At 40.3% G+C, this 60,352-nt stretch overlaps 1 protein-coding gene and 1 long non-coding RNA gene across 2 annotated transcripts; both read right to left on the bottom strand.

The window, feature by feature from the left end:
* Window positions 1–12,133: 12,133 nt before the first annotated feature.
* LOC127165193 (uncharacterized) lies at window positions 12,134–17,194 on the bottom strand. Its single transcript, XR_007827754.1, has 7 exons — window positions 16,490–17,194; window positions 15,840–15,872; window positions 15,674–15,749; window positions 15,479–15,566; window positions 15,247–15,389; window positions 13,085–13,153; window positions 12,134–12,511 (listed from the first exon to the last, which is right to left on the bottom strand). It is a non-coding gene; the product is annotated as an uncharacterized LOC127165193 (long non-coding RNA).
* Window positions 17,195–33,199: 16,005 nt separating this feature from the next.
* Window positions 33,200–50,023, bottom strand: c3a.4 (complement C3a, tandem duplicate 4). Its single transcript, XM_051105544.1, is given in 26 exon segments — window positions 33,200–33,615; window positions 33,829–33,952; window positions 33,955–33,963; window positions 34,221–34,304; window positions 34,435–34,515; window positions 34,623–34,712; window positions 35,722–35,827; window positions 37,495–37,584; window positions 37,919–38,009; window positions 39,103–39,151; window positions 39,513–39,633; window positions 39,718–39,765; window positions 45,304–45,467; window positions 45,881–46,031; window positions 46,174–46,269; window positions 47,480–47,639; window positions 47,738–47,813; window positions 47,899–48,102; window positions 48,191–48,277; window positions 48,518–48,575; window positions 48,848–48,913; window positions 48,915–49,058; window positions 49,181–49,320; window positions 49,524–49,615; window positions 49,705–49,867; window positions 50,020–50,023. Coding segments are annotated over 26 exon segments (2,637 nt in total). The 3' UTR covers window positions 33,200–33,476.
* Between the last annotated feature and the right edge of the window lie 10,329 nt (window positions 50,024–60,352).

Genomic DNA, 60,352 nt, shown 5'->3' with positions numbered 1-60,352 from the left:
TAATTTAATCTGTGATATGACTCGTTGAGATGGCGGCCGTATGATTTCTGTGAGTGTGTATGTGTTGTGTTCTGGCCACACGACTGAGTGCTCAAATGAACGCAATGGATTCAAATATTGGTACATTTATTCTAAGCAATTGCAAGCAGCTCTTAAAAATATTAAGGCAAATACAATCGTTTTTTCCTCTAGTGATTTGTATTTATTGTCATTGTATGCTATTTAGCGTGTCCTAATACATGTCGGCGACGTAAACTCCCAAGCTCTATAGTTAGTTTGTCTTTTGGGGAACCATCAAAATAAAGTGTTAGCACATATTTAGCAGACATACTACTAATACGCCTATGACTGCTATAGTTGACATAGTTGCTAATTAGCAGTTACTAATCAACACAGGTGACTAAAGGGCACCATCAAAATAATCAAACCGATATTACAGTAAAAATAGTTCAAAGCAAATGTGTCATATTACACATCCATCTGATCTAATATCTGATCTTCAACTCATTGGACAGGAAAAAACAATCTGAACCACACAGAAACACAAACTTTATAAAACTGTATACACTAAAGATAAAAAAGCAAGCAAACAACAGCATGAACTTGTGAGTGCACTGACGTTGTTTAGATGCTTCTTTCTTCAGTTCCTCACTTAGAGAAGTGACTCTGGTCTCCAGCTCTAAATTCTTCTGACTCAAGGAGCTGAAGTTGTTCTGCAGTTGGTGATTTTCAATCATTAGAATAGTATAATTGTCCTGTAAGCTGTTGATGGTTTGATTGAACACTTTAACTGTGTTCTTTAACTGGTGATGGTGAAGTGCTGCAGTATGATGAAGACCAGCAGAAGAACACAAATGAGCCTGAGACTCAGTGTGAGCAATGTCAAACATATACTTCCTCCTGACAAACACACACATATCAACTATTACCCTTCATATTATTTGAAAATATGTTTCTTTGTCTTTACATAATGGTGTAGAGCTTTAATTCTTTTGTAAGAAAATTGCTATGCATTAACAATGTTGCTATAGGGTATAAAATATCCAAACAAGAACCAATGGCATAGCGGACGTGCACACAGGGGGTTGGGGGCCATGAGTTGCATGGTATTATGTGTAGGCAACAGCCAGAGATATTATCAAAAGCATCAAATTATGGCAATACTAAGAGCTTTATTTCATGCACTGAATTTCAAAATCATCATGTTTAACACAAAATATGTTTCTTCTCATGTTTTTCAATATGCGCTATTAATGCAGCGTTTGAAAGCTACGTTTTTTTTTTCTTCTTTACTTTCACTTTCACTACCAGAACTCATGTGCAAAGTGTGTGTACGTTGCTTGTGTTCTACATTTATTGTGGTTCCCGCGATTTTCCGCTATGCCACTGACAAGAACACGTTAAAAAAACAAAAAAACAAAAAAACAACATGTTAATACATATAATTTAACTCCAGAATCACTGACATATTGCTCTTAGAATAAATGTTTCTATATTCACTATTCACAACTTTATCTTAAAAAAAAAACAAAAAAAACGTTTGAAGTCTTATATTCTTATATATTTTATTCTTACTGCGCTTTAGGTTTTTTCCTTCATCCTGGCTGTTACTCTGAGTTTGAGGTCCAGTTGTTTCCTCATTATCTCTGCATTCAGCATTTCCATAAATGTTTTGCAATTCTATTATTCACTCGATTGAATTCCAAGTGGATGAGGGAAATGAGAAGGAAGAGGAAAACACTAAAAGAAATAAATCCACAATTTTTTTTTTTTTTTTTGTTTGTTTGTTTTGTTTTTTTTTTCTGTTAGTGTTTTATCACCCTTGAGTTTATTATAGCGATTAAAATAATAATAATAGTAAGTTTACATTTTCCTTTCATATGAACACCAACTAGGGGAGAGCGGGGACGAAAAAGTCTGGACTACATTTGCTTTCAAACCCAGACAGCACACGTACGTCTGGCCGAAGTCGGCCCGTGAGCAGAACGTCGGCCTCATAAACTATAAGATCTAATAAGGATCGGCCAGGCATAGGCGGGTGTGCTCTATTTTGCCAGCTCATCAAAGGTCGGCCCGTGAGTTTGCTCACGACCGAAGGCCGATGCCGCTCATTTCTGTTTGAATTTGGACGGTTATTCGTCTCTTAGCAACCCACCAGAGAGAAGGCGACTCATCCGGGACATCTGTGGCGTTCAGGTAAGTTTTCACTCGAGTTAAACTGGGGGAAAAAAGTCTTATTTTGTGAATTACGTGACACTTACCCACGTAGGAGGCGACGTTCTCGCAACCTTGCGCAACGTTCCCTAAAAGTTGTCTAAAGGTGTCGAATGTCCCGAACATTTACAGAACATTGGAGACGTTCCTAAAACGTCCTCTTTTGGTTACGAAAGTTCTGGTGCTCAATGTTCGTTATACGACTTAAGGGGGACGTTCCATTTTGGTTATTTTTTGGTCACATAAGAACGTTACAAAGAGGACATTTGGGACATTTAGAGAACGTTCTCACATGGTCCTCTTTTAGTCATATAATAACGTTCGCAATATGACTTTAGGAGGACGTTCTATATTGGTTATTCTGTGGTCATATAACAACGTTACAAAGAGGACATTTAGGACGTTAACAGAACATTCTCACATGGTCCTCTTTTAGTCATATAATAACGTTCGCAATATGACTTTAGGAGGACGTTCTATGTTGGTTATTCTGTGGTCATTTAACAACGTTACAAAGAGGACATTTAGGACGATAACAGAACGTTCTTACCTGGTCCTCCTTTAGTCATACAATAACGTTTGCAATATGACTTTAGGAGGACGTTCTATATTTGGTCCTCTTTTAGTTATATAATAACGTTCGCAATATGACTTTAGGAGGACGTTCTATTTTGGTTATTCTATGGTCACATAAGAACGTTATAAAGAGCACATTCGGGACGTTAACAGAACGTTCTCACATGGTCCTCTTTTAGTCATACAGCAAAGTTCGCAATATGACTTTAGGAGGACGTTCTATTTTGGTTATTCTACGGTCACATAAGAACGCTATAAAGAGCACATTCGGAACGTTAACAAAACGTTCTCACATGGTCCTCTTTTAGTCATACAGTAACGTTCGCAATATGACTTTAGGAGGACGTTCTATATTTGGTCCTCTTTTAGTCATATAATAACGTTCGCAATATGACTTTAGGAGGACGTTGTATTTTGGTTATTCTATGGTCACATAAGAACGTTATAAAGAGCACATTCGGGACGTTAACAGAACGTTCTCACATGGTCCTCTTTTAGTCATACAGTAACGTTCGCAATATGACTTTAGGAGGATGTTCTATATTTTTGGTCTTCTTTTAGTTAAATAGTAACGTTTGCAATATGACTTTAGGAGGACGTTCTATTTTGGTTATTCTATGGTCACATAAGAACGTTATAAAGAGCACATTCGGGACGTTAACGGAACGTTATCACATGGTCCTCTTTTAGTCATACAGTAACGTTCGCAATATGACTTTAGGAGGACGTTCTATATTTGGTCCTCTTTTAAGTTAAATAATAACGTTCGCAATATGACTTTAGGAGGACGTTCTATTTTGGTTATTCTATAGTCACATAAGAACGTCATAAAGAGGACATTCGGGACGTTAACAGAATACGTTCTTATATGGTTCTCTTTTAGTCATATAATAACGTTCACAATATGACTTTAGGAGGACGTTCTATTTTGGTTATTCTATGGTCACATAAGAACGTTATAAAGAGCACATTCGGGACGTTAACAGAACGTTCTCACACGTTTAGTCATACAGTAACGTTCGCAATATGACTTTAGGAGGACGTCCTATTTGGTCCTCTTTTAGTTATATAATAACGTTCGCAATATGACTTTAGGAGGACGTTCTATATTTGGTCCTCTTTTAGTTATATAATAACGTTCGCAATATGACTTTAGGAGGACGTTCTATATTGGTTATTCTATAGTCACATAAGAACGTTATAAAGAGGACATTCGGGACGTTAACAGAACGTTCTCACATGGTCCTCTTTTAGTCATACAATAACGTTCGCAATATGACTTTAGGAGGACGTTCTATATTTGGTCCTATTTTAGTTATATAATAACGTTCGCAATATGACTTTAGGAGGACGTTCTATTTTGGTTATTCTATAGTCACATAAGAACGTCATAAAGAGGACATTCGGGACGTTAACAGAATACGTTCTTACATGGTTCTCTTTTAGTCATATAATAACGTTCACAATATGACTTTAGGAGGACGTTCTATTTTGGTTATTCTATGGTCACATAAGAACGTTATAAAGAGCACATTCGGGACGTTAACAGAACGTTCTCACATGGTCCTCTTTTAGTCATACAGTAACGTTCGCAATATGACTTTAGGAGGACGTTCTATTTTGGTTATTCTATAGTCACATAAGAACGTTATAAAGAGGACATTCGGGACGTTAACAGAACGTTCTCACATGGTCCTCTTTTAGTCATATAATAACGTTCACAAAATGACTTTAGGAGGACGTTCTATTTTGGTTATTCTATGGTCACATAAGAACGTTATATAAAGAGGACATTCGGGACGTTAACAGAACGTTCTTACATGGTCCTCTTTTAGTCATACAATAACGTTCGCAATAAGACTTTAGGAGGCAGTTCTGGTTAATCTCTGGTCACATAAGAACGTTTAAAAAAAGAGGACATTTTGGACGTTAACAGCACGTTTACAATTTTTCAATATGTACAATGTATTAAACCAATCACAAAGGTCCGGTATACTGTGAAGCGATCCAGCTCTTCATCCCAGCATCCGTTGATCCATACTGAGGCTTTTTTTTTTTTTTCTTCACCAGCTGAGAGCCTTCCACGGTGAGTAACGTTATTTCTGCTAAATTAATTATATATCATGGAAAGTTATTGTAATAATAGTTTTCTGAAAAAGAAGTACACGTTCCATTACTAAGCTAATATTGTGAACATACTTTGCTAAACCAAAGTATTAAAGTTTAGCAACATGATCTCATGAGAATTCGTATCTGTTTTATGTAAAACTTTTGCATAGACACTGAAAAATACTTCTGTTTACAGCATTAAGGCAATGAAATCGCGGTATTAACATTTTTATTATATTTGTTGTCATACCAAGGCAATATGTTTCCAAATGCATTTATTAAATTAAGTTTACTCATTTACTTAATATGAAAAATAACATTTCGATCGGTTCTGTGTGATTTCTGCTGTCAACTCATTGCGAAGAATACAACTTAAAACAAGACTACACACCCTTAAAATGAATAACATTTTTTGCAATTATTTAACCGTTTTTATGAAATATTTATTTTGTTTGCCGTGGGACATAAACGCCATTTTCTCCAACATGCAGTGACTGAAAAATAGAACCATAAACACACTAAAAACGCAACATAATAACATCAGTCAGTTTTATTTGTGCTTTGTAATCCAAGTCTTCTGAATTCATACAACTGCCAGTAACAAATCCAAATTCAACCCTCAAATTCAACTCAGCGATCATCTTTCATCCTCAGCAACCAGTGTTGCCAACTCCTCAGTAAGGAAAGTAGCTATTGGCTGTCCTAAAAGTAGCTAGAAGGCGCTAAATGACGTCATCGACTAATTTGCATAAACGACCATATGCATGTAATTGTGATGGACGCTGTAGAGAGCGGAGTAACATCGCTGGAGAGACAAAAGGTGAGTAAAAACCACCCTGAATATGTTTAGAACCACAAATGAACTTCTAATGTGGATTCTTTTTTTTTATTTTTATTTTTTTTATTTACGATTCACAACCCTCCTCCTTTATCCGGGCTTGGGACCGGCAATAGTGACCCAAAAGAGACACTCTGGCGGAGTTAATTGTTTGTTTTTTTTTTTTTGTTTGTGTTTTTTTTTTGTTTTCTTTTTTACCTGGCCCACTTAGGAGCCTATAAAACATTAACATTTTTAACCTTTTTTTTTTTTCTTTTTAAGTTTGGTTTTTAACCCTATGGTCCACTAAGAAACCTACAGTAAACTCACAGTAAAATATTAACATTTTTAACCATAACATTTTCTTTGTATACAATCTTTTTTTTCTTCTTCTTCTTTTTCTTAAGTTTGGGGTTTAACCTTATGGTCCACTTAGGAACCTACAAGAAGTCACAGTAAAACATTACCATTTTTAACTATAGTATATATATATATATAAAAAAATTATACAATCTAGATTAACAAAAGAGATAATAGAAAGAAAATGGGATATAGTAGAGAAAATCTGAGAAAATGGTAACTAGTCTGGCCCTAATTCAGGTTAATTGTATTTTTTTCATACCCCCCTCCACATACAGACAGGCTGTGCTGGCTCACAGAAAGAGTGGCTCGTCGTCATTTTGGACAAGGCTCTCTATGGCAGGTTCAGCAACTGAGGGAGCTGACTTGAATGAGTAAGCAGCTGATGTGCCAAAAAGCTGCAAAACATTATCTGGGAGCTGATGCTCATAGCAAGCCTCACCAGACAGCTTCAGTCCATATCGGATGTACAGGATGGAGTTAAGGGTCTGCAAGGACATCTGATTTCTGAGCTTGCTTTTTACCACACTCATCTGGCTGAAAACTCTCTCGACTTCAGCATTCGAGTGTGGTAAGGACAACACAGACACAGCAGCCATGGCAAGTTCTTGAAATGGGTTGATATCAGCTGCATCTCTGAACTTCATAATCTCACTCCAGAAACTCATTGTGTTTTTTGTCTCATTCCATTTGCTAAGGTGGATGGCACGCCATTGCTGGACAATTTTGTCTATGTCTGCAGGGGAGTAGCCGAGGAGCTTGGCTATTTTTCCTATTTCTCCAGGGCTCTTATTGTGCTTTAAAGTTTCCTCCACATTAAAAACTGACATGTACTGCAATGCTTCGATGTTGTCCGGCAGTCTCACCCTCAACTCATTAGTGAGAGAGATGGTGAAGGCTACACACCGCTTTCGGACATTGATTTCATGCTCCGGCACAAGATGGAGCTCAGCTGCCTTTGATTCAAAAAGGTAACCAAGGTACGGTTTGGGACTGATGTCTCCATCTATTGGCCCTTTAAGAACATCCGTTTTTGCCAGTGGATTCAGCACCCTGCTACTCACAGACTTTATCAGGCTAACCAAGCTTTCAAGTAGCTTAAGAGGATCTACTTGTTCACCCTCAAAAGCCTTGATGGCCAACTGTACCTCACCTAGCACTGACTTCAAAAATGTCAGATACAAAATGTTTTGAGGGTCGCTATACATGGAATACAACACCTCAGCCATGTAGCAGTGTTCACTGGACTTGGTGACTGAGAAATGCAGCCTAAGCTCCTCCCACTGGTCCAAAATGCGTGAAACCGCAGGTTCAATGGAGAGCCAACGTGTGGCACAGACCTTTGTTATTTGTAAAGGTTTTTCCCCACAGTTGATGGTCTCATATATGGCCTTGTAGGCCTCCCTGCGCTTTGGAGACACTGAAAACCAGTTATAAGTCTCTCGTACCAGGTATTCCACGCTACGGGGGATGGTGTCATTGGAAGCATGACTTACAGCAAGCTGCAGAGAGTGGCATACACAGCGAATAAGAACAAGATCTTTAAGGCCATACTCTTCCTTCAGGACTTTATGGACCCCATTGTTAACCCCTGTCATGACAGAGGCATTGTCAGTCCCTATCCCCAGGAGTTTCTCTTTTTTTAGACCACACTTCACGAGGAAACCCACAACAGCACAGGCTATAGATCTGGCATCTCCTCCCTCCAATTCAACAAGCCCCAGAAATGTTGAGACAACTGTCTGCTTGGTGTCACTAAAGTACCTTATCACAACCCCCAAGTATTTAGAAACACTTATATCTGTGGACTCATCGAGGAGGAGGCTGAAACGCTGATCACCCACATCTGCAACCAACTTTTTGAGGAAGTATGGTGCTAGAACACCATTAATCATCTCTGTGCACTTTGTCCTGTGCATTTTGAAATGGGTAGCTGCAGTGGAGTCTGAGAAAGCAGCTCTACATGCTTCTCCAATGTGGTCACATGCTAGCATGGAACAGTGTTCAGCGATAGCTAATGCCATGGTGGCCTCAGCCTTTTTAGCAGAGTCAATTTTTTGAATCATAAATGGCAGGCTTTTTTGGGTGGAACTATCATAAGGCTTTGCCTTTTGAGTGTGTTTTTGAGTTGCCTTGTGTTTTTTTACATCACTAAGTTTGGCATAGAAATCAGCCTTACAATACAAACAGTATGCCCGTGTATTGTCTCCAATAAACGGCTTTAACCAACCTTTGAATTCAGGGTTTGATTCCCACTCCTTTCTATATTTTTGTGTGTACAGTTTAGACATGATGAACTGGCTAGCTAGTTTAACTTATGTCACAGAAAGGCACAAACACGACGAGATAAGTAAGTGGACCAGACGAGTAAGTGACTGAGGCTGTGTGAGTCAAACTAAATGCAGCTTTTTATTTTTGTTAAGTGATTTAATTATTTTAGACAAAGTACATTTTACATTTTAAATCCCTTGCTGAATGCAAGACAGGGCGGGATCAGCCAGCGGCGGCTTCACGCACATGATGCGCGATTCATTTGCAGTCAGGACACGGAGGGGTGAACATCTCCGCGCTCTGACTGCAGCTGGGAGGGGCTGGTGCACGAGAACTGGGCCGCCTGTGAGTGCTTTGCCACGGGGGATGGGTCAAACGGCAGCACCCGCTGCTCGTTGAGAAGAGTAAGAACAATGTGCGGTTTCACGTCAAAAAGTCTCTAAAAGTCTCCAATAACACCAGTAAAAGTCGTTAGATTTGTCGCTAGTCGCTTTTTTGAAAATGTGTCGCTAGAGGGGTCTGAATACTCGCTAAATATAACGACAAAGGCGCTAAGTTGGCAACACTGATCCTGAGCCTGTACTGCCAATATCGTTCTCTGGCACCTGAAAGGGAGGATCACCCTGTTAATGTTGCTCATGTATGTACACAATCAGTCAAAAATCTGCAGTCTTTGTGTTTCAATGTTTTTCGATAGAAGTCTATTCAAGTCTATTTAATCCAACTTACAGTACAAAACTGTAATATTGTGAAATATTATTTTTAACAATGTTTTCTATTGTTTTTCAAATACACTTTAAAATGTATTTCATTCCTGTGAGGCAAAGCTGAATTTTTCAGTTGCCTTAACTCCAGTCTTCAGTGTCACATGATCACTCATATGATGAATTGATGCTCAAGAAAGATTTCTGATTATCAGTGTTGTAAACAGTTGTGCTACTTAATTTTTCTGTGTAAATTGTGGTTTTTCAGAATTATTTTATGAATACAAAAACAAACAAAACAAAAAAGCTTAGCATTTTTTTTTTTAAATCTTTTGTAACATTATAAATGTTTACTATCACTTTTGATCAATTAAATGCATCCTTGCTATTAAAGTCTTCCCACTGAAAAGAAAATCTTAGTGACTCCAACCTTTTGAACTGTAGTGTACACAAAAAAATGAGGCAGCACAACTGTTTTCAACAACACCGATAATAATCAGAAATGTTTCTTGAGCAGCAAATCAGCATATTACAATGTTTTTGAACACTTACAACTGGAGCCCTCCAGGGCGGAGGTGGGACAGGCGACGCCAGAGCCCTCCGAGGCAGGACAGGAGGCGGGGCGGTCCTCCAGGGCGGAACAGGAGGCAGAGCAGGAGGCGGAGCAGCCCTCCAGGGCGAAACAGGAATCTGCGTCACGGTCTGGGACCTGGGGAAAGCAGGGACAGAGGAGGCAGACAGAGTAGGGGGAGAAGGCGCAGCAGCCCTCCGGGGCGGAACAGGAGGCGGAGCAGGAGGTACCGCAGCCCTCCGGGGCGGAACAGGAGGCGCCGCCGCCCTCGGGGGCAGAACAGGAGGCGCAGCAGCCCTCCGGGGCGGAACAGGAGGCGCAGCAGCCCTCCGGGGCGGAACAGGAGGCTGCGTCATGGACTGGGACCTGGGGAGAACAGTGACAGAGGATGCAGACAGGAAAAAGGGAGAAGCAGAGAGTTTAGCGGTTAACGCCCCCTCCATAAGAGGTTCTACGGCGGGCGCCGACACCTCTGGAGGCATTGGCGCAGCTTCTCCGATGGGGAAGGCCTCTGGAGCAGACTTGAGACCAGACGGGACCTCTGAAGCAGGCTTGTGATCAGAGGGGAGCTCTGGAGCAGGCTGGAGACCAGACGAGAGCTCTGCAGCAGGCTTGAGATCAGACGGGAGCTCTGGAGCAGACTGGTGAACAGACGTAGCCTCAGGGGTTGATTTGTGAACAGACGTGACCTCAGGGGCACAGTGTGCAGCCCACATACTGAGAATGGTGATCGCCATCACACTGGCAGACATAATGTGACTTGACTCTGGGCGGTCAGACGAGACGTTACTTGACTCTGGGCGGTCAGACGAGACGTGGTGAGGTTCTGGACCAATAGACGAGACGTGACGGGGCTCTGGGCGGTCAGGCGGGATGTGGCTAGACTCTGGGCCGTCAGGCGGGACGTGGCTGGACTCTGGGCCGTCAGGCGGGACGTGGCTGGACTCTGGGCCGTCAGCAATAACTTGACCTGGCTCGTGAAGATCAGTTGTGGCTTGACCTGGTTCGTGGAGATCGGCTGTGACTTGACCTGATTCGTGAGGATCAGTAGTGACCTGATTTGACTCATGGAGCTCAACGGTGACTTGACTTGGCTCATGGAGATCAGCAGTGACTTGATCTGACACGTGAAGACCAGCGGTGACTTGAACTGGCTTGTGAAGATCAATGACTTTACTTGACTCAGGAACCACGGCTGTGACATTGCTTGACTCAGGAACGACCGACTCAGGAAGGGCGGCCATGATGGGTGCAGACTCAGGAGCAGAAGACATGACGTAAACAGACTGTGACCTGACGGAGATGTCCTGAGCAGGCTGTGGCTTGACAGACGTGGCGTTAGCGGGCGCTGGCTTGACAGACGTGACGTTAGCGGGCGCTGGCTTGACGTTGCTGGACTTGGGAGCTTGACTGGACTTGGGAGCTTGACTGGACTTGGGAGCTTGACTGGACTTGGGAGCTTGACTGGACTTGGGAGCTTGACTGGACTTGGAGGCCTGACTGGACTTGGAAGTTACAGCTGTAGCCTGACTTGACTCTGGAGCAGCGGCTGAAGCTTGACTTGGCTCTGGAATAACAGCAGCAGCTTGACTTGGCTCATGAGGAACTGCTATAACCTGGCTTGGCTCATGGAGATCCGCTGTACCGGGACTTGACTCGTGAACAACATGGCTTGGCTCAGGAACAACAGCTGTAGCGTGACTTGACTCGTGGGGAACAACTGTAACTCCATATAGCTCAGGTATGGCAGCTGTGACGTGACGGAGCTCTGTTTCCGCCGCCATCTTGTGACCGGGCTCCGCCGTCGCCGCCATCTTGTGAGCGCGCGCCGGCGCTGCCGCCATCTTGTGAACGGGCCCCGCTGTCGCCGCCATAGCTTGAGCGCGCTCCTGCACGGCCGCCATCTCACGAGCGATCCAGGCGGCAAACGTGTTTGTGGGATCGTGCTCCGGCATGACCGCCAATTTACGAGCGGGACGCGCAGTCGCCATTGCTGCGTTGTCGCGTTCCCTCTGCGCGACCCCCACGGTGCACGGCGAACCCACACACAACAGTGCAAAGTTCAAAAATGCCTCGAGCGACGAACGCGGACCCTCGCGTCTCAATTGTGTGCGGAGGGGCTGGTTCCCGCCGTCGCAAAAAATCTCAATTTTTATACAGTCCGGGAGAGTGGAATGGTTTGATATTGAGAGAAACTCACGGGTGTATTGATCCAGTGTGTGTGATTTCTGTTTAATCCTGCAAAGAATTATGTCCGTGTCCATATCAGATGAATGTCCGGGGTGAAAGCTGCTGGATCCTGTGGTGATGGATTGTTCTGTAACCAGGAGTGATTGACGAGAGGAGAGCGGATCCATATGCGAGCTTTATTAAACGAACAAACAGGTACAAGGTGAGCAGGCAGGGTCGAGACAGGAGCAGACAGGAATGTAACAGGCAATCGAAGAGAATGATCCGATAAACAAGAGCGATAAATCACAAGGCAGGCGGCTAGACAGAGGTAAACGAGAAAACCAGGCGGGGGATCAAAAAACCAGGAACTTGGAACAGGAACTAGGAACACGCTAGGAAAACAACAATACAATAACAACAATCCATGAAGTGCAACTGGGGAGGACCAGGGTCTTTATAGAACGCCTGATTGGTCACGGGGGCTGACGCAATCAGAGCGGTGGAGGATGGGAGATGCAGTCCAAGATGCAAAGTAACAGTCAGAGTGTGTAGGTGAAGCGAGAGTGACATCTGGTGGTGAGTGGACAACGGGACACCGACCAGATTCGTGACACACACATTCTCAAAGAACTTACGTTCTGATGAATACTTCCGTCCCTCACGGCTGCCTTCTTCAGTGGTTCCCAGACTTCCTCATTTTTCACCTTTCCTTTGAATCTACACAAAAAAAATAACAGAGAATTTGGATAAGTCACCCCAGACTTTTTTTGATGGTGGCCACAAACTGTCAAGGTGCCTTTTGAAATCTTAAGTGGTTCTCCAGCTTCTAAAGTAAAGGCAGAATCTGGGGCCTTATTCACAGAGAATTTTATCTTACCACTATGTGTCCTAGCTAGGATATTTAGTTTAAAACCTATTAACAAAACTCTTAAGAGTCTACAATATCTAAAAAGAGGGTTCAGTCAATGCATAGGCCAGGGATCCTCAAATCTGGCCCATGAGATCCACTTTCCTGCAGAGTTTAGCTCTAACCCTAATCAAACACATCTGAGCATGCCAATCAATGTCTTCAGGATCATTAGAAAATCACAGGCAGGTGAGTTTGATCAGGGTTGGAGCTAAACTCTGCAGTGGATTGGCCCTCCTGGGTAAGATTTGAGGAACCCTGGCATAGACTTTCTTTTTTGTTAAATTTCCACACTGTGCATGGGTTGGAGCTCTTAATACTGAACTCTCAAAGTGCTTCCAGATAGACAAATGTAACTTTAAACTGTACAGTACATTTCTTACACAAGGCCATGGCCCCAGATCCCCCAGGCAGACCAAGGTCCAGCTATCCTCCATAGTCTCAAAAAAATCCTGTGGGAAACACAGCAAAATGATTTTGTGTATGATTTAGGCATAGGGGAGAGTAGGGCTGCACGATAAATTGCATGTAATTATCACGCATGTATAGTCAGTGAAGCCAGTTTCTTTGATTAGTAGTAAATTTCCATCATCTGCATTCAGCTTGAACGGCAATTTATACATGGAGTCGTAAATCACTCACAAGCTACGCAAAATTGTGCTCATAATCGCAGATGAATCGCATTTGATTATGAGCGTGATTCTGCATAGCTTGTCAGTCATTTACGACTCTGTGTATTAATTGCCGCTCCAGCTGAATGCACGTGATGGTGATTTACTACTAATCAAAGAACCAGCTTTATTGACTAATGCGTCTGACAATCGCATGCGATTTATCGTGCAGCCCTAGGGGAGAGTCTTTACAATGGTCAAATTCAGGCCAACTACATTTTTTTTTTTAAACATGTTTAAAAATGACCAGGAGCTCGGGAGGTGCAATACAATATAAGTGCAATATAAAGAAACAAAAATAAAAAATAAATAAATAAATAAAGTTTAAGTGCATGTACTATACTTAAAGGAGAATAGTCATCCTATATGTGTTTGTATACATATTTGTAAGGAGTGTCATAAGAAATTATATTTTTTGAAATTATGACACAGTCTTTGCAAAGTGAACAAGCAAAGAAGATCAAATACCCATAACAAAAAAGGTAAAACAGCGATATAGGACGATTTTGAAGTTGAGGGAGAACATGAAATGGGAGTTTTTCGACATACACTAACTGTCATGTACCGAAAAAAGAGTTTAGGCAGAGCAAGACAAGACGAGCATTTGACATTAAAAAGTATATAAATTGTATTATTTTTATGAAAATAACTGATCGTTTCACTAGATAAGACCCTTCTTCCTCGCCGAGGTTGTTTACAACCACATTTGGGATCGTTAACAAACTCGGGGCACCATAGAAGTCTACTATATAAAGAAAAATGCTGAATTGAATCCTCAAAAAACATAATTTCTTTATGACTGAAGTAAGAAAGACATGAACATCTTGGATGACACGGGGTTGAGTACTAGGGATGCACCGACACCACTTTTTCAGTACTCGACCGACACCGATGGTTTTATTTTTGGTACTTGCCGATTCTGAGTACCGATATCAATGTTTTTTTAATTTACCGGTAAATTTATAAAATATTGGGTACAGAAACTAAAAGAATATGTAAAATGTTAGTTGGTTAACTTCATTTATCAAATAGATACAGTCAAACCAAAATTTATTCAGACATCTTTTCTCACATTATCAGACAACATTTCTCTGCAAAATGGAACTTATCATTTTTGATTGATCCCAAGTGATCAATTTTACTGTATGAAATTTTTTTGGGGTATAATATGTCACACTTTTACTTTATTTTGCTGATTTACATAAATGAACTATAGTGTCCTGCACATTAATAAAACATAAATAAAAATTATACTAGTGTCTGAATAATTTTTGATTTGACTATATCTTTCAGTTATATCTACACTTAGTTTTTGCTTAACACTTACACCTAAGTTTTCGTTACTTTCACTGTTCATTTTTTGCTCTATGGTACATCATCTTTAATTTATTAGCATTAGAGCTGCTCCATTGCAGCAGCTACTGTAATCATGCGTTTTGTTGTAATAATGCAGGGAACTACTTGTTATAAATCTCCTAACAGTGATATTTTCGCCAATAAAGTTGTGTGTGCTTTATAGTGAATGCCCCTATAAATTTTATATTTCCAAATTAGTTTTAATCCAAATTATGCATGTGCTAAGTGAGCAAACATCAATAAAGATCACGCAACAGAATTGCGCTCCCCCGCCCCCCTCTCTCTCCCTATCTTTAGATAACTTGCGCATTGTTTTACTTATTTATTTTTGACATATCTGACAGAACTACAAACTTCTGAGTAATGTCTGTGAGAAAACGATATTAACTCGTCAAGCTCGTACAGTACCTCATACCGGTATCGGTGCACCCCTAATTTTTGATCTGAAAGTAGACTTTTCCTTTAAGTGATACCTATCTAGTTATGAGTAAATTGTGAAATCCAACCCTGTGGATTACCTGCCTCTCCTCCTGAGCATTTTGTCGTGTGGGTCCAGGAAGGCTTCTTGTATGTCTGGATATCGATGCACAACTCTTTCAACCATGAGAAATGCAGTTCCAGGGTGTCTTCACATCTAGGGCAACAGAATGGTCAGGCAGGCCTGAAATATAAACATATAAGCCACTAAAATCAATTTAAATCTATAGTTGTGCCTGAGTGACACTAAAACAATGAGGTTTAGTTCTTCACCCAGGATTCGCTGATTCCTATGAAACATGATGGATTATTATCTTGCAGCCATTCATTTGGAGATGGTTTGGATGATATGCAGTTATTTCTAAAGAGGAAAGAATCAACAATACAAAAACACCAATAGCAGCATTGCTGGTCCTGTAGCTTATATCAGTTTTTCAGTACTGAACAAGTCAGGAGCCAAATCAGTACCTGTTCTCGATAATCATCCCTACTCATAATCATAATAGTTGTCGGCTTGGTGCTGCCCAGACTATCTCTCCTCCTGCTGACAAAAATGTTAGTTTTACAACAATGAATAAAATATTGAGTCTACTAGGTAGTAACAAATGGGCATCTTTTCTAATAAGCAACTCACTGAATCATTGCCTGGTTCACTGACAGTCAGGACCTAAAGAAAATTAACCACTTGTTTATTAAAAGAAAATTAACCACTTGTTTATTAAAAGATTTGTTAAAACGAACGTATCAGATCTATTTGTAAATGAAAGGTAACGTTAACTAGCATAAAAAGCAAGCATGTAAAAACACCTTTAACACCAATAGTGAGCAAATGACACAATTTACAGGTCTGTTGCTCCAGGGGAAATGCGGAAATTATTATTCCCACATACACTGAAGGTGATTTCGCTAGCATCGGTCTAATTAAACGTTTAAACAGTAGTTTATATTCAAGCTTACAATATGGCTAGCATGAGCAACATAAAGCGAGAGTGGCAGGCAGTCAAACAAGCTATTACGGTTGAAGTTTTTTTTAATTTGACAGTGAATACTGTATAGTTTATTGTGTTACATTTTAAACTGAACTAAAAAGAAGGAATACATTTTTTTCTCATGATTTTAGCAGTTAACGTTACCTCAGACCGCGACATAAGCGAACCAAACATGGCATTTATTTACGAAATTAATATAGAAAACCTACAAAAATACAAAACACTAATCATCTTACATGATATCTAACGTTATATCATCAAAAACGATGAATAAAAAATGATTTATAGCGCTTACCTTTTCCTTCGTGTCCGTCTGCTGGAAGTTGACCGTTAAAGTGACGGGCACGCGCACTTACGCAGTACACAAAAAGTGACGTGCGCTGGTTTAAATGTTCACTTGTCCCATGCCGTTTTTCAATAAATTTCTTCTGTCATTCACAAGCATAAATTATTGCTATTTGCTAACAAACTATTTGGTTTTTGTTTTGTCATTAATTTGCTGACAAATATATATCCACATTTTAAATGACGGCATAATTATTATATTTCTATAACAATTCATGCCATCATGCAAAATGCTTGATTAATTCAGTATATTTCCCTTATTATAGGCTATCCAAATGGTATACACCTTAAAAAGATAGGCCAAATACATGTAGTGCAATAATATGACAAGTTATCTGCAGACCAGCTGACCACGTCGCTACAACGTTCCCATGCGACTAACTAGCGACGTCTTTTGAGGACGTGCACAGGACGTTTCTGGGACCTTAGCCAAAATTCTGAAAAATGGAACGTTACCACGACGTCCTCACGACGTTGTCAAGTAATGTCACGCTGACCAAATGACGACCAACTGGCGACGTCCTCACAACATACTGTGTATGCTGGGTAGAGACCATAGGATCACGTCCCTACAACGTTCCCCATGGGACCAACTAGCAACGTCTGTAGAGGACGAGCCCACGACGTTTCTGGAACGTCACCAACATTCTAAAACCTTGAATATCTCTCTAGCATGTATAAATGGAATGTCAGTCTTGACGAATAAATATCTAACATTTTAAATTGTAAGCATTTTATATTTATCAATTGTAAATATATTGAAAATGAAATACTGGTAGACCTATACTATACAGACCAGGGGACCACGTCGCCACAACGTTCCCGATGGGACTAACTAGCGACGTCTGTTCAGTGTTGCCAACTCCTCAGTAAGGAAAGTAGCTATTGGCTGTCCTAAAAGTAGCTAGAAGGCGCTAAATGACGTCATCGACTAATTTGCATAAACGACCATATGCATGTAATTGTGATGGACGCTGTAGAGAGCGGAGTAACATCGCTGGAGAGACAAAAGGTGAGTAAAAACCACCCTGAATATGTTTAGAACCACAAATGAACTTCTAATGTGGATTCTTTTTTTTTATTTTTATTTTTTTTTTTATTTACGATTCACAACCCTCCTCCTTTATCCGGGCTTGGGACCGGCAATAGTGACCCAAAAGAGACACTCTGGCGGAGTTAATTGTTTGTTTTTTTTTTTTGTTTTTTTTTTTTTTTTGTTTTCTTTTTTACCTGGCCCACTTAGGAGCCTATAAAACATTAACATTTTTAACCTTTTTTTTTTTTCTTTTTAAGTTTGGTTTTTAACCCTATGGTCCACTAAGAAACCTACAGTAAACTCACAGTAAAATATTAACATTTTTAACCATAACATTTTCTTTGTATACAATCTTTTTTTTCTTCTTCTTCTTTTTCTTAAGTTTGGGGTTTAACCTTATGGTCCACTTAGGAACCTACAAGAAGTCACAGTAAAACATTACCATTTTTAACTATAGTATATATATATAAAAAAATTATACAATCTAGATTAACAAAAGAGATAATAGAAAGAAAATGGGATATAGTAGAGAAAATCTGAGAAAATGGTAACTAGTCTGGCCCTAATTCAGGTTAATTGTATTTTTTCATACCCCCCTCCACATACAGACAGGCTGTGCTGGCTCACAGAAAGAGTGGCTCGTCGTCATTTTGGACAAGGCTCTCTATGGCAGGTTCAGCAACTGAGGGAGCTGACTTGAATGAGTAAGCAGCTGATGTGCCAAAAAGCTGCAAAACATTATCTGGGAGCTGATGCTCATAGCAAGCCTCACCAGACAGCTTCAGTCCATATCGGATGTACAGGATGGAGTTAAGGGTCTGCAAGGACATCTGATTTCTGAGCTTGCTTTTTACCACACTCATCTGGCTGAAAACTCTCTCGACTTCAGCATTCGAGTGTGGTAAGGACAACACAGACACAGCAGCCATGGCAAGTTCTTGAAATGGGTTGATATCAGCTGCATCTCTGAACTTCATAATCTCACTCCAGAAACTCATTGTGTTTTTTGTCTCATTCCATTTGCTAAGGTGGATGGCACGCCATTGCTGGACAATTTTGTCTATGTCTGCAGGGGAGTAGCCGAGGAGCTTGGCTATTTTTCCTATTTCTCCAGGGCTCTTATTGTGCTTTAAAGTTTCCTCCACATTAAAAACTGACATGTACTGCAATGCTTCGATGTTGTCCGGCAGTCTCACCCTCAACTCATTAGTGAGAGAGATGGTGAAGGCTACACACCGCTTTCGGACATTGATTTCATGCTCCGGCACAAGATGGAGCTCAGCTGCCTTTGATTCAAAAAGGTAACCAAGGTACGGTTTGGGACTGATGTCTCCATCTATTGGCCCTTTAAGAACATCCGTTTTTGCCAGTGGATTCAGCACCCTGCTACTCACAGACTTTATCAGGCTAACCAAGCTTTCAAGTAGCTTAAGAGGATCTACTTGTTCACCCTCAAAAGCCTTGATGGCCAACTGTACCTCACCTAGCACTGACTTCAAAAATGTCAGATACAAAATGTTTTGAGGGTCGCTATACATGGAATACAACACCTCAGCCATGTAGCAGTGTTCACTGGACTTGGTGACTGAGAAATGCAGCCTAAGCTCCTCCCACTGGTCCAAAATGCGTGAAACCGCAGGTTCAATGGAGAGCCAACGTGTGGCACAGACCTTTGTTATTTGTAAAGGTTTTTCCCCACAGTTGATGGTCTCATATATGGCCTTGTAGGCCTCCCTGCGCTTTGGAGACACTGAAAACCAGTTATAAGTCTCTCGTACCAGGTATTCCACGCTACGGGGGATGGTGTCATTGGAAGCATGACTTACAGCAAGCTGCAGAGAGTGGCATACACAGCGAATAAGAACAAGATCTTTAAGGCCATACTCTTCCTTCAGGACTTTATGGACCCCATTGTTAACCCCTGTCATGACAGAGGCATTGTCAGTCCCTATCCCCAGGAGTTTCTCTTTTTTTAGACCACACTTCACGAGGAAACCCACAACAGCACAGGCTATAGATCTGGCATCTCCTCCCTCCAATTCAACAAGCCCCAGAAATGTTGAGACAACTGTCTGCTTGGTGTCACTAAAGTACCTTATCACAACCCCCAAGTATTTAGAAACACTTATATCTGTGGACTCATCGAGGAGGAGGCTGAAACGCTGATCACCCACATCTGCAACCAACTTTTTGAGGAAGTATGGTGCTAGAACACCATTAATCATCTCTGTGCACTTTGTCCTGTGCATTTTGAAATGGGTAGCTGCAGTGGAGTCTGAGAAAGCAGCTCTACATGCTTCTCCAATGTGGTCACATGCTAGCATGGAACAGTGTTCAGCGATAGCTAATGCCATGGTGGCCTCAGCCTTTTTAGCAGAGTCAATTTTTTGAATCATAAATGGCAGGCTTTTTTGGGTGGAACTATCATAAGGCTTTGCCTTTTGAGTGTGTTTTTGAGTTGCCTTGTGTTTTTTTACATCACTAAGTTTGGCATAGAAATCAGCCTTACAATACAAACAGTATGCCCGTGTATTGTCTCCAATAAACGGCTTTAACCAACCTTTGAATTCAGGGTTTGATTCCCACTCCTTTCTATATTTTTGTGTGTACAGTTTAGACATGATGAACTGGCTAGCTAGTTTAACTTATGTCACAGAAAGGCACAAACACGACGAGATAAGTAAGTGGACCAGACGAGTAAGTGACTGAGGCTGTGTGAGTCAAACTAAATGCAGCTTTTTATTTTTGTTAAGTGATTTAATTATTTTAGACAAAGTACATTTTACATTTTAAATCCCTTGCTGAATGCAAGACAGGGCGGGATCAGCCAGCGGCGGCTTCACGCACATGATGCGCGATTCATTTGCAGTCAGGACACGGAGGGGTGAACATCTCCGCGCTCTGACTGCAGCTGGGAGGGGCTGGTGCACGAGAACTGGGCCGCCTGTGAGTGCTTTGCCACGGGGGATGGGTCAAACGGCAGCACCCGCTGCTCGTTGAGAAGAGTAAGAACAATGTGCGGTTTCACGTCAAAAAGTCTCTAAAAGTCTCCAATAACACCAGTAAAAGTCGTTAGATTTGTCGCTAGTCGCTTTTGAAAATGTGTCGCTAGAGGGGTCTGAATACTCGCTAAATATAACGACAAAGGCGCTAAGTTGGCAACACTGCGTCTGTTGAGGACGTGCCCACGACGTTTCTGGAACGTTAGCCAATATTCTAAAAAATGGAACTTTGCCACGACGTCCTCACAACGTCGCCATAAAGTAATGTAGCGCTGACCAAAGGACGACGAACTGACGACGTCGTCACAACGTACTGTGTTTGCTGGGATGTAGTAATAATCTGCGTCCTCATGAGAAACTGTCTGTATGTAGGTGCGCTGAACGCTAACCGGAACCTCCCGAGCCCTAACAAGTAGAAGGCGGAAGTAGTTGTGCAAGTAGTCCATTGTCACCGACAGAGTGTCCCTAGTGCCATCTGCGCCCCTGCTCGGCTCCAAACTCGAACGCTTCTCACGGAATCTCTCAGTGCTGTTTAGTGGTCGCGTAATCGAGATCAGTCAAAGAGTAAACGCATTTGTTCTGAGCTCACGCTGCGCTGTCTTTATAGGCAAAACTCATAATGATTCGTGCGGCGCCGGCGCGGTTCATAAGTTGCGCTCTCCCGCTTTTGGTGCGTTTAGCAATTCGTGCGCGGTAAAGAAATGGCAGCGCATATGTTATCAAATTGTTATCGCTGCTTTTTACCGCTACCTCTGGTCAAAAAGCAAGTGCCGTCACTTTGTGTTGACATTCTGAAACTGCAAATTTTGAATTTTAATTTGAATTATGTTTGGCGGGCCACATATAATACATTTCAATAGACAAGCTGCGGGCCGTTTGAAATTCATCCACGGCCGCATTTCCCCCTGCGGGCCGGACTTTGGACACCCCTGTCATACAGAGAGTCAAAACTCCAATGCCCCACCAGGTCCTCATCACCGAGTAACAGACTGGAAGACAAAGAGAGACACTGAAACAGCCAAAACATGATCATCTGACTGACGATATCAGAGACTTTCATTTCTTCCATCGTGGGCAGGTACTGCACTGTTGTACTGGACAATGCTGATAAAATGACGCTACCCTCTCCTGACGGTATGCTCTGCTCACATGCTCTGATAATAATAGCTTTGTAGGACTATACATTATTTTGATAATTAGTTATATCTGATTCTGTTTCCTTGAACTGAATAAAAATAATATATTGAGATTTAATATTCATATATTTTCTGTCCAGTTTTATTGCTACTTGCAATAACGTGGTTATTTTATTGGCTTGTGATTTTTTTTTTTTTTAATTAATTAATTTATTTATTTTTTATTGAGTATCATTAATATTATTGAGTTAAATTAAAAAGTCTTACAAAATGGCTATATTAATAAAATAATACATAATTATTACAAAGCAGTTTCAGTTTCAGCCAATAATTTTCATTTCAGTAGATCCCTAGATTTTTATGTAAAAAGAAACATTTTCAGGGTGATACAAGACCCCACTGTGAAATTATCTTGCTTCTTATACTTGCCACATTGTAAAAAATGTAACACAAAATATGAATTTCATCATATTTTATTACCTCAAGACGACTCGCAGTACCCGCTGCAGCTGTCTGTCGTCAGTTGTAGCGTTTTTTGTCATAAAATAACAGACCACAAGATGGTGCAGTTGATATCAGAAATGAGAATTGCCATTAGCTGAGTAAAATTATGAATGAATGACGCATAGTAGTTCTGCTCTAAGCATGGACAAGTTTTTGAAGAGACAACAAGTGGCAGGTAAACGTAAAGTAGATGATGAATCTACTTCTAAGATCGCAACTACAACAAAGAGAAGAAAATATGAGAAGATCTGTTTAAAAAAACAATGAATACTGTTACATAGTACAAAAAATAATACATAGTAAAGCTGTATGCTTTACTTTTAATGTTTCTACTCTAAAAGTGACTAGTTACTTGTTTTGTTTTTTTTTTTTTTTTTTTTTTTTTTTTCCAGTAAGTTGTCACACACTGAATTTTAATTATTACGTTTCAAATAAATCCTTCTGAAGTTGTGTATGTTTATGTATAAATGCAGGTGTGGGGCTTGATTTTTTTTTTTATTCTGCAAAAGGGGGGCCCGGCAGAAAAAGTTTGGGAACCACTGGGTTAAGGTGTGGAAAGTTCAAAAGACATCATACAATCATACAAGATTATGTGAGTTCTTCAGCTGAAGCTAAGTTTCATCAGTTTCATCAGCTGAGATCCACTGCTTTACGTGATTCTGCATGTCCAAAAATGGGATATTTAGCTAAAACTGGATGAAATGATTTTCATCCACAGGGCTGATTTAAGCCAAAATAATGTCTATTTTTTATTTATTAATTTTCAGTTTTGAAAGTAATTCTTTAGATTAAAACGAAACAAAACAAAACAAAAAACATTCACAAACTGGTAGAAAAACACTTTGGCTCTGATGTTTGTCTTCCTCTCTGATAAACCTGCTCTCTGCTGCGTCCTGCTGGTCTGGATGAAATCTCTCCATAGAGCAATACAGCAGATAGGAAGTACGACACAAAGAAAAAAAAAAAAAACAAAAAGATAAAAAAAGAAATGCCAAGTTTACTATATGATGGTAATTGAAGATTTTATTCAAACAGAAAGCAATTCAATGCAAAAGCAGTTTTACAGACGCTCAGTATCAGAATAACAGGGTGAATACTTGCAATCTGGACACTTTAGACTTCTGTAGTTTTACTGTGATTGTCACCTCAACACTTCAGATCAACAAATGAGACTCATGATAACAGCCAGAATAAGATCATAGTAATATAGCGCTGCTCGTGATGGAGCAAAACATGAAGACATCAGAGGTTTGGTGTCACAGATCACCCTAATTCACACCATGCACTGTTAGACATCTCTGTAATTTCTACAGTTATTAACCGTATATCACCCAGTTTAATACTGCAAATTCCCTTTGCAGTAAATAACTGTAATAACCATTGCATTATGGGAATTTTCTGTGACGTCAGACCCCAAATACAGAGACTTACTGTATTTTTTTAAAATTGCAATATACCACTGTATTTTCTGTAATGGCCTCACTGGCGGCATACTATTGAGGTCGTGTTATTTTCATCATTTATTATATTTGGATCGACAAGATTTGCCTTACACCGTGTCTACAACGCCGCAACAGCTTGGGACGGACTACATCGGATGTGTTGCATCGCTTTTAATGACTGGAAAATCCTTTTGTCCTTCATGTCAGACACAGCGCGAGCGCTTGAAGTACATCTGTAAGTCAGAAATATACCGGGGCATTACTTTACTGTAAGCATCCACTGTAGATTGTATATTTAATGAGTTCTATATTGTCTTCTTTTGTCGAGTCGCGCTGCGCCGCGCCACTCGTTTCCGAGGAAGACGCTGATTCAGCTGACAGCGTCGCGGCGTTTGCACAGGGATGAACCCGCGAGAGCGGAAGAGTTGCGGAAAACATCCGCGCTGTGTGTCCATGCAATTTACGAGAGATTAAGACCAGCAAGTAAGGTAAAAAATATATACACGTTTGTCTGAGTGTTTGTCAGATTTTTGCACACCATTTTAACCTAGTAATATTTACCTGTCAACATGGCAAACTTCACTATAGTAAACTGCGCTGTTCGAACGGCGTTTGTCAGCTTGTTAAATTAGGTCACTGAATTAAAATAATTTTCAACGAGCAAGGCTTATCTTATATTAACATTAGGTTAACTAATGTGAAATTTTGTTCAGGTGTTAGTATAATGTTGGCCAGTAGCCTATTGAGAAAAAAAAATCGTATGTTAGCTATGTTAGACAAGTTATATGGCTAACTGTTAGCTGCCTTTCTAGTTTTAGAATTAGTTTGTTATAATTATTAATGGAATTTAAGATTTACTGCATTTTCTGTGTTTGTGTTTTAAAGGCAACTGCAATAAAGCATCAAGAAAGACATGAGCATGACAACCACTCAGAGACTGTCAGTTCATGGTAAGAGAACAACTATGGTTTGAGATGTTTGCGTATTCTATGTGGGGTGTTTGCCTTTTAAAAGTGTGCCATTTCTTCTACTTGTTTTTCAGAGAAGACGTTTCTGTCACTAACAAAGTGGATGGTGAGCAAAGGTGGTGGCCACGTTTTGGAGCAGACCTGGGTTTTGCAGATGGCTGTGTATTCTTTGGCTGCATGGCTTTTTCTCCATTATGTTTCTGTTGCCTATAGATTATTTGTGAGGATACAACATAATGCACTGCAAAACATCCTAAGACAGCGGAAATGGTGAAGATGCACTGTTCCAGCAGTTTAAGGCTGTATTTTTAAGTGTTATACATGCATTGTTTTAAATAAAGTATTTGATATTTTGTAATTATTGTATTTGTTTTAATTGAATGTCAGTAGTACCTATGTAGAGTAAAAATAAATTAAATTTAAATGAATTTAATATAAAATTATAAAATCTACTGAAATCTATATTAAAATGAATGAATTACAGTAGTATACTGTTAAATTTGACCTTTTTAATAGTATTTGGCTGTAAAGCAGCTACAGTTTGCAACTGTAAATGAAATATGGTTTGCTACTGTAAAACCTAATTACAGTAACTTACTGGCAACAGTGTTACTGTAAAAACCCTTTGAAATGTCTAACAGTGTGAGAAACAGTAGTCTATTACAACAATAAGAAAATGATGCTAATTTTGTAATTTCATTCTGAAAAATTAATTAATAAATATATTAGATAATAGAAGCAAAACCACAAGAGGACAGGATGAACCTATTTCTCACAAATCCCCTTCTTCTTGTCAGAGCATGAGCAATCATTCCAGCTGTTCAGGGTCTCTGTTTCATAATTCATTTCAATACAGTCCTCATTCCCTCCATAGTCGTTTGGTTCACCTTTGAACCAAAACCTGAACAACATATATCAGATGTTCAGTTTTTCAGGAAAACGAATTAATGAATCAGCAAAACTCACAGTATAATAGCATGTTTCAAGAGTAAACTAAAGTAATACAGAAGCTTGAGCAGAAGTGAAAATGAAGAAAAAGGGAGAAAGAGTTTTCTTAATTGAATTTGCAGTATGTAAGATATCTTTATTTGTGGTGTTTGTGGAAGAGTTTTGTCTTCAGCTGTTTTCTGTAGGTTGTGATTGCCTCATTTTTAAAAAGAGAATCAAAAAGACTAAAACAAATACAGCGATGTTTATCACTTACCCTTGTTTCAGTGTTGAATTATCCACCCATTTCATGTTGCCCTCCTGCTCTGTGTCAGACAAACCAATCCACACTCTCTCTGCGGTAAACGAAGAAATGAGCCTCTGTGTGTGAATAAAAACAGGAATAAGTGTGATTCCTCTCATTCAGTAACAGACACTCACACAAACTCACCTGCTTCTCTTCGCTGTTGATAATGACCAGATCAGCACCACGATCCCTGCAGTACTGCCTGCTGTCAGACCAGCTCTTCAACTCATTGGACATGAAAACCCAACCTGAACCACACAGATACATGAGCGTTATAAAACTGTGTGCATTAAGATTAAAAGAGCAAGGAAACAACAACATAAAATTGCGAGTGCACTGACATTGTTTAGATGCTTCTTTCTTCAGTTCCTCACTTAGAGAAGTGACTCTGCTCTCCAGTTCCAGTTTCTTCTGATTCAAAGAGCTGAAGTTGTTCTGCAGTTGGTGTTTTTCGTCCTGTAAGCTGTTGATGGTTTGATTGAACTCTTCAACTGTGTTCTTGTAACTCTTCATCAGGTCTCTCTCTGCTGTGATGGTGATGTGCTGCAGTATGATGAAGACCAGCAGAACAACACAAATGAGCCCGAGACTCACTGTCATCAACACCAAACATCTACTTCCTCCTGAGAAACAGGAAGAAAACACACAAATAGCAATTGATACCCTTTATATCATTAGAAATCCAGTTTCAAATTAGCCTTAAAGACAGTCTATCTTTGTCTTTAGACAATGCTGTAGCGTTTTTGAATTCGGTAACACTTTATTTTGATGGTCCCTTTTGAACATTTTGTTGACAATAAGTAACACTGCACCTACGCTGCAACTCTCATTAGAGTATTAGTAGACTGTCTGCTTAATATCTGCTAACTCTTTATTGTGATGGTCTCCCGGCAGACATTCTACTGACTATAAGTAACTTTGCAAGTACATGTCAACTTAATCTAACCCTAACCTAACCACTCTACTAACACTCTAGTCAGAGTTAGCAGATATATAGGTGTAATGTTACTTATAGTCAACAGAATGTGTTAAAGGGACCATCAAAATAAAGTGAAACCTTGATTTTTTTTTTTGTAAGACAAACATTGCTATATCGAAGTGCCGCTGCCACTGTAAAATAGCCAAACAAGTACATGCTGAAAAATGATCCCATGTTAATACATTTAATATAAATGCATCTGCGACACCATTTTTGCTCTAAAGTATTTTTTCTTACTGTGCTTTAGATCTTTTTCTTCATCCTTGCCGTGACCCTGAGTTTGAGGTCCAGTTGTGTTCTTAACAGCTCTGCATTTAACATTTTCATAAATGCTCTCTATGTCCATTATTCACTATGTCTTACAGCAGGTCTTCACAAATGAACTGTGATATTTAGAATACACACAAGTGTTTTTTAAAGTGTGCTAAATGTATACAGGAAGTGGTTTCATTTCACACTAGGCTTTGGTGTGAATGACGTCCTTTTTTTCGCACCTAAAAACTCTCCGCAGAGCTGTTCTACTATATTTGTGTTTTGCTTATTCAATCATATGTTATCTGCTTCAAAAGCCAACAAGATGAGTCCAAACCGGACCTTTATATTGATGATGCAGGAAACTTGACAGCAAGGGTTGTGGCTAGAACGGATACAGCTACAGGTGGAAGTTAAAAGTCGCACCATAAAAAAACAATAAATTAAATCTGCTGCTTGTCAGATTGTGCTTTAATAACATATGAACCTACCCCAATCCTAAACCTACACTGTAAATAGAAGGAACACATAAATAGAAGGAACGCTGTCATTCACACAAATACAAAACACCATCATGGTAGCACACAAGTAGTAATTGTTGTTTAGCGTCACAAAAGTTAATGTTTCTTTTTTTTTTTTTTTCAATACTTTGTATTTTAGAAATCAACGAAATCAACAAAGTGTCTGTTGAGTAGTCCCTATAACAGAAGACTCAACTTAATTTGTGGTGCTTCTAATTAAGTGATAAAAAGAAGATGCAAATGTTGTATAAATAAATATCACGACTACTCATCTTTGCACCAATAAAACGTGCAATGCTTTTCGTTTCTACCAAATTAGATGTAATATCTAAGTATTATATTAATATTTAACTTACATTGGAAAGGTTTTTGTGACCTCTCACGAGATCTCTCATGATTTATTTCCAGAACATGATGCAAGATGGGATACACTAAGCCTCGAATATTGCTCCTGAGCCGTATTCAAGATAGCGTGGATTTAGTGTGCATTAAGGGCACTGCACTTTGACATGTTTAAGACCTGGGACAGTCTTTCGCACTTACTTCCTGTTGTGCGCAGACGCTTTCAAGTGGCCAAGACCGCAAGCGTGGCTATTTGGACAAGGCATAACCCTAACCAGCAGCATGTGCTCTGGATCTGATGTTTGTCTTCCTCTTTGATCACTTAAGTCTGATAAACCTGCTCTCTACTGCTGGCTGGAGGAAATCTCTCCTTCTATAGAGCAACAAAGCAGATAAACAAACATGAAGTATAAAATGAAGAATAAAAAAGCCAATATTATTTTGGTAATGATAGTGGTTCCATTTCACACTGGCCTTTGACAAGAATAACGACTTTAAGTCCAACCTAAAAATTCTCTGCAGAGCCGTACTGCTATACATAATACTGTTTGTATTTTGTACACTCTGTCAGCTTCAAAAGCCAACAAGAGGAGTCTGTGAATATTCACATGGACTCAAACAGCCTTAAGGTGTGAATCAAGTGTAAAAAAAACAAAAAAAAAAAACACGATCTGCAGCATGTAACTGATATCTGTAAGTCTAATTCATGTATTGTGAGACGGCAGCTTTTTGCTAACACTAAACCGACCTGTGTTCGACCTGTATTCTTCTGTCTTGCATTTTTTTGCACTTACGAAATATGGTCAAAAGTAATGCAAGCCTGTGAACCCATGATTTGCAAGAGAAAACAACAGCTTGAACTGGAAAACGGATTGACTGTATGTCAAACCAATCTGCAAGTGTAAAAAAAAGCAAACTGTTGCAAATGTCTAAATGACTTCCCGACATAATCCGATATGTACTGTTCCATTGTTGTGCCCAATTTTGACCCCCTGCCAAATTATTACCGTCCACATTGAAGTCACTACCTGATTGCCTAATCCTAACCCCTCCCCTCCCACTTGGTAGGAGGTCAGAACAGGGCACAACAATGTCTTTCTTTTACAGTAGCTGCGCTTTGAGTTTTGGCTCAGTTCTCTCACTTACTGAGTTTTGCAGGCTCAAGGGGGAGCGCGGGTCCACCTTCTTCTTGTAGCCAATCAAACGAGGCTTTCGCTGACTTTCGATTTACTCTTATCTGATTAGTTTGATCATTTATCTTCACTTAGTTCAGCATTGTTCCTTCTGCCAGAAGTATACTTTTAATGTACACATACATAAAAAAAAAAAAATAAAAAAAAAAAATAAAAATAAAATAAATAACAACTCAGTTAAAACATGATATACAGGCCCAGCTCCTTTGGGTAGGGGGGTGTGGCCATAAAAATGAAATGAAAAATACTTTTTTCCCCCCTTTTGCTTTGTTAATTTGCTAATTATTTAACTGAAACATATGTAGTGTAGGCCTATTTATTTAATTCCTATTATGTGTCATTTTGTTAGTGTTTCCTCTGTTTTCTCCTGTGCATGCAAAACTAAACCACTGAAAAGAAAGCCACAGAAAAAGAAAGAAGAAAAAGCTTATTAAATTCAATTTACAACTAATTTAACTCTTTCATTTTGTTTTTGAAAAAACTTGCCAGCCACCACCATTTTTGAACATTTTCACTAAAATGTTATGACCTCCAGTATGAATATCTGAACCACATCAAAATACAAAAAAAAAAAGTTTTATTTTAGCTTCAAGCATTCTTTTTATAAACACTTCATAAGGGTTATATACTTTTTTTTTTTAAGGGGATCTCTTATGCAAAAATCATGTTTATAAGGTGTTTGAACACAGATGGTTGGCCACAGTGTGTGAAAACAACCAGCCTATAATGGTAAAAATTCACCCAATATTTTTTTTTTTTTTTATAATCCCAATAAATCATAAACAGTCTCTCTGAACACACAAATTTAGATTTCTCCCTATGATGACGACGTCGTAGGGAAAAAGTCCCGCCCATTTGTGGCGCTCTCTGGCCTATTACCATAGACATAGCCTTGAGTGAGAAGCAGCAATCCGCCATTACTGTTTTCTTGCAGGAGAAAGAGGCATTAAAAGCGTTCTGTGTTAGGATGCACCAACGAACATAGGAGTCTCCCTCCATCTGAGCCACTGAGGACAATGTGGTTAACTTTCATTTTCGAAGGAAACGTCCCGGAAAAAAAATAAAGTCCCAGATATGCTTAGTGATCAATATCAGCACCCATCACTACCGTCCTCTTCTGAAGAAGGGGCCGGGAGCACCAGCTCATTTGCAATTAAAGAGACAAACACAAAAACGGCAGTTTTGGCAGTTTGTTAAAACTGCCACTTTTTCAAAAAAGTGGCAGTTTTAACAAGCTATAAAAATTATCTGATGGGTAACTCGTCACATATTGACGCTCGGTCAGAACCCCTTTGGCGTCACTTCTTGACACTCAGGTTACCCCTTTAGTGTCATTTTTCGATGTGCAGGGTCCTCCAGTACTTTACATAAGAAACCAGTGGTGTCAATGTGCTGATGCGAAAGGCACTTGGAATTTTATCATCATGATTAAATTATATATTGGGTAATAATATTGCTATTATTGCATATATGTTGGGGAGTATCTTTTTGAATGAGATGTGAGCGTGTTAACGGAGCAGGATCAATTTCAGCGATTAAAGCCTTCTGTAATTCAAATAAAGATATCGTACAGCTTCAGAAGACTCAGAATGCAACAGGACTTGTTTATAATGCTTTTATACTGCTTGTTTATGGTCAGTTTTTTTTGCAATAAATACCTGTGACTGTACTTATATTTACCTGTTGCGTGTTTTATATTGTTAAGAAGTGGTTTAGGTGCTCCAATTAAAGTATACATTTATATAAAATAATTTCTATTTTACCAAAGGCATGCAAACCATTAAATTAAGACAAACAACTGAAAACAATGGAGGATGCTGTGTGTCGAAAAGTGACGCCAAGGGGTCCTGACCAAGTGTCAATATGTGACGAGTTGGGAATGAGAACGTGTTGAAACTTCACATACACACTGTAGGGACATCAGAAACTTATTTTACATCTTGAAAAAGGGGCATAATAGGTCTTTAAATAAAAAAAAAAAAAAAAAAAAAGTAAATTCTTTGATAATGACATCAACATTTCTGCAATTAAAGCAAATAATTTTGAAAAGTTAAAATAATTCCATGTTAATACATTTTATAAAAAAGCAGAGTTGGCGCACTGTTTCTTTTAAAGAAAGATTGAAATTCTATGCCACATTTCTCATTTCCTCAAACTTTAGTTAGACTATTTCTGCTTCAAAATAAATGTTTTACTTACTGCACTTTCAAACTTTTCTTTCATCCTGGCATTGACTCTGTATTTGAGATGCACGTGTGTCCTTAATATCTTTTTTTTATATTTTCGTGCCCTCTAATTCCATTATTCGCTCTTATGTCTGATAGCATGTGTTTACAGATGAGTTGTGGTTGAAAGATAGGAACGGTTTATTTTTTATTTTAAGTATGGCGCTAACCCTCAATAGGAAGTGGCTTCATTAGTTTAGACAGATAAAAATACTTTGAATTTCTCTGCATGCAGGCTCACCACCCTTAAGCAGGCCTAACTGGACCTTTTAGTATTACAATGCTCTAGCAACATTACCAAACCTATAATACAGTTAGAAGTATATGACATATTACATTCTTTGACTGTAAAACATCAAAAACTGGCAAAATCATTGTAACTTCAATGTACAACAATGAAAGTGATGTGACGTGACGTGTAGCCAAGTATGGTGACCCATACTCATAATTTGTGCTTTGCATTTAATATATCTAAGTGCACACTTGAGTAATGAATACGCACACACTGTGAACACACAGCCGGAGCAGTGGGCAGCCATTTTTGCTGTGACATCTAGGAGTAATTGAGGTTTCAGTGCCTTGCCATTTTTTGTTTATTTATTTAAATTATTTACTTTTTTTTTATTTTCTCACTGCCATGGTTATTGTTTAGAGTGTGGCATTCACACGTTCCCCTCACCTACACACATTTCCCGTCAGTACTGAGAATGTAGGTGGGGGAGTGAATGAATACTCTCACACACTCTCTCCCATTGACTCTGGTCTCCAACTGGCTTTTCCTAGTTGTGAGATCATTGACCCTGGTCTCCAGCTCCAGTTTCTTCTGACTTAAAGAGTTGAAGCTGTTCTGTAACTGGTCTTTCTTTGCTTGATCTCTTGAACCACACTGTAACATGTATGTAGCTTATATTTCTCTCTCTGCCGTGAGCTTGATATGCAGTACTACAATGGCAGCCACCAGGAAAATTCACATAAAGCTAATGCACACAGTGCTCAACACAACACACTTATTTCCTGACAAACCTCCTGCAACACAAGAAAACATCAAAATTCAAATAAAAATGTTAATCAAACTTCGTGTTGAAATAGATAGGCTTTTCAGAAATATGTTCAGTATTACACATATGGATCACAAAGTGCACATGCAACAATCGAGAACAAATGCAGGAAACAAAAAAAAAAAAACAGCAACTTCTCTTTATTTTGCAGAAACTTCATTTTAACCAGGGTCCAAACTCAACTGTAAAAAAATCTTTTTTGTCCTCTAATTTAATTAACTGCATCTATTTTTATACAATATATTTCTATAAAAAATGATTATGAAGGAATTTATTTTCTTGTACAGGGGCAAGCAAAGCAAATTATGTAACTTTCTTTACAATCTGGCGAATGTTAGTAAAATAATTATTGCCTTTATCATGGATTTTTGTGAATTTGCTTTCAAACGTTCCAAAAGTCTTTAATATAAAACATTCTTTTGTTTCGTTACTACATGTGCACATATTCCAAAGTCCATTCTGTTCTTTCTATGAGAGTATTATTTGTGCTCAGTGTCACTATGAGGTGATGAACTACAGACAGATGTGCTGTGCTAAACTCAAATGCACACTTCCCTCAAAAAATACGGATGCTGTTTTTGCTTACATTTACTGTATGTGAATTTAATTTTACATCCTGCTGAGCTCAAATTATTGAAAAATTGAACTTTTAGGTTAATCTAAAGTAAACATTATAATCAAGCCGATCCAAGATCAAAAATTGCATTTAGACATCACAATTAAACCTGAACCTTTTAAAAGTTTGCTGTTTTGGGATAGTGAATAAGGATCAGAACAGATGATCTTGCTATATCATGTTTATTATGGAAGTTTGCCTAGACATGCATGTGTAACAACACTGCCTTAAGAAGCAAGTCATGATTTATTATACATAAATTCATCACTGAGTAACAGGATAATAAAAAAAAGCAACATTCAAAATGAACTCATATATCATGTTTAACATACATTTAAAGTTGAAAATGCAGCTATACTGATTTTTCTGTTTTATAATATTTCATTTTCTCAATGAGCATCTCAAAGCAATAGTCTGGCGTTAGACTTGTTAGCCGCAGCCGAAGCGCAGATCCTGCTGGAGACTCAACATGCCGTTGTATTTTTCTTTGAGCTCAGCACTTGTCTTGCTCTCCTCCAAGCTGGGCCAAAACTCCAACCACGTCCTCTCGCCCAGAGCATACTGACCGCTGAGGAGACACCAGAGGAAGAGCATGTTAAAGAGGGGCTTACATGACAAACTGAGTCCAGTAAGCCCTAAAAAGGCAAAAAATAAATAAAAAAAAAAAAAAAAAATTTGTTTTTGCACAGTGACTATTCAAAAAGTATTTCATATTTCAAGCTCTCTGCACATTCACAGATCAGGACGCACACACTTTGGATCACAGGTCAAATGCACTTACATTCTGCCCTCCATTTGGACATCATCAGCCTGGCCCATGATCAGATAGCTCTCACCCCCCTTCAGATTCAAAGCTTCTTTGCAAGAGATCTGCAAGGAGAAAGTACGCTGCATCCCTTCCACATTTTTTCTGGACCTACACAAATTCATGCATGACATGTGACATGTTTGAATTTTCTCCTGAGTTTGTACACATACACAACATAGCAAAATGCACCAGTGTCTGATAAGATGAAGACCATTAAGACCAGATGTGAGTAGCTTGTTTTGTATGAATTTAAACTTATACTATACATCACTTTACATCTCACTGCTGAAATAAGCAGAATATTATCTTTAAATTGACAAAATTTACAAATGTTTACATGGTGTGGTTGGCGTGAGGAGTTATACCTGTTTTGAGGGCAAGTTCAATCCTCATATCGTAGTAGACTGTTAAGGCGTCCTCATTTTCTCTCAACACAACAGCTTTATAAACTGTAAAAATGGATTAGATTGATGTAGCATCTAACTGATCACCACATGAACTAATAATCATAGAAAAAAGTTTAAAAACATTCTCACTCATTGCACCAAAACATGCACACACACACATGTAATAAATTACCATAATCTATTTTAGGTTCACAGGCTTTCTTATTACGGTGAGCCTCAAGAATGTTCTCCTTCTGTTGAAGACTGCAGTTTTCTGTTTCACCGATGGAAAGAAAAATTAACTTGTTGCAGATTAACAGTAGAACTTTGTATGTCTTCTTTGCAGTTTTTTAGAATTATTATTAAAATGAAACACGCTACCTTCGGCGCACTGACAGACTTCGTTCTTACAGATTTTCTGAAGAGCTCCTTCTTTCCTGGTTGGATGATAAAACTTCACACAGCGATTTTCTAAACATGAAAGAATAAAATCACATGGGTCACAGAGCATTGCCTGTGCTGCAGCATCAAATATATTAAAGCAGTCATGAAAATAATGTTTAAAAAAGACAGAAATATAGGCCTAATATGAAAATGAGCACTGAACATGTCCAACAATATACTAAATTACTACTAAATTCTTCTGTTGTAGATTCATGTTAGTGGATTACTGAGAAAGGTTTTTTTTTCTTTCTTTCTTTTTGGAGAATTACAAATGTGTGTGCAGTATGTAATAAAAAAATAATTTGTTTAAATTATGATTATGTTTACTTTACAAACAATAACAAATTGTTTAATAAAGATTCTCTGTATACACTTTTATGGACATGATCCGTTCTAATGCAACTACATGTTGTTGCAAAACAACAACAAACAACAACCACTGGATGAGAATTCAATAGCCAATAGGAAAATATGCCAATAAGAAAAAAAAAAAAAAAGCTGAAGGGGCGGGAACATGGGACAGCGCTCTGTGTCCAGTTTGGTGCACACGCTGGCCAATCAGCGCGAAGCTTCAGACACGCCCTCCGCGAAGCGTTAACGCTGATGCCCCGTGTGAATGGGGCGTAAAGAGCTGAGTGAAGAGAGTAATATTTAGGGACATGGTGGGTTCAGCTGGCAAAAAGGACAGTTATAAGGTAATTTTTTTTTTTTTTTTTTTTTTTTTTTTACAGTGGATTTGAATTTTCCTGCTATCGCAAAGATTCCGTCAGTACCAAACACACACACAAACATGTTTGTTTTTAAACCGTGGGGAAAGGGTTAGACCATGTCATTTTATACTGACTTAACTGATGTGATCCGCTTAGGGTATTTGTTGCTTTACCTCCCCAAATCAAAAGATCTCACACTTTCTCGTGTAAGTCTGGGATTTTTGTTTGTAAATGTGTTTGGCCTGTCGCATTGTCAGTCAGACTAAAAACACAAGCAAGATCGCTTAAACCATAATCACACGTTTGCATGTTCATCAGCTTCATACCTATAGAGTAGTATTCATATACAGCGACTGCTCCTGGTTGAAGGAAACCTCCGTTCATTATTCTGTGCAGCCAGAATGAAATGGTATTGTCCTTGCTATGAGAAACCTGCAGAGAGTGAAAATACAAACAGCAGACACCTTATAGTTGGCATGCAGGAAGGGAGGATTTTTCGAAGGGATTTTTCAGTTGCATTTTTAAAATAAATAAATAAAATAATTAAATAAATAAATAAAATAAAGGTTTAGAATCAAACTGCTTTTTGTGATTGTCTCACCACTTCACATATACAGGTGCTGGTCATATAATTAGAATATCTTCAAAAAGTTGATTTATTTCACTAATTCCATTCAATAAGTGAAACTTGTATAATGTATACATTCATTCCACACAGACTGATATATTTCAAGTGTTTATTTCTTTTAATTTTGATGATTATAACTGACAACTAATGAAAACCCCAAATTCAGTATCTCAGAAAATTAGAATATTGTGAAAAGGTTCAGTATTGAAGACACCTGGTGCCGCACTCTAATCAGCTAATTAACTCAAAACACCTGCAAAGGCCTTTAAATGGTCTCTCAGTCTAGTTCTGTAGGCTACACAATCGTGGGGAAGACTGCTGATTTGACAGTTGTCCAAAAGACGACCATTGACACCTTGCACAAGGAGGGCAAGGCACAAAAGGTCATTGCAAATGAGGCTGGCTGTTCACAGAGCTCTGTGTCCAAGCACATTAATAGAGAGGCAAAGGGAAGGTAGAAAAAAGTGTACAAGCAATAGGGATAACCGCACCCTGGAGAGAATTGTGAAACAAAACCCATTCAAAAATGTGGGGGAGATTCACAAAGAGTGGACTGCAGCTGGAGTCAGTGCTTCAAGAACCACTACGCACAGACGTATGCAAGACATGGGTTTCAGCTGAACAACAGTCGCATTCCTGGGTGTCAAGGACCACTGCTGCTGAGTGAACAACAGAGTAAGAGTTTCAAATCATCTGTCTGGTGTTGGTCCACTGTGTTTTCTGAGGTCCAGTGTCAACACAGCTGTGGTTACCAGGTGCCATGTCATTTGGTGAGCACTTCATGCTTCCTGCTGCTGACCAACTTTATGGAGATGCAGATTTCATTTTATGGACTATCAACTTTATGGAGATGCGATATGCCAGACCCAACAATGCAGAAGAGCTGAAGGCCACTATCAGAGCAACCTGGGCTCTTATAACACCTGAGCAGTGCCACAGACTGATCGACTCCATGCCACGCCGCATTGCTGCAGTAATTCAGGCAAAAGGAGCCCCAACTAAGTATTGAGTGCTGCACATGCTCATACTTTTCATGTTCATACTTTTCAGTTGGCCAAGATTTCTAAAAATCCTTTCTTTGTATTGGTCTTAAGTAATATTCAAATTTTCTGAGATACTGAATTTGGGGTTTTCATTAGTTGTCAGTTATAATCATCAAAATGAAAAGAAATAAACACTTGAAATATATCAGTCTGTGTGGAATGAATGTATGCATTATACAAGTTTCACTTCTTGAATGGAATTAGTGAAATAAATCAACTTTTTGAAGATATTCTAATTATATGACCAGCACCTGTAAATATAAAAACATATGTATATGTTTTCTTCTGTGCACTTGCAGATGTACCAATATTTGTTTTTGTACTTTATGTAGTCATTTTTGTAATGATGGCACCTTTTATTTTTTTTTTTTTTTTAACATTACAACACTTTTATATTAATGTTTTCACTGTAAAATCAACACAGAGACCTTGTCCAAGTAGATGATGAGGGACCCTCGCTCTGAAAGCTGCTTGTTCATCTCAAATTTCTGAATTATCCTGTCACATCCAGTTGATAGCTACAAGCAGAAACAAAATGAGTATTGGAGAGTTTGATGATGTGGCCACCGTGACATCCAGCACAGAGTATGGAAATTGTGAGAAAATTGAGCAAAAAATTAAATCTCATAAATGTCAGGAAAAAGAAATATTGATACAATCCACCTTCAAATTAATGGTATGTGTTAACATACTAAAATGCTATTTTGTTATAGCTATACTATGGTTATTAGAAATATAACAGTATTTTTGTAGTGGAATAACATGCAGCTTGTTGGGACTAACACTACGCATTGCAGTTCATAACTTCATTTTGTCAAAAGCAAATGTGAATAATGGAAATGTGATTCATACCGCCTTAAGATCACCCTCATCCACAACAAATCCCGTCAGTAATGATATGTCCAGTATAGACATGGTGGCGTCTCTGTCAGCAGACAGATATCTGCGGAGTCAACAAAGCAAATGTGAGCTTTCTATAACAAGACAGATCTCCCAGACTTTCCCTCCATCTGATTAAGCTGAGGCAGGAAAGAATATTTTTATAATGTTAATATATATATATATATATACACACAATACACATAGCATCTTTAAAGGAGAAGTAGTCCACTTCCAGAACAAAAATTGACAGATAATGTACTCACCCCCTTGTCATCCAAGATGTTCATGTCTTTCTTTCTTCAGTTGTAAAGAAACTGTTTTTTGAAGAAAACATTTCAATGTAGTTTAAATGTGGCTTCAAATGATCCCAAATGCAGATCTCATCTTGTCCCTCAACTTCAAAATCATCCTATATCGCTGTTTTACCCTTTTTGTTAAGGGTGTTTGATCATCTTTGCATGTTAACTTTGCAAAGACTGGGTTGGTGCTACTGCAGTGATGTAGGATGATTTTGAAATTATTTTTGAAGTTGAGGAAGAAAATAAGATTGGAGTTTTTCAACATACCCTAACTGTCTTGAGCCAGAATACACAGAGTTCAGGGAGAGCAAGATAAGATGAGCATTTGAGATTAAAAAGTATTTAAATTGTATTTTTTAATGAAAATAATCGATCATTTCGCTAGATACGATTCCTCGGTTGGGATCGTTTACAACCGCATTTGGGATCGTTTGAAGCCACATGTAAATTACATTTTGGAAGTTCAAAATCGGGGCACCATAGCAGTTCATTATATGGAGAAAAATCCTGAAATGTTTTCCTCAAAAAACATAATTTCTTTACGGCTGAACAAAGAAAGACATGAACATCTTGGATGACAAGGGGGTGAGTACATTATCTGTCAATTTTTGTTCTGGAAGTGGACTTCTCCTTTAATAGAACAGAATAAATGTCATAATAAAGTGCTGTAATTCTTGCCAAAACCTTGTAGTATCCACAGTGTTGGTTAAACTAAATATAGCAATATCTGATCATTTTCAAGGATTCTTCACTGTACTGAGATACCATTTTGTAGAACTGAAATTTGAAAGTTTTAACTTTGATACATAGTTGATTAGGGCAGAAACGTGATGAAAATTACACTTATTTGCACACCTGGTTTTGATAGTGAGTTTGTAACTCTCAGTTGCTCCTTGATATGTCACTGAAAAAGAAAGAAAGACAAATTTTAATAAAAGCATCTGCCAGATAAATAAATGTGAATGTACACAAGACAGTAATAAACAAATATTACAAAAACTGTAAGGCATATTTCTCCCAAAAATGAACAAACTGTTGTTTTCAGATAATTAAGCATATTTCTTTAAATAAAAATTGTTGTATTTAAGGCAAAAGTAAAAGTCTTATTTTTTTTCTTTTTATGCAAAACACACAGTAAACACCAAATAACACCAGCGACAGAGCAGCATGAAATTATTAGCAATATTAGTATAAATTATTTAAATTAGAAATATATTGTATTTCTGATCATATGTTTGATCAACAAAATGTTGATAAATGATAACCTTTATCATTCCTTTCAAAAGTCAAAGCAAGCTCAAAGTTCTTGCATGTGCTTTTGCTTTCTTTTGGTTTTGCATAGTACTCAGTCACAATCTGCAGAGGAGAAAACAACACAGAACACAATTAAAGACAGTGTCTAAGGTCCGATGTATTTGTATTTTCAGCATTTATCTCTGATTATTGCTGATTTATCTCACAGTTAGAGGCCTTTCCAGAACCCCTGGCACTGATGGTGATCTGCCTGTTAGATGGGATCTGTTAATAAAATACAACAAAAATAGTAATAAATACATATATAAAATTATTCATCTTGATTAAAAAACAAACAAAAAAACATTAAATGTTAGTGATCAATATTAGACTGAAACATTTTTTATCATAAACTGAAAAGTTTAATCATAAACTAATATGACTGCAGTCAGTACAAAGCCCAGAGGGACATGGTGGTGAAAAAAATCAGAGTGAGTGAAAAAAAAATTCAGGGTGGGAGGAAAAAAAAATTTCAGATTTTTTTGCGTTGTCTCGCAAAACTTTTGCATTCTCTCACAAAGATTTTTGCGTTCCCTTTTAAATTTAAAGTGAACCTGAAAGTATGGGCTCACGTATCGCTCTCCTTCAGCACAAATCCAAATGTTTCCATATTCGCAATGTATTTGCAGCTAAACCATTCAATTAACCGGGTTTTGTATGTTCCAATATCGACATGAAAAAATCATAGTGAACAAAAATGTGCCGCAGTGGATTGGACCGGTGCTCACGCTGTACGGCACAGACTAATACAGACTATTTAAATTGACTAGTGTAACTTTGTATCTGTTTGGGTGATTCTGTGTATTATTTTAATAATGAACAGGCTGTGAGGCGCTGGCGCAATCAGATAGCTGAAATATAAAAACGTCTCAGGTTAAGTATGTAACCTTGGTTCTCTGAGAAGAGAACGAGACACTACGTCCTCTAGGGGCCGCTATGGGGAACGCCGTCTGCGTGACCTGTGTCTGAAGCCTACATACAAAAACATAAACAAAGTTGGCCGGCGACAGCCTATGACGTCACTTCCGGTGCGACTCGTCGCTGCCGGCGTGTCACTACCGGTGCGACCATAGTATAAAAGGACGCTGGTAGAACAGGACGGTCTCTTCTTCGTCTGAAGCTCACATCCGAAGCATGGCGAAGAGCCTAGAGGACGCAGTGTCTCGTTCCCTTCTCAGGGAACCAAGGTCACATACGTAACCTGAGACGTTCCCTTTCGAGAAACTCGAACTGCGTCCTCTAGGGGCCGCTATGGGGAACGGTTATATCCACGCTGCCATGCTGAGGGGAGTGCCTGTCATCATAGAGGTGAGCATTAAGTACCAACTCCCTAGGCTCTAAGGGAGTTGCCCCTGAGACGTAGCGACGGCTGTCAGTGACATATCCCCTATGGCCAGAGCCTGGGCTGCATACCCAACTTACCTGCAAGGGTCAGAACACTGGACCCGGGGTAGAGCCTCAAGCTGAAAACCGAGGTATTCCTTTAAGGGGATATGGCCAAGTACCTAGGAATACCTAGGTTGGCCTGTCACCCAGGAGCTACCACAGCTCTGCAGGGTTCCCTCAGGAGCCGTATTACAGAACGCAGTTGGTAGCTCCCCGCTCAAAGCGGTTGAGCGTGAAAAGAGCGCGCTGGGACTGGCGGCGTAATACGGTTGCTTTAGCCTGGCAGATGCTCTGGAGAAGGACCCAAGGTGGCCGGGGTTCTAACCATCTCGAGAAAGGGTACGGGCAATAGCGCGTGAATCCCTTACCATAAAGGATTTTAGAATGGATGCAGAACTCTGGTGCATTCCATACCACAGCGTGGATTTTAGAAAAGTGCCCAAAGGTTCGTGTGCGCACTTACCATATACATGGATTTGAGAAAGTGCCCAAAGGTTTGTGTGGGCCTTACCATAAAAATGGATTTTTAGACGTACCGTTGAGAAACGGTGAAAAAAGAAGACCCTCAGTGAGGGGAGCATTGCCGGCATAACACGGTTCTAAGGGGAAGGCAGAGAGGGCAAATCTCAGCTGCCCAATATGGCAATGCTCAAAGCAAACCCTCGAAGGGAGGGGAGCATACTAAGCCAAGCGGACAGTAGCTGCCGCTATCTGTCTAATTAAACTGCCACAGAGCCGATGCACTTAACCAAGAAGAGAAGGCAGTGTATCGGGACAGGCTTCAACTCCCTGGATAGGAGGAGCCACTGATCACCCCAGAGGGGACGAGCTCTTAGTAAACCCTTTCCGTAGAGAGGGGAGCATCGTCGTGCCCTGTAAAGGAGCCTTGGAGATCTGACCCCGGTGATCAGTTCCTTTGGCCTGAGGGGAAGGCAGTAAGGGCGAACCTTAGTTGCCCAATAGGGCAGTCCCTCGATGGGAGGGGAGCATACTGCGCCAAGTAGACAGTAGCCGCCGCTATCTGTCTAATAATACTGCCATAGAGCCGATACATAAACCAAGACAGAAGGTAGAGTATCGGGACAGGCTTCTACTCATCGTTTTGACAGGAGGAACACCTGATCCCCCCAGGGGGAACGAGCTCTCAGCAAACCCTTTCCATACCTCACGGAGGTCTTATTCTAGATCTGATCCTGGCAATCAGTTCCTTTGGCCTAAGGGGAAGGCAGTATGGGCGGAACTTAGATGCCCGATAGGGCAGTGCTCAAAGCAAGCCCTCGATGGAGAGGGGAGCATACTGCACCAAGCAGACAGTAGCTCTAAACAAACCCTTTTTGTAAAAAGGGGAGCATCGTCACGCCCTGCAAACGAGGCCTAGGAAGCGATCAAGATCAGATATGATGGGGAGCCACCTCTATAAGACTGCACAAAGAGCAGTAGCGTCCCCAGCCCTCGGGCCGTGCCACGGGTATTCTCATAAGAAGGCAAAGCCATTCTCACTTCACACAGACCTGTGCTTACCATCTCAATGGAAAGCATGGGCCCTGCTCCATCAAGGCCAGCAGAACCTCGAGAGCAAGGGCCAAGAATGTAGCCAAAGGCTCCTCAGAGCACCCAGAGAGTTTCCGCAGAAAAGACTCGCATCCCCTCAATGTTAGCATAATTAGAATGCGGATAAAGATGGAGGCGTGAAAAATGCAGCCTCTTCCATACCTTCTCGATCTCTGTATGGAGCTTAGGAAGGAATGGAAGGCTCACCTGAGCTGGGAGGCTATGATCGGAAAGATAGCGCTCGTCGAGGTGACCCCGCGGCGCCACCTTTCTGGTTCACTTCCACAGCAAGTCAAGCCTCGCCGTGGCGCGATCCATAACCTCCAGTAGCTCATCGTACGCAGGGCAAGAGATTAAAGAAGGCTCAGCCTCAGCTTCTTCACCCTCTGACATCTCCTGCTCTTCTTGGGTAGGACCCAAAAGAGCACTAGCTGCTGGATCAGATGATGTAAGAGAAATAACATCATCATCAGCCAGCAACTCATCCTCGCCCTCAACTGACGAGCGTGAAAGGGAGAGCCCCTTTTTTAGCTTGTCAGCGAGGTCCGCCTGCGATCCCCACAAGCTCATTTTCCTCCGTGCCTCAGCAGCAGAAGGTCCTGAGCCACGGGGAGCAGGCGGCTGTCCCTCTCTCCTCGAGAAGAGGGACAGGCGAGAACGGAGCTTTTTCATAGAAAAAAGCTCACAGTGCACGCAGGCTACCCCCTCAAGGACATCGTATGCGTGCTTTTCGCCCAAACAGTAGACGCAAAGATCGTGCGTATCATCGGGTGTCAAATAACGAGGACACGGATCCGCGCACCTCTTAAACGTCTTACTAGTGCTTGCCATAATGATGAAAGAAGTAAGAAAGAAATCTCTTACCAAATAATGCACACTCCAGACAAAAAGTCAGTGAAGACGAAGAAGAGACCGTCCTGTTCTACCAGCGTCCTTTTATACTATGGTCGCACCGGTAGTGACGCGCCGGCAGTGACGAGTCGCACTGGAGGTGACGTCATAGGCTGTCACCGGCCAACTTTGTTTATGTTTTTGTATGTAGGCCTCAGACACAGGTCACGCAGACGGCGTTCCCCATAGCGGCTCCTAGAGGACGCAGTTCGAGTTCCTCGAAAGGGAACTCTCTTTCGTATAGAAAAATACCCTGTGCGAGTTATTGTTTTTCGAGTTCCTCGAAAGGGAACTCTTTTTCATATAGAAAAATACCCTGTGCAAGTTATTGTTTTTCATGTTTAAAATACCAGAATGTAATATCCAAACGACTGCAAATGCAACATTGATTTTATATAGCAGTTCAACAAAAAGGGTAATATTAAGTGACATTTTAAATGTAGCCTACATTTTAAACACATGATGTTTGTTATACTTAACGAAATAATAATAGTTCCAACGAAATCCACAACAGAACTGGCGTTTCTCCAAGCAACAGCGGTGTTTCGTTGCTGAATTAATCTGCAGCTTTGAACCATTCGGAGAGTCCCTGATTAATAACCCATTCATAACTACAACCATTTGCTTAGTTATTGAATGAATGAATGAATGACGCGACGCCTTGCTCATTAAGACAGTGACATGCCACCACCTATTGGCGTTTTATTTTGAATCTACATGTATCTCTTCGTTTTTCCATTATTTATTGCTTTATTTATGATGTTAATATACTTAATGAAATGTTAAGAATATAACATGCATGACATACAGTTGATAAGGATAGAAAAACTTCTAACCTTTATAACGGTAAAAAATGCACATGTAAATCAATTTAAGGGGGCAAATGTTGTAACGGAAAAGGTGACTGTGATGGGGGTACTGAGAAGAATGTTAAATGCTGTAGGGGGTATGCCACTGTGGAACGTTTGAGAACCGCTGGCTTAATGGATTACTTCATTAATTGCCTATTTTTAATAAAATATAAAATGTTGGATTTTATATCATTGTCTTCTTATATTAAGCCAAGTTAAGCCCGGTTTTCTATGAGCTCATATTCTGGGCTCATCTGCTTGCAGGTACATAGAATATATTTTTAATAATTCCATATTTGGTCTTTTTTAAATCAACGTCTTCATAAAGCCGCGTTTTCTTTATGGGAGGAAAAGGCTTAACATGCAATTTAGAGCTTTCTGTTCATATTCGGGGCTTACCTGCTTTCCTACATTTAAAATTGATTAACAAACTGTATACCGAATTCGGCCTTTTATACTATATTAGCTGGTTAAGTTTCCTTTCTATGGGGGATACGCTTAACATGCAATTTAGCGGGTTACGTTTATATACTGAGCTATTCTGGTATATTAGGTGTGTACTGAATTTGGTCCTACAGTGTTTTACATTTTAGAATGTCCCAAAATCATGCCTTGATGTGTTTATATAATAGCCTACTTGAGTCCAAGTTCAAAATCAAACTCTATGAATCGCTCAATTGCGAACGTGCAAGCTAGGAACCACTACAAGCTGTAAAGTTAACAGGAAGTGTTTGTCCCAACTCAACTGGTTTTGCGAGAGAACACAAAGTTTTGCGAGGGAACGCAGAAATCTTTGCGAGAGAACGCAAAAGTTTTGTGAGGGAACACAAAATTTCTCAAGGGACCGCAAATGTTTTGCGAGAGAACGCAAAAAAATCTGAAAAATATTTTTCCTCCCACCCTGATTTTTTTTTTTCACTCACTCTGATTTTTTTCACCAACATGTCCCTTAAGGGGCTCTGTAAGTCAGTGACTTCTTGTATTAAAGTAAGGCAAAAATGTGCAACATAAATAGATGTTAAGGATTTTGATTCAAATTTTCACTTTCCCTGCCCTATGGACATGTTGGATGTAGACTACAAACCTGAGTCGTGCCATATCCTCCACTGTACTGCCTCTGGTTGTTGAGCCAGTTTACAATGGGAGCTGCACTCTGGAAGTCTTGAGCTTTTACGAGAGCCAGAAGCGCATATGCTGAAGCCTCTAAAGTAAAGCTACTGCTTCCAGGGACAGGCCAGTTACTTCCATCTGTATGGGGTTAATTAATTTTAGTTTTTCATTTCATTTATTTATTTATTTTTGTATAGCACTTTTCAGCATTCAGATTGTTCAGCTTTTTGTTGATAGAGAGTAGACGAGAAATGCAAGACACCAATCATATTTTAAACTGTTGATTTGTTTATGCCAACCATCATTCATTCTCCTGTAAGCTTGTATTTTTGTTTTGGCTTTGAATAAAATGTAACGTAAATGTAATGTTGTTATGCATCTTAATTATTTAGGCTTTGATATCTAGGTAGGCAAAACAAGAAATGTTAATGCAGTTAGAATGATACAGATGCAGATTTAAGCACAAATAAACAGACAAAACACGTTATTGTTATTATAACGCGTTATTATCTGGACAGGTTAGAATTCAACAGAAATGGCTAGATCTTTACCAGCAGAGGCTTTTTTCAACAGGACCTGTTTGTCAAGTGCATTTCCATTGGCAAGAGCATAAGATGCCATAGCCACTGCGTAAGGATTCGTCAGACCATGTAACCAAGATCTGAGATACACAATGGCTTTATATATGCTGCTGTCAAGACTCTAAAGAGGAATAAACACAAACAAAAAAAAACAAAAAAAAAAAAAAACAGCTGAATTAAGAGAATAAATTACACTCAGTGGCATAAATAATAAACAAATTGAGCTAGAAACACTTATTAACTCAAAGCCCAGGAGGACTCACTGAGATTTGACCGGCACAAATTCCCTTCCCCTCCTGCAGGGCAATGAGCACAAAAGCTGTCATGGATGCTTCAGAATCTCCCCCACGTACATTCCCCTGTGCACAGTGATGAAATCAGGATTATTTAAAGACGAGTAAAGGTGTGGTCATATTTACCACTGAGTCATTTGAATAGGAACCAGAACAATATTCCACCAGGTAAACCTACGGCAACAAAGAAATCTCCCTACGTGAATTTTCAGTGCTGACCACTAACAGGCTTTCTGGTTGATGTTCAGCAGTGACTTCTGTGTGGGTGGAGACTCATAACTCAGCAAAACAGACAAACCACAATGGACGAGCAGCAGGAGTTTCAGTTCAACACCCAGCGTAATGAAGTGAGTGGATTTTTATCTGTGAGATGAATTTCTATGTGTGAGGTTACAAACTAAACACAAACGCACAAGTATGTATCCAGGATGGTTGAAAAGAAATTGGGTCTCATTGGGTCCATTTGGAAAAAAGCACATTTATTTTAATTACCCGAGACCCCAGCTAATACCAAACCCGACTCGTGTCCAAGGTCCTTGTAGAAGTTTTGGACCTGAATCTGCATAGGTTGGTTGGACATCCAATATTATATAAAAAAGGTTGTTTGGACAGCAGTTACTTAGGGCTGGTGTGTTTGTTAGCTGGTAGAGTAGGTTTGTATGTTTATTTTGTCTTCATTATTACCTTATCTCATTCATGCTATTTTGTTACATTCACTTTATCTTGCCTGCAAAACTGTGCCAAGCAATGGTAAGTGTGATCGCACCTTAAACATTGGGAAGATAAAGTATCATCATGAATGCTTGCATGTTATTGCTGCTGTGTGATATTTTCAATGTTGAAATGCTTTCTTTATATTCCATCTTAATCTGCTAAGAAAACATTCATTCTGGTAGATTCAAGAGCATTGTTGAGACTTGTTGGAAAACTGTTGGTCACTGTTGGCCCATATAGAGAAAAAAAAGTAGCTTATAGCTTCAAAGTTGCTGCAACAAAATGCCATTATGTTCTGACATTCACAGTAAATATCTTAAATTTTGATTTGTTCCTTAAACAAATCTATTATGGGCTTAAGAGGACTTGGAACATAATGCATAAGTTGTATGCGCTACTTTTTGGCATTTTTGGAGTTTGACTAGAATTTTTTCATTAATGCTCCATTGAAGAAAAAAAGGCATGTAGGTACAGAACGGCATTAAAGTGAGTACAAGATGAACATGATTTTTGGGTGAACAATCCTTTCAGTGTTATAGTTTTTAAAACAGGTCTCACTCACAGTCATCTCTCCATGAATTACAGGGGCATCTTCTCTGAAAACACCATCAGGTAACTGCTTGTTCAGTATGAGCCACTTGAGAGCAGAGCAGATCACATTCTGGTCTATGTGTACGATGTTACTGGCCATGGCAAATACTTTAGCAACATATGCTGTCAACCTTTAAGAGAAAGAAAACAAAATTTGAGTCGTAATCATGAAATCTCTGATTAAGAGTTCTTACTGACCAAGCAGAACTGTTAAGAAATAATTAGTTACCAGGTGCTGCTTGCACGATTAATCCATGCCGCATAGGACCCGTCAGTTTTACGATATGCCAGCTGTTGATTGTAACCTGTTCATCAAGACAAAAACATTGGCATACTCAATGAAACAAAGGTTTAGGAGCAGAATAGTTGACTTTCCAGTATTTAGTTTACCTCTCGCAATGTACGTAACAGCTGTCTGCCTAAGCCCAGCATTCACGGTGTGCCACTGATTGGTTTTGTCCAAGTAATGCGTTGCAATGACGGGCATCGTTAGGCCAGCCATGTTCTGCTCCCCACAGCCACCAGGCTGGATAATCAAGGAACCCATGGCATGACCGCTAATAGCCTTTTCTATTGTTATACTGATTGTATTTCCTGTGCACAAGAGATTGACATAATGGTAGCAATAAAGCAAAAGCATATTTTTATTTTACAAACTTAGAGCAGATGTTAGAAGAGTCACCTATTGCTGACACATATGTGATCGATGGTGTGTTGGGCGCCTGGTCCTTCAGTATCAGGCTCCTGATAACCTCCACATGTTCACCACCTGTTCCAGAAAGACAAGTCTGTACAGTCATACTTCACGCCTATTTGCACATGCAGGACATGGATTTCAGTGACTGGTGTGGCCTTTATTTAGTATCTGATCGAGGCCAGAAATGACAACGAGTTCCAAAATTAACAAGGGCTGATTAACAGCTGAACTCATAATAGTCAACCCAAAAATGAAAATTCTGTCCTCAAGCAAATCATGCAGTTTTTGAACAAGAAGGTGAGTAAACCTTACCTTTCTTAGAAGGACTGAATTGTAGGTTTTCATTAAGTTTGGTCAAAACGCCTTCAGACTAAAGAAATTAAGTAAAGAATGAGTGAGAGAGTGCTATATAGTTCAGATTCGGATGTGAATTCTTAGAAATTAGCAAGCTTGCAGTGACTCCACTGATGTCGCTAAAGGTTTGCTGTCTTTAAACCTTGAGGAAAGCTGTGGGGAATGTATGCCAGTTCATTTCTTGATGTCACTTTATGTCATCATTTGGGATCTGTTTACATTATGCTAAAGCTACACTCTGCAAGGAACTAGTCTTGTCATTTGATCAAGAAGGTCTCATTTTCTTACCACGACTAGGAGTTCTTTCCTCACGCCATCACTTGCACGTCCTGCAGCAGCTGCCTTCACTTCAATTGGCGTGGTGTCCCAAAGCTAATGGGACGATGACAAAAGGTACAGAGTATGATGATTTAGCATCTACTGTCACAATGGTTTGGAACTTTCCTCTCTTGCTAGCCGGGCTGCAGATGTCTTTGGTTTCCATCAGTTCCACGCGTACCTACAAGGAGAAATATTCTTTATGAAGAAAGGAAGGCTGATAGTGACCAAAGTATATTCTGTCAACATGCTGAGGGCCTGTCCGATAAGGTCTGCCATGGTAAATCATTCTTCCAATCTGACCTTTACTCTTCTGCTGTTCAAGTTGTGGATAACAGCCTTGATTTCAATTTGCTCGTTGCGCACGGCTGAATATGGCAGCTTTAGGTCAATAAAGAAGTTCTTCACCACTGTCATCTCATGGACATCTGCCACACAGATACCTTTGTAGAGAAAAAAGAGATCAGCTTCTTATAAAAAGCATGTACTGCAGGCCTGGAACATTGTTATTCCAATGAAGCCAACCAGTACAGAGAAAACACTGAGTGACACAATGAAATTATTGTCTGAGGTAATCAACAGCACGCTGCAAATGCAATACACAAGACCTTAATAGGAACTGTGTGTTTACAACAAGAGTCTGTACCATGAGTGCTGGACAAGCTGATGGCTGTGATTTCCCAAGTAGTTATGGAGTCTTTCAGCTTCAGTCCATCCCTGGGAAAGGTGGTTGTTTGACTAAAAGAGAGATTTTTTTTTTTTTTTTTACTAAAACAGGAACATCTTTGGCTGAGCACTGACTGTTGGAAACTGCAAGTCAAACTCACCACTGGCGGTTCAGTGCCGAACATTTGGGCAACACCACTTCCTCCCAAAGCCAACTTTCAGGGAAAAGCGTACGTGTCACGATGTCATCCGAGTTCACAAAATCCTCGTTTTCACCTGTGGGTGAAAGAGTGGTTGCTTTATTTACACAAAACAGAACCAGCTCTTTTCACAAGGATTATTCCAGTTGTATCAGTTTCTGCAATTGTAGAACCAAAACTTGTATCATCTCTGGGGTAAATTATCCTGCTCAAGACACACCTGAATTTCTGCAAGTGTTTTAGCACTTACCCTTGATTCAGTGGTGAATTATCTACCCATGTCAAATTGCCCTCGTTCCACCGATCCACAATCTCTCTCTAAATGATGAAGATATGAGTCTCTGTGCATGAATAAAAACAGGAATACAGTAAATGTGATTCCTCTTAGTCATTAACAAATACTCACAGAATCTCACCTGCTTCTTTTCACTGTTGATAATGACCAAATCAGCACCACGATCCCTGCAGTACTGCCTGCTGGCAGACCAGCTCATTGGCTTTTTGGAGATGAACAAACCATCTAGGCTACTCTGATTTCCTAACAGAAACATGCACTTTTTTAAAACTGTACACATAAAAAGATATAAAAAACTAGGACAAAACTACTTACACAAAAACAGATACTAACCTCCATTAGAAACTGTCTTCTTCAGTTCATCACAAATTACTCCGGTCTCCAGCTCCAGTTTCTTCTGATTCAAAGAGTTTAAGTTGTTCTGCAGTTGGTGTTTTTCAATCATTAGATCAGTGTAAGTGTCCTGTAAGCTGTTGATAGTTTGATTGAACTCTTCAACTGTGTTCTTGTAACTCTTTTTCTGGTCTCTCTCTGCTGTGATGGTGATGTGCTGCAGTATGATGAAGACCAGCAGAAGAACACAAATGAGCCCATGACTCACTGTCATCAACACCAAACATCTACTTCCTCCTGACAAACACGACCAAAAATATTAATATCAAATAATACATTTTGTATAATTAGAAGTTGTTTCAATTCAAGCTTTTTAGGTAATCTGCCTTTGTCTTTAGATAATAGACATGTCTTTTTAGAGAGTTCCTTTATAATCATAAAAAAAAAAAAAAAGACAGATCAACATAATTATATTATCACAAAAAATTAATAGTAATAAAAAGAAAACAAAACAAAAAAATTAACAAGCTGTTGAGAAAACAGTGATTGTAATTGTACATATAACAGTTCTCAGTTCCTCAAACACTACTAAGTTTCTGCTTCAAATTAAACTTTCTGCTTACTGCACTGTTGATCTTTTCCTTTAGCCTGGCTGTAACTGGTTGTTCGAGGTCCAGTGGTGTCGTCATCACTGTCATAAATGGCCTCTAAATCCATGATTTGCTCCTGTGTCTTGTCATACATCTACACGGACGACCTGTAATCTTTAGAATGATGACTGCTCTTCTTACGTTAGTGCTAAAATTACACAGGAAGTGATTGCATTTGACTTTGGTCTTTAAAGGACACAGACTACCAGTGTGAAACTCTCCTCCCAAACTACGACTTCAAAAACTACAAAATCAGGCTAACAGCTACAAAATCCAACAAGAGGAATCTGTGGAATTAGAGGAATTAAGTAGGTCTTTACCAACCTAAACAGGCCAAACTGGACCTTTATTTTTGATGACAATAAACTAAATGAGGTTATTAATAATTTACATGAATGGCCAAGTGGTAGGAAAAAGCCACAATGAAACAGAAGTGACAGATCTTTTCTTGCATGTTAAGCACATCTGAGTGTAACGCATAACCAAAATGTTTGATCAACCCTCCATGCCAGAAACAAAGATGATGCCCCGGGTGCCAGATCTTGAACTAACATGAACTAAAAGTGAACAACTGTATTTTTATTAACTAACATTAACAAAGTAATGACAATTTTGTTCATGTTATTAGCCAGAAACTGCTTACTCCAGCTTTAACTTCGCTAAACTGCTCACTAAAAATCCCCCTCAGAGATAATGTTTTCCTCTAAAGTTTTCCTTTAAACTCCTAGAAAGTTTGAATGTGACATGCATAATGAGTTTATATGTAATTGGGTAAGATGTTTGGTAACACTTTATTTTGATAGTCCACTTTAGACATTCTACTAACAGTAAGTAAGTTTGCAACTGCATGTCAACTAGTCATTAGAGTATTTGTAGACTGTCTGCTTAATATCTTCTAACATTCTTCTAAACTTTGCAAGTATATGTCAACTTATTCTATTAACCCTAAACCTAACCTAACAGTCTGCTCTGAGAGTTAGTGGGCATCTAGTTGCAAATTAATGAGAATTCACGAGTTTACCCTCACATCTAATCTGGTTGAGTAAACAGTAAGCATATTTTGGTGTGCTGTCCTGGGGGAGGGCTCCGAGCTCGGAATATGGCCCGAACCCAGAGAACTCCCCCAAAAGAAGCTTAAAGGCCTGAGACAGCAGGCAGACTTCTTAGTTGCCCCCCAAAATATGCATGCTGAGTAGAAATTTGAGGGGCGGGGGGGTGGGGGTCTTGGGGCAGAGCGACTTGGAAAGCCCTGCACTGTCTGACGGGAGCTGCGGCTCGAGGTGTCAGACTGGCGAGCCCTACATGTCGCTAAAGGAGGAGCATGATGGCAGATATCAAATGAGGAGCTCTCGCTGCTTCTGAAGGGAGCTGCGGCTCTGCTGCACTGGAAGGACGAGTCCCTCTTGCAGCCTGGAGACGAGGAACGTTTTGATGCGTCGGACGAGGGCTCCCGCCACGACCGAAGGGAGCCTGCAGCTCTGCTGCACCGGGGGGGAAGGGCCCCGTCCGCTGCCGAGTACGCAGCGTAACTCAATTGGCAGACGGAGGGCCCACACTGCGACCGAAGGGAGCTGTGGCTCTGCTGCACCGGAAGCGGAAGCCCCGTCCGACGCTAGATAGGCAAGAATATTTAAGTCGATAGATGGAGGGACTCTTGTTGCTTCCGAAGGGAGCTGCGGCTCTGCTGCACTGGGAGGGAGAGTCCCCCTTGCGACGACGTATCGGGTGGAGGGCCCCCACTGCGACCGAAGGGAGCCACGGCTCTGCTGCACCGTAAGGGAAAGCCCCGTCCGCCGCCGAGTACGCAGTGTAACTTCAGACGGCAGACGGAGGGCTCACACTGCGACCGAAGGGAACCGTGGCCCTGCTGCACCGGAAGGGGGAGCCCAGTCCGATGCTGGATGAGCCAAAAAGATTCGGAACCGAGTGGTGGAGGGACTCTCACTGTGACCGAAGGGAGCTTCGGCTCTGCTGCACCGGAAGCGAGAGTCCCCCTTGCGACGATGTATCGGGCGTGGAGCCCCCACTGCAACCGAAGGGAGCCGTGGCTCTGCTGCACCGGGAGGGAGAGCCCCGTCCGCCACTGAGCACGCAGTGCAACTCAAATGATAGACGGAGGGCCCACACAGCGACCGAAGGGAGACACGGATCTGCTGCACCGTGAGGGGAAGCCCCGAATGGGTGAGAAGATTTAAGACGATTGGTGGAGGGACTCTCGCTGCTTCCGAAGGGAGCTGCGGCTCTGCTGCACCGGAAGGGAGAGTTCCTCTTGCGACAATGTATCAGATGGAGGGCTCCCGCTGTGACCGAAGGGAGCCGCGGCTCTGCTGCACCGGGAAGGAGAGTCCCATCTGCTGCGGAGTACGCAGTGTAACTCCAACAGAAAGGGGACTCATGTTGCGACCGAAGGGAGCCACGGCTCTGCTGCACCGGTAGGGGGAGCCCCGTCCGATGTTGAATAAGTAAAGAAATTCAAAGCGAGTGATGGAGGGACTCTCACTGCATCCGAAGGGAGCTGCGGCTCTGCTGCACCGGAAGGGAGAGTCCCCCTTGCGGCTGAATACGAAGCGTGGTTTGATGCCTCGGATGGAGGGCTCTCACTGCAACCGAAGGGGGCCTGCGGCTCTGCTGCACTGGGAGGGAGAGCCCCGTCTGACGCAGAGTACGCAGCGTAACTCGAGACGACGGACGGAGGGCTCACACTGCGACCGAAGGGAGCCGTGGCCCTGCTGCACCGGAAGGGAGAGCCCCGTCCGTTGCTGGATGTGCAAATGAGATTTGAAACGATGGCTGAAGGGCTGAAGGGTGACCAAAAAGGGGCTTTGACTGGCTGCATCGGAAAGGAGAGCCTTGACTGCTCAAGTAAGCGACGTTATTAAAAGCAGGGATTTATTTATTTATTTATTTCTGATAAATGCTAGATGGGCTTCTTTTATGTGGTGGTGATTGGACCGGATGTAGCTTCTGAAAGCATCTGATGACCACTGACCGACCGCTTGTATTTGTGGGTAAGCCCGTTTGAGCAAGAATCAGTTTTAGATGTCTTCAAATTAGAAAAATGTTGCGCGTTGGTTAGAGTTATTGATGCAAATAGGGTCAAGAAAGGATTTAGATTAAGCGTTCCTGAGTTGAAAGCAGGAAGAGGGAGCTGATATTTTAAATTGAAAAGAAGGGTGAGAAGGAAGATGAGGAAGGGCAATAACTGTTTGCGGAGGCAGCCTCACGCATGGATTAGCTCCTGGCCATCGATAGGGAAAAGGAGTAGCAGGAGGGTAAGAGTAAGGTGGCAGATCTTGAGTGGCTAGCGAAGGCAGCCTCACACTAGCGTCTGCTACCAGAGAAAGAAGGGAAGGGGTGGGAAGGATAGGAGGTCGGAAAGTCGTGTCAGCGTGCAGTGTGAGGAGCAACTGAGTCTGGGGCGCAGCCCAGGCTTGCTAATGGCTTGCTACGACTTGATGATCGAGGAAAGCTGAAGCTTTATCTGGAAGAAAACAACGTTATTTTGAATGAAGTCGAGAGCTGTAAGGGAAGGGGAGCATGGGGCGCAATTGTCGGCGATGGCAGTATCACTCTTAAATCAGCATCTGGGTTAGTGTCTGTTAAGGGAGCTGGAGGCCACTGAAAGAAAAAGAGTTATTAGTAACAGGAGGAAAAGCCTGAGATGTGTGGGCTTGAGTTGCAAGCGGAGACAGCCTCATGCTTTCTTCAACTGCTGTAGGTCACGGGAAGGGAGTGGGGTTTGAGACATCCAGAAGAGCCTGTGGAGCCAGTGAAGGCAGCCTCATGCTACCGTATACTGTTGGAGCTGGAGGCTGCTGAAAAAGAAAAGGATTAAATGTAATGGGAAGCAACTTCAGGCTTGTTTCAGCTGTTGGGAGTGATTTGTGACATTCTGCAGTAAATGCTAAAATGCTTGAGTGGCCTGCAGTGTTGCCAACCCAGCAAATTTGTTGCTAGATTTAACAACTTCTCAGACCATCCTAGAAACTTTTTTTTTTTTTTTTTTTTTTTTAATATGGTTATTAGTATTATTATAATATTTATTTATTTTATTGCAACTTATTTTATCATTATTACTTTTTTTTTTTCTTTAATAATTGACAACATTTGCAACTTTTCATTAAAAACGTGAAAAGAAAAAAAATGATAAAAAGACACTTTTCCTCTTAACCACACAAAATGAGTGTTGAAACAGCTGGCCAGCTGAGCAGCAGATCAGCTGGTAAGAGGTGCTTAGCAGTAAGCTTATCACGTACAAATTAGGTTGCTAGTTGCACTTCACCAACAAAAACATTAATAGTAGCTTTATGATACACATAAGTTGGGACTATGCACCTATGATTGTTAATTTAGGTGCACTGTTGAACTTATTTTTCTCGAAAACCAATCTTTTTCCATTGTATCTGTCTGTGTACAACGTGTAATTTAAAACCCAGCTAAATGCTAGTGAAAATTAATACAGAACAATTGAGTAATTTCCTTTCGCGACTTCACCTACAAACACAAAGATCATTTGCAACACGGCCTACATCGCGCTAGCGACTGCTGCGAGAGCTGGAGGCCTGACTGCATGCGGCGCTGCGGCCAGAAGAGCCACGGTGAAAAGTTGAGCCGAAGCGGGAAGCGAGTGAGGTTTTGCTGCGGTGAGAGCTAGGACGCGACCCGGGCTCAATGATGCCTGCCGCTGCGACCCAGCGCTCGAGGAGAGCCGGGTTTTGTGCGGGACTATGGTGGTGTCAAACGAGGAGAGTTCGGGGCTTTGCTCGATCTGTTGGCCGTCTTGGTGGCTGGAGTGGATTTAGGAGTGAGGTTGGCTAATCTGCAAGGTGAAAAAAATATCCCGGGTCCGCTTTGTTTGTCCTCTGCGAGAATGACTCGTCGAGATTAAACAGCGTATACTGTCCACTTTCTGTGCGGAGGATATATCACCATGGTCGAATGATATGAGGATGCCGGGGAAGAAACTGGAAGTCTCGCCGGTGGAAGCGATGTTAAGCCTAGGCGTTGTGGTGAACGTGTGGCTAATCGAGCGGAGCGACGGTCGTGATGAAGCGTGGAGCTCGACAGCAGTTGCGACAGGGGATCTCGTGTAACGTTACTGGTCTCGTCGTTGTGCGGAAACTTAAGTCTGTAATATAATGGCGAAAGGAGCAAAACTGAATGCGGAAAAAAACAGTCGAATGACGGAGGTAAGTCAGCTGTGTGCTTATTTATGACTTGTGCTAGCTAGACGAGTTGCACCTGTGCCAAATTAGTTGATTATCTGATCATGCTCCTCCCGAACTTTGTTATCAAACATCATTTAGTTGACATGTAGTTGCAAAGTTACTTATAGTTAGTGGAATGTCTAAAGTGGAACCAGATGTTTACTTACTTTTTAAGTTGTCCCAATGACACCATTATTTATTCATTCAGACCAATGTATGAATGCGGGACAAGCATGCTAAAGAAAAGGCAGGATTTGGTGAAAAAGTAATATGCCAGTCATAGCGCAATGTACAGAGGCATTGCCTCCTGTCACATGACATTTCCCCATGATTTATGTTCTGTTAAATATTAATTGGCTTTTGGGAGGGAAGAGACGCAGCCTGTAACTTTACCCTCTGGTGTCGCTTTTGGACAGTGTCACACAGTCACTTTAGAAAAATTAGCGATTTATCAAGTCATAATATCTGCATTTGGTATTTTAGTACTGAAAACCAGTCAGTATCTGGTGTGACCACCATTTGCCTCACGCAGTGCAACACATCTCCTTCACATAGAGTTGATTCAGGATCAGTTGATCTGTGGCCTGTGGAATGTTGGTCCACTCCTCTTCAATGGCTGTGCGAAGTTGCTGGATGTTGGCAGGAACTGGAACACGCTGTTGTATACGCCAATCCAGAGCATCCCAAACATGCTCAATGGGTGACATGTCTGGTGAGTATGCTGGCCATGCAAGAACTGAGATGTTTTCAGCTTCCAGGAATTGTGTACAGATCCTTGCAACATAGGGCCGTGCATTATCATGCTACAACATGAGGTGATGGTCGTGGATGAATGGCACAAAAATGGGCCTCAGGATCTCGTCACGGTATCTCTGTGCATTCAAAATGCCATCAATAAAATGCACCTGTGTTCATTGTCCATAACATACGCCTGCCCATACCATAACCCCACCGCCAACATGGGCCACTCGATCCACAACGTTGACATCAGCAAACCCCTCATCCACACGACGCCATACACACTGTCTGCCATTTGCCCTGTACAGTGAAAACCGGGATTCATCCGTGAAGAGAACACCTCTCCAAAATTCCAGATGGTATCTAATGTGAGCATTTGCCCACTCGAGTCGGTTACGTTGACGAACTGCAGTCAGGTGGAGACCCCGATGAGGACAACAAGCATGCAGATGAGCTTCCCTGAAACGGTTTCTGACAGTTTGTGCAGAAATTCTTTGGTTATGCAAACTGATTGTTGCAGCAGCTGTCCGGGTGGCTGTCTCAGATGATCTTGGAGGTGAAGATGCTAGATGTGGAGGTCCTGGGCTGGTGTGGTTACACGTGGTCTGCGGTTGTGAGGCTGGTTGGATGTACTGCCAAATTCTCTGAAATGCCTTTGGAGACGGCTTATGGTAGAGAAATTACATTCAATTCATGGGGAACAGCTCTGGTGGACATTACTGCAGTCAGCATGCCAACTGCACGCTCCCTCAAAACTTGTGACATCTGTGGCATTGTGCTGTGTGATAAAACTGCACATTTTAGAGTGGCCTTTTATTGTGGCCTGTGTTACCTGTGCAATAATCATGCTGTCTAATCATGCTGTCTAATGTGGCATATCAGCATTGATATGCCACACCTGTGAGGTGGATGGATTATCTTGGCAAAGGAGAAGTGCTCACTAACACAGATTTAGACAGATTTGTGAACAATATTTGAGAGAAATAGGCCTTTTGTGTACATAGAAAAAGTTTTAGATCTTTGAGTTCAGCCCATGAAAAATGGGGGCAAAAACAAAAGTGTTGCGTTTATAAGTTTGGTCAGAGTATGTGCTCCTGGAATCATTCCTGTACAAAGCAAAACGCATAGGCAATGAAACACAACCTTGTGGCACTCCTGTATTACTATATCTGACCTCAGAAAGTGTCCCATTGACTCTAACCTGCTGAGTTCTATTACTTTAAAAAGAGTGAAACCATTTGATTAAAAAAAGTACTGACACCCATACTATGCAGCTTCTCTAAAAGCAGATGTGTCTGCACTATATTAAATGCTGAACTAAAGTCAACAAAGAAAATTGTGTTGGACAATAATAAGAGTAGCATCCTCAGTACTCCTGTTCTGCCTATAGGAAAACTGACAGGTGTCTAATAGTGGCTTTACTTTTTTTTTTTTTTTTTTCCAGCAATGCGATTACAAATTTCTCAAAACACTTCATAACATTTGAAGTCAAAGCCACAGGACGAAGATCATTATTTGCTCTAGTACCGGGTTTTTAGGAATTGGTGTTATGTAGGACTTTTTCCACAGGGCTGGCACAGTGTGAGTATCAAGAGATCGCTGAAATAAGGGACACCATGCTATTGCAAGCTCTTCAGTGCAGTTTTTTTTTTTTTTTTAAACAAAAATGTAACCCATCTGGCCCAGTAGCCTTGTTGGTGCGCAAGAACCTGAAAAGGTGCTGCACATCACGTGGGCCTACTTCCGCCCAGGGGGTATCATTGGTATCAGGCAATGATTGTAATATGCTGTAACAAATCATTTTGTGCCTTAAATCTCAAATAAAAATAATTTAGCTCATATGCTCTTTGTAAGTTGTCCAATGTTATTATAGCAGGGTTCATGTTCGTTTTTTTTTTTTTTTTGTGTGTGTGTTAGAAGTATAAAAACTGTTCCATAGCTTGCTTGTGCTGTTCCTTTGCTTTTTTCAACTGATATTTTAATTCTTTCTGTGCCACTAATAGTCCTACCTTATCCCTGTTCCTAAATGCCAGCTTTTTCTTATTTATGCACTTTTTAATATCCTTTGTAATGTAGGGTTTGTTGTTAGTATATACCACAACATCCTTTTTTCTACCACATTATCTATGCAAAAGTTAATGTAATCACTAATTGTGTCAGTGGCCTCATCAAGCTCAAATTGGTGAAATATGGACCAATCTGTGCACAAAAAAACAGCTCTTAAGTGTTTCCATAGAATCCTCTGTCCATATAATTATTTTATACCCTGGCTTACATGTCTTAAAAACTGACCTATAAGAAGGAATCAGATGCACAACATTATGATCCGAGTTGGACAGAGGAGGCTTTGATTTAGCTACATATGCATTTTTGACATTGCCATAACATTTTCCAAAACTTTTTTTGCACCCTCAGATTCCAGATTTTCAAATAGTTTTGGCCAATTATTATCCTATCCTAACAAACCATACATCAATGAAAATCTTACTCATTCAGATGATGTATAAATCTTCATATAAATTTTATCTAAAAAAGGTACCCTTATAATTGGTTTGTGGTCCTGGGTCACATATGTGCACTGACCTCCTTTAGATGCTTCTTTCTTCAGTTCCTCACTCAAAGACCTAACTTTGCTTTCTAACTCCAGTTTCTTCTGACACAAAGAGTTTCTTCTGACAGCAAAGAGATGCATTAAAATGAACTTGTTACTGCATGTGCACTTATTCCATAAAGTCCGTTCTGACCTTTCTATGTGAGTATTATTTGTGTTCAGTGTCACTATGAGCTGATGAACTACAGTTAAATGTGCTGTGCTATACTCAAATGCACATTTCTCTCCAAAATGATGGATCCTGTTTTGCTTACATTTATTTGATCTTAATTTTACATCCTGCTGAGCTTGAATTATTAGAAAATTGAATTTGCACAGCATAAGGTTCAGCACACAACATAAGGTCACTCTAAAGTAAACCGTATAATCAAGCAGATGTGAGTTCAAAAATTTCATTTAGGCATCACTATTAAATCTGAACCTTATACAAGTTTGCTGTTTTGGGATAATGAATAAGGATCAGAACAGATGATCTTGCTAGATCATGTTTATTGTGGAAGTTTGCTCAGACACGCATGTGTCACAATGTGTAAGCAAGTCATGATTTGGTATACATAAATTCATTACTGAGTAACAGGATAATTGCTAAAAAAAAAAAAAAAAAGAAAAAAAAAAAAAAGCAGCATTTAAAATTAACTTGCAAAGTATCTTGTAACTCGTATTTGAAAATGAAGCTATATTGATTGTTCTGTTTTATAATATTTCATTTTCCCAGTGAACATCTCAAAGCAATAGTCTGGCGTTAGACTTGTTAGCTGCAGCCGAAGCGCAGATC

This window comes from Labeo rohita, chromosome 1 (genome assembly GCF_022985175.1).
Source record: "Labeo rohita strain BAU-BD-2019 chromosome 1, IGBB_LRoh.1.0, whole genome shotgun sequence".
Taxonomy (NCBI): domain Eukaryota; kingdom Metazoa; phylum Chordata; class Actinopteri; order Cypriniformes; family Cyprinidae; genus Labeo; species Labeo rohita.
This window is presented reverse-complemented; position numbering and strand designations above follow the sequence as displayed.